Genomic DNA, 53,356 nt, shown 5'->3' on the forward strand with positions numbered 1-53,356 from the left:
ACGTATTATGGTAAACAAATGTCCAGTGTCCGTCCGTCCGTCCGTCTGTCCGTCTGTCCGGTGTAAACATGTCGCACCGTAACTTGAGAACGACTTATCCAAATTTCATGAAACTTAACATAGTTGTTTCTTATGATGGTAAAATGATCTGTATACTTTTTTGTGAAAATAAGATTACAACTTTTTGAGTTACGGCACTTTGTAACTAAAACAGGGGTGTGTTTTTTTTCACATGTCGCACCGTATCTCAAAAACGATTCTTGATTATGGCTTAAAACTTTAAATACTTCTTAGTTATATTAATCTTAATATCAGTATACTTTTTGGTGATGATTCAAAATTTCATTTTTGAGTTATTGAGTATTTTGTAAAAAAAAAAGGGGGGGGGGTTTACATGTCGCACCATATCTCAAAAACGATTTATGATTATTGCTTAAAACTTTACACACTTCTTTGTTATATTAATCTAAAGATCTGTATACTTTTTGGTGATGATTCATTTTTATATTTTCGAGTTATTGAGTTTTTTGTAAAAAAAGAGTTTTTTTTTTCACATGTTGCGCTGTATCTCTATTGCTTAAAACTTAACAGGCTAATGTTGCGTCGGGTTTCCAAATACATCTTGTACAATCTTCCTATTGATCGGGAATAAGGAATGAGTCAGGATATACTAAGCATGACATCCTGTACAACCCTGTGTTATTCAAAAAAGATTTATGTTTTTTCACAAGACGACGGGCGTATCATGCGCTCATGGCGCAGCTGTTTATTTAAATATTGATCAAGTCGAAATGCTATCTAAAACACTTACCACTCATTCAAAAAAGAAGAGTCTGACTTGTTTTTATCATACTGTTTTAATTACATTAAAGATGTCTGTTTCCGTTTTTCCCCGTTAAATACCAATTCCTCAGAGCAATTGGTACTTTGCGGAACGGAACGGAACGGAAAAATAATTTAAAAAGTTTACATCAGATTCAACTTGATCACTGTCTCTAATCATCGTCGGAACGGGCTGTTGAAGGCCTCTTTTTTAAAATATAATTACCGATGGAAGGAGAAAGACTTTTTGTGTAACCTGCCTTTGTGTTAAATTTTTTATTATTGATCAAGTCGAAAATGCTATCTAAAACACATACCACTCATGCAAAAAGAGGTGTCAGACAATTTTTTTTTATCATACTGCTTTAATTACATTAAAGATGTCTGTTTCCGTTTTTTCCGTTAAATACCAATTCCTCAGAGCAATTGGTACTTTGCGGAACGGAACGGAACGGAAAAATAAATTAAAAAGTTTACATCAGATTCAACTGGATCACTGTCTCTAATCATCGTCGGAACGGGCTGTTGAAGGCCCCTTTTTTTAAATATAATTACCGATGGAAGGAGAAAGACTTTTTGTGTAACCTGCCTTTGTGTTAAATTTTTTATTATTGATCAAGTCGAAAATGCTATCTAAAACACATACCACTCATGCAAAAAGAGGTGTCAGACAATTTTTTTTATCATACTGCTTTAATTACATTAAAGATGTCTGTTTCCGTTTTTTCCGTTAAATACCAATTCCTCAGAGCAATTGGTACTTTGCGGAACGGAACGGAACGGAAAAATAAATTAAAAAGTTTAAATCAGATTCAACTGGATCACTGTCTCTAATCATCGTCGGAACGGGCTGTTGAAGGCCTCTTTTTTAAAATATAATTACCGATGGAAGGAGAAAGACATTTTGTGTAACCTGCCTTTGTGTTAAATTTTTTATTATTGATCAAGTCGAAAATGCTATCTAAAACACATACCACTCATGCAAAAAGAGGTGTCAGACAATTTTTTTTATCATACTGCTTTAATTACATTAAAGATGTCTGTTTCCGTTTTTTCCGTTAAATACCAATTCCTCAGAGCAATTGGTACTTTGCGGAACGGAACGGAACGGAACGGAAAAATAAATTAAAAAGTTTAAATCAGATTCAACTTGATCACTGTCTCTAATCAAGGACGACGTGAGGTCAGTCTAGATATCATAATGCATGACTTGCAAATGCGTTAATTTCATGATAATTTATCAGGACAATCCGACATATTCATCTACAGAATATTTCCCGATGTTATACATTATTACACATTTCACCTGTGAAGATGAGATTAAGTATACATTTGTGTTATTTGTATATGGAAAACTGTAAAACACAGAAATTTTAAAGTTTGTTTTGTTTTAAAGATTTTTTCGAATTTTTGATAAATGCCCCCTTTGGATACCTTAAATGAAATTCCGTTCCGTTCCGTTCCGTTCCGTAAAGTACCAATAGCCGTTTGTCTAGCCGATATCATCTGACCTTTACCTAATTTCCATGGTTCATTGGTCAATATTAAGTTTTTATATGATTGCAAAACTTTTGTGATAGTATACTGCTTTGATGTTCTCCTTGAGGTTGTCTTTTGAAATCATTTGGTTTACAGACAATAACTTTGGTATAAGTGTATGGATGTCTATGGAATTGTAGTCTTTTTTTCGGCTCTATTGTTTAGGAAAAAGAGGCTTAAGTGTAAAATAATAAGCATTTTTCCTGTTTCAAGAATATAAATAGTATGTAAGTGTATGGATCTCCACAAACAAAATGTCACCAATACTTAAAAGGGAAGGTTGTGATTGATTTTAGTGGTTTTGGTCAAAACAGTTTAGAAAAAAGGGACCAAAACATTACTTTTTTAATACTGTGTATACAATGCTTATATCTTAAGCAATTTCAATTGAGTTTAATTCAAATTCTTACATTTTTGGGGTTCTTTAATAAGCTAAATCTTTTAGATATATATATAGATTTGTAATGTTTGGCCCTGTTTTTTAATTGTTCCACTTTAAGGTTCAAATGATCCAAAATTAAACTTTGTTTGATTTCAACAAAAATTGAATTCTTGGGGTTTTATGATATGCTGAATGTAACCATGTACATGTATTTAGATATTGGATATTGGACCATAATAGATAAATGTCCCATTTCAAATCTCAATTTCTTAGACCACTTTCATTATTTATCAAAAACCTATGATGTGTCAATTATTTAATCACAATATAAAATCAGAGGTGTGTCTTGAATGATGTGTCCTTACTTGCCCCAACTGTTCAGGGTTGGACCTCTGCAGTCGTTCAAGCTGCTTTCTACAGAGCATTTCATTTAATTTTATATCATCTGACCTTGACCTCATTTTCATGTTCAATGTTAAGTGTGTGTGTGTTGGTCTTTTTTCTAAATAATAATAGCAAATTAGATAGGTCAACACATCTTTTAAAATGTTTTGTTCTGTTATCAATTACCATAGGCAATATGTCAAATATATTCGGTGTATTCCATTATTACAAGGTGTATCTAACAAGATTTATCTGACCTTGACCTTGTTGACCTTGTGGATCTTTTAAAATGACACTTGTAGTAAACCTCAATGTTTCAACAGAAGTCTGTAAACTGTGATAAGGAGATGAATGTCTTTTATATTTCTTTCTATATCTGACTGTTGAAATGATGATGATGACATTGACTGGCTATACAGCTCTCGCCTGTTGAAAAGACATATTTACCGGTTTCTTATAGTTTAGTTGGCTAATAATGTCACGCCCGCAAATGTTGTGTGAAGTGTTTTACTGACCCAAAAGACCAGTTTCCTTCTAACGCTCCACGGATCCAGTTCAGAAATGAAGTGCATGGAACAATGACAATCTACTGTGTTTATGTGGATACAATATCATATAAAATTTTCAAGGTTTTGTACTTTAACAATTCAATTTGCCGTCCAATGCACTTTAGTTATTATTAAATGGTTTACAGATAATAGTTATGTAATCTTAAAATAAACTTCACACACACTGTAAAAGTACTTGCAGCATTGTTACGTGAAAAGAAGACATATATGCGTATGTTGTATGTCTCTGGTGAAGACTAGACAGCATATATATATGTTCTTGAACCCTGCTGACTGCCATTGGCGATTACCAAGTGAATTGATCACAAGATGTAACAAAATGGATCTTAATATCTATTTAATACTAAACAGAAAACAATAAACTTGCGGCAAAGATGTTAAACCACAAACAAGAGGTGCAAAAATTAGTACAGCATATCCGGATTTCGACAATTAATGTCTCTTCTGTGCTGTTAGGGATCAAAACATTATTTGGAAGGCCATATAATTTACCTCAATTTTAGGATAGACTCTTGAATTTTACAGAGACGAGATAGGACGAACGGATTATATAAACCGGAGGGAAAATATGATAATTGCCAAAACGAAAAAATATAAACAAGTCTAAATTGAAATCTCGACTCTGTAAAATTCAAGAACCTATCCTAAATTGAGGTAAAATTATATGGCCTTCCAAATACCGTTTTTTCTCGCCTTGACGGAGTCAAAAAGCGAAACATAGGTATACTGTTTCCGGCGTCGGCGGCGGCGACGGCGGCGTCAACAATGTATTAGTTTGTGATTAGGTCTAGTTCATGGTGAACCACAAGTGGTAAGTTAATCATATTTGGTATGTAGTTGTATAAGCATTGGCACATCTCATTTCCATGGATATTATTTGTCCCTACCCCCTCAGTCATGGTCTATTGACTTCGAAACTTTTGCTTATTTTACATGTATAGTTTGTGATTAGTTCATTTTATGGGGAAACACAAGTGCATGAAGTGGTAGGTCAATGATATTTGCTATGCAGTTGTATAAGCATTGGCATATCTCATTGTCATGGAGATAATTTGGCTCCGCCCCCTTAGTCATGGTATTTTGACTTATAAAATATTTCTTAGTTATCATGGATCAGTTTGTGATTAGGTCAGTTCAAGGGGAACCATTAGTGGTAGGCCCATGTTAATTTGTATTCAGTTGTATAAGCATTTGCACATCTCATTTCCATGGATATAATTTGGCTTCGCCCCCTTAGTCATGGTCTATTGACTTTGAAAGTTTTTCTAAGTTATCATGTATTACTAGTAGTTTGTGATTAGGTCAGTTCAAGGGTAACCATTAGTGGTAGGCCAATGTTAATTGGTATTCAGTTGTATAATCATTGGCAGCCGTACATCTCGTTTCCATGGAGACAATTTGTCTCCGCCTCCTTAGTCACAGTCTAATGACTTTGAAACTTATCTTAGTTTTTATGTATTAGATTTGTGATTAGATCAGTTTGAGATGAACTACTAGAATGAAATTCAAAACAGTGTGGCTGTGGCCATTGATTGACACATTAAATTCATCCATTGACTGGGACAATTTACGTGAACGTTTGTCTGTAACGACCACTGTTCACGACGTACCTACGATAGACATTTAAACTGTGGGGTCACCAAAGGTTTCTTAACGCCTTTAATTATAAAATAATTCGAAAAATAATCAGGAATAACCTTTATGTTTTGATTTATATAATTGGTATAAATCAAAACATCGTGTTATTTCTGATTAATTTTTCGAACTACTTTATTAAGGTGTTGAGAACCTTTGGTGACCCCATAGTTTAAGTGTCTTTAAAAAGTACATAGTGAGCAGTGGTCGTTACATACAAACGTTCACCTAAATTGTCCCAGTCAATGGATGAATTTAATGTGTCAATCAATGGCCACAGCCACACTGTTTTGAATTTCATTCTAATGTTAAGTCAATGATATTCGGTATGCAAATTTATCGGCATTTGCAAGTATTGTTTTCATGGAGATTATATAGCCCCACCCCCTCTTCATGGTTCATTGACTTTGAAACTTTTAAATAGTTTACAAGTTATTGTTTGTATTTAGGTTTGGGAACGACTTATAACAAGTCAATGGTATTTGTTATGCAAATGTATTAGCAGTGGCACATCTCTTTAAATTTAGATTGTTAAGTCATGTAACTTAGTTCATTCACTTTGAATACTTACATAACTTGTGTAAGATGTTAAAGTATTGCTATTTTGATTTCAACATTTACATAATCAAAATTACTAAAAGGCAAACATATCTCTCAGTGTGATAACAGTTTATTAAGAACATCAGTTGTTCGACCTGCTAGTCAAATGAGTTTTGTTAAAATATACTTTTTCACTCTGTTGGTCTTTTGGAAAATGTTGTGTGTGCTGTATTTAGATCCTTCTACCACGAAATTTGTTTTACATGCACACGTATAAAAATTGAGGTTTGCAATCATAGGTTGGAACGTTGTTTTCAATTTAGACTTGTTTATATATATGCAAGTCTTTCTTGGAAAGGTATTTCATACGGCGTTTGGCAAAAGAGTATGGAGAATGTCATAAAAAGAAACAACATAACCTTATTGTTAGTATATCGTCATAGCGCCAAATGAAGTTCTGAAATCTAATTATTTAATAGAGGTGATTAAAGGCATTCTCCTAGAGAACGATTTTGAGGCTAATTTAGAGGAAACTGTCATAGAACTGCAACTGGATCAAAGTATAGTCGTCGAAAAACATATACATGTTATGTGTATGTAGTTAAATTACTTTTTTCTTTTCGGTTAACGATATGTTTATGCACCGGTGCTTTTAAAGAATCAACGGTTATGTTTTGCAGAAGTTGGATTTTCACTCGGAAAGCAAGATCAAACATGATAGTATGCATGGTTGTGTTGTACCAATTTTGTAGTCTGAAAACTACTTTTTTACTCTTAACTTCTGTATCCATTAGACTATTTAAGTGTTATAAGTTATATTTAGTTATGTTAGTTAATGAAAAGTTACATATCATGAATATTGCTAAATTTTTGTGTGCAACTATAGTACACCAATATGGAAAACCCGATATTTTCAGTCATAAGTTCTTCAAGCATCTATTATATATGTTTGATCTTTCTGGTAAGTTGTTTAAATGTGTTTTCCCTAATTTTCGTTCATCCGTCCATTTTATAATTGAAATGGGTATAGAAAAAAAACATCAAAAGAGACAGTTCCAACTGGTGAAGTTGAAATCAGCCCTTTCGTTAATTTTACGGACGCCATCACGAGTCCGTTGACCGTTATGGAATATCTACGACAGATGTATCTTAACCATATTTCCATCCTCTTCCCCCGAATGTGATATACCGAATTAGACTTAAGATCACCAGGCTTGTAGTAACATGAGCAACACGATGGGTAATAAATGTGGAGCAGGATTATCTTCCTCTTTCGGGGCATATGAGATCACCACTGCATTTTGGTAGTGGTTTGTGGTGATTTTCTATTTTTGCCATGACGCTGTTAGTATATTTTCAACTTATGAGTTTGAATTTAATGTCCCTTTATGTATCTTACACTCTGGCTCTATCCTACACAATAAAGAGACAAACACAATCAGCTTATATTTAAGGAGGTCTTGACAAGCCTATCTGTTTTATATATTTGGGTTTGTTTTTTCGTAGGTAGAAGATGCTATTTCCCGTTCATACAGATCTAGACTTATGCCAAGTCAGAATCTTATTTATTTGCATTTTCTTATGTCTGTATTTTTGCTGGAATTATATACAACCCTATTCATTCCATCACAAAACAATTAATTATCACTAGAGTATACGTGTACGTTAGCGATATTCTGCAGTATTGTTTTCGGGGTGATTCTAATGTTGCATGTTAAGTCTTAGTTCATATGTGAGTGTCAGGACAACAAAACAGTTAATACACTTGTAAGCCCTTTCCAGGTAAGTGCTGATTGAATTTCTTACCTGGACATATTTTTCAGTCCATTTTATTGGAATCAGTAATACATAAATTAATGTGAAAACTCGGCCTATTACTTCACAAGTCCTCCAGAATTTTATTCAGTTCGAGAAAAACAGACAGAAAACCCCAACATTCATTGATTTCATGAATTTTAGTTCAAATTGCCAGGGATAGTTCGTTTTATTAAAAAAAATATATGTTATCTTTAAAGGCACTCAAAAGTTGACCGGGGTATAAAAATGTGGTCACGCGGACTTCTGCCGTCCGTTAGAAAATCTTATATCCCGCTCGAATAATTAAAGAAAATAAATTTCGATGAAATATCTATTTTTTAAATTAAATTCCAATAACAGTTATAACAACAATTTTTAAACCGAATTAATCACATTACAATGTAATACATTGTCAATGGAATTAGTGACATTACAATTATATTGTCAATGAAATAAATTCAATACAATTACATTGTCAATGGATTTTAGTGACATTGCAATGTAATTTTCAATGGAATAGAATTGTCAATGGAATAATAAATAAAAAAAACATTACCATGATATCGTCAATGTTATAGTGACATAACAATTACATTGTCAATGGAAATAGTGACATTACAATTACATTGTCAATGGAAATAGTGACATTACAATTACATTGTCAATGGAATTAATTCAAATATTCCAATTGCTCATTCGTTACGCTTAACAGAAGAGAAGAAACTAGCTGGTGCGAGGCACTTTTGCATGCATTGTTTAACACTGAAACATTTGCACAAGCAATATTTTAAGTTTTAGAAATTTATATTACATCAATATATAAACTATTTTTCATATTTAAAGGCGTTTGTGAGTTTGAATCAAATCTGTATTGCATGTCTTTAATTGTTTTCTTCCAATTCACGTATTTTACACTGGGAGTATGTATTCAGCCGGTTACCTAACAGTTTGTACCAATATAATTTATTATCCTATTTAAATTTATTAGCTATATTAGATAAAAATTTGCAATATTGAACAATGGTATGTATATTTCTTTAATTTACAAAAAAAATAAAAAAACTGCCACAATCAATTATTCATTTCTAGGAGTTCATTGTCATTTATATATAGATAAATCATGATCTCATTTTAGAAACAGATTTATAAATTTAATACGTAACTGATTATCAGGTGAGTGTATGTATTTGTGTACACAATTTTGCGTTGCGTCATATTTTAAAGACAATTTTTGTAGGCCATAATTTGTTTAAAATTTTCCACTGGCAGTTTTACACACTAAAGTACATTTGATATAGAAAGCGCATGTAAACTTATTTCAAAATAAAAAGCGAAAAATCAAAACTACTAGTGGACATTTTAGCGTCGACATTATAGTTAATTTTAAAGTCGAATTAATCCGTTCACCTGTATTGTCGATCAGAAGCGGATTCAACGAAGGGGACCTGACCCTAAAGGAGCCTCAGATAAAATAAATGCAGAGACCTTTTATAAGTATCACTCCAAAAGTTGGCTTTACTGGGGGAGGGCCCGGAGCTCTTTTTTTTACTGCACCTACAATAATTAGCTTGCAGGATTTAACAGTGTAGACCTTGGAAAAAAGTAACTACTTTTTGCTGTATTACATACTATTAAAAATTTACAAGCAAGCAGGTCAATTCTAAATGTATATTCAGTAAGCTATAGAAAACAACATTTTGATTCGATACATAGTTTCCTCCAAATTGTAACAAGATTAATGCTGCATCTTAGTAGTTTAAAATACTTTAACTTGGGCAATACCGGAGAAAATATCAACAACAGCATAAAAAAACAGTGTTGAACAATTATATTTTAGTTTAATATTGAGAAAGCCTGTTAAAGATTAGATTAATTAAGGGACGGTATATATTTTCAAAACGGGGAGGTGTTCTGATTCTGCCAAGCAGATATTCTAATTAAAGGCATACTAAGAATGAAGGCGTCGACCTTTCGGTCAATCGGCTTTCCTTCTCTAGTTATTGAACTTCTAATTTTATTTACATGCTTACTTGTCAGTTTCTTGAATACGTATAACAATAACCGCCTCAGCTGTTTATGTGTATAATTTAGGCCGATATAGAGCATTACTAATTGAAACGAAACATTTAGCGCAAACACTTTCGGTTAAAGAATGTCTTTTCTCATCACTTGCCGTCCGTCGTCGTCGTCGTCGTACGTCGTCATTAACTTTTACAAAAATATTATCCTTTGAAACTACTGGGCCAAATTAAACTAAACTGGGCCACAATCATCATTGGGGTATCTAGTTTGAAAAATGTGTGGCGTGACCTGGCCAACCAACCAAGATGGCCGCCATGGCTAAAAAAAGAACATAGGGGTAAAATGCAGTTTTGTGGCTTATAACTCAAAAACTAAAGCATTTAGAGCAAATCTGACATAGGGTAAATTGTTTATCAGGTCAAGATCTATCTGTCCTCAAATTTTCAGATGAATCCGACAACCCGTTGTTGGGTTGCTTCCCCTGAATTGGTAATTTTAGGGAATTTTTGCTGTTTTTGGTTATTATCTTGAATATTATTATAGATAGAGATAAACTGTAAACAGCAAAAATGTTCAGCAAAGTAAGATTTACAAATAAGTCAAAGGACCAAAATGGTTAGTTGATCCCTTTAGGAGTTATTGCCCTTTATAGTCAATTTTTAACCATTTTTCGTAAATCTTAGTTATCTTTTACAAAAATCATCTCCTCTGAAACTACTTTGCCAAATTAATCCAAACTTAGCCACAATCATCTTTGGTGTATGTAGTTTTAAAAATGTGACTTGTGACCCGGCCATCCAACCAAGATGGCCGCCACGGCTAAAAATAGAACATAGGGGTAAAATGCAGTTTTGACAAATTTGACGAATTTAAATTGTTTATCAGGTCAATATCTATCTGCCCTAAAATTTGCAGATGGATCAGACAACCCGTTGTTGGGTTGCTGCCCCTAAATTGGTAATTTTAAGGAAATTTTGCCGGTTTTTTTTGTTATTATCTTAAATATAATAATAGATAGAGATAAACTGTAAACAGCAATAATGTACAGCAAAGTAAGACCTAAAAATAAGTCAACATGATCAAAATGGTCAATTGACCCTCTAAGGAGTTATTGTCCTTTACAGTCAATTTTTAAGAATTTTCATAAAATTTGTAAATTTTTACTAACATTTTCCACTGAAACTATTGGGCCAAGTTCATTATAGATAGCGATAATTGTAAGCAGCAAGAATGTTCAGTAAAGTAAGATGTACAAACACATCACCATCACCAAAACACAATTGTGTCATGAATCCATCTGGTGCTTTTGTTTAATATTCACATATACCAAGGTGAGCGACACAGGCTCTTTAGAGCCTCTAGTTTTTTCTATTAAAGACTCTGTACGCCTCTTGATTAATCGAGCTTAATTATGTGCATACTTTATTTCAGGGTCAGTATTACACTTTGATGCTATGCTGTGTGAATGAGGTTATCTAGACTTAAATGTCACATAAACCGCCTTGTTTAGTATTTGTTCTCGATTATAAAATATGTCAGTAGTATAAATTGACGTATGATATAATATGCTGCTTCGTCATTAAGTATGTTTGTTGGACTCATAATTCACGGATCCAGGATTTTCAAAAACTTTACCGAAAGGGGAGAGGGGTCATTGTTAGAAAACAAGTCCCGAAAAAAGACAGAAATGTTCTCCCATTTGAAGGACATGTACCACTTTAACCCTGAACTTAACATGTTTTTTTCTGCGCATGCATGCCCTATGTTGTAATTTATCGCTGTTTAACGATGTTGACCGCTGAGCTACCATGCCTCCCATGTAACTTTAATTCACTATTTCCAAAGTTGTACATAATTTAAATCATTTGCGTTCAATTTCCTCTTTTATCCGATATATTGATTGGTTTTTTTTTCATTCTAATGACATTCTGCTCACAACATATAGACTATTTTTGTATCTTTATTTCCAAAATGAAAGTTTGATGACTTAAGGAGTTCGTTACTACATATGGTTAACTTATAAATATTTCCAGTTTATGTATCTTAATTCTATGTTAAAATAAATCCATATGAACCACCAACTTGCCCACAGCTGCGTATAAAAAGGGCTACTGAAATTGTTGTAAATACTTTGACCTACGATATTTATGTTAACGAACGCGAAAAATAGAGGTCCTGGATTACGTCGTCTGTGTCCACGGTGGCGTGGGAGTCGGCGTAGTCAACAATTGGTTTCAATCTTTTGATAAAGTTTTTTTTTCAGTCATTAATAACTTTTTCAAAATTTCTGTTGTATTTTTTATTGGACAGAAGCTTGTTTATGACCGAAAAGACGATATCCAGAGCAACGTCTTGGTTATGTCATTTTGTCCAAGACAAATAATCAACAACATGACCAAAGAGCAGAAAACAGCCGAAGGTCTCCAACACAGCGATGTAATCCCGTACCCGGAGGTGGGCTTCAGCTGCCCCCTGAACAAAAAGTGTACTCTTTCAGTGAAAATAGACGTCATACTATACTCTAAAACATATAGATGAACTAAAATTAAAAAACATACAAACAAACAACAAACAAACAAATATTTTATTTGCCAATCACGGCGCCCAGAATGAGCAGAATAATTATAATATAATTTTCAAACATAATGTAAAGTAAATTCAAAATAAGTTAAACAAAGTACATAATATGATTGATTTTGATTTAGTTGATTGATATAATATTAAAGAAAATGAAGTAGGCAATTTGTAAATAATAAACATATATAATACAATATGACCAATAGTCTGTTATTCTGGTCCCTTTATTGGACAGCACACCTCGTAGTATATACTAATAATTTATCAAATGTAAAAGAAATAACTTATGTAAATGCATATTTGATCAGACATAATTTTATATAGAGAAATCTAATTTAATATTGTATTTCTGTTTATATTTAAAACCTCTAATAACTGACAAATTATTATCAAAATGTTTTTATCTTCATTTCCCATTAGCCAAATAAAAAGAGATTTGTTATCAAGTTTTGAAATATTTTATTTTTACTATATATTTTGCTTAGAAAGGGATTTCTAACATTATCCAGAGTTTTACATGTTAAAAGAAAATGCATCTCATCTTCTATTTCCTCATTACAGAGTTTGCATATTCTATTTTCTAGTTTAATATTAAAATAACGACCTTTTTCTATTTCAAGTTTGTGAGCTCCAATTCTAAATCTTGTTAAAACACATCTTTGAATAAATGGTAATTTCAATAAGTAAGGCTCAAAATTAAAATTTGGTTTAAATAATCGATAAGTTCTAAGTTTATTTCCAGAGGTCTTATTTTGTCTTTTATCATTAAATAATTCTTTCTTCCATATGCTGCAATATTTTAAATATAATTTCTTTTTCACCATATTTCTAATGTTTATTTTAGATGAGAGCACCTGATACTCTTTTAAATCAAGTAATTTTAAGATAGCATCAATACTACTAGCCCAACAATTCTTCCCAGCTTTAGATAATGTATTTGAGAGAGAGTATGCATTTGTTAATAAAATATTATTTTTAATATGAATTCTTTTCCAATATTTAATCATGTTTGTTAAAATATCTATCATTAGAGGATAACGACCTAATTCGCCAAATATGGCTAAATTTGTTGCGTGCTTATTCACTCCTAATGTAAATCTGCAGAATTTTAGATGCACTTTTTCATTTTTTAGATCTTTACATAATCTATAGAAATAATTAAGTTCTGTGTCATTATTTAACTTTAACTTTTTGAATTAAAACAGCCCCATATTTCTGAACCATATAATAATACAGGTTTCACTGTGTGATCAAAAATGTGCATTAGAGTGGAGATATTAGGTTTATAATTAGTAAAATATTTTGTATATTTAAAGAATGCTTTTAAGCCTTTTTTATATAACATGTTTTTGGCTTCTGAAAAGCTGCCAGATGCACTAAAAGTTACGCCAAGATAAGTATAATGTTGGGTACTTTGGATGTACGTGTCTTTATATGAAAGCTGTGCATCTTTAATACGGCCAGATGTATTAAAAACTACAGACTTTGTTTTTTTTAAATTAACTTCTAACCCCCAATTTTGACAATAAATTTCCAGCTTATTTAATGCATTCTGTAAGCCTTTTTTAGATTCAGAAAGCAGTACAAGATCGTCAGCATAAAGAAGACAATTTAATGAAACATACAGGACTTACCAAGTTTTAGTTGAAGCAGTTAACACGTTTATGAAGATATTACATGAAAATATTTCATCAGCCCAAGTTTTGCTGTAGCTTATGTCAAAATTCAATCAAAAAAAATCCCATGAAAATTTGTTAAAGATATTGATGCCCTATAAAACATATATACGTCTTATACAAAACACTACTATACAATACAATACAATATTTTTATTTTCCAAATTAAAGGGCCCATTAAGAGCATAACATTAATTACAACATGACATAAACATTACAGAGTGATTGAGGAAACATAAAATAATAAAATAATAATTCAAATGCATGAGGAAGAATCAGTGGTCAAGGGGAGATAATTTTGATATCTTTTAGAGTATTTAAGCTAACTAATTTTCTGATTTTCTAAGTTGCAGGCCTTTATCGAGGTATGCACATAAAATGGATAAAAATCTGCTATCTTCATTAATCATGATCCATGAAAAAATATCTTTTCTGTTTGAATTATCTAAATCGGGGTATTTTTTGATATAATCAGTCACATCTCTTCTGAGGTTATTGTTAAGAGGGCATTCCAGAAGAAAGTGCATTTCATTTTCAATACAATTTGAATTGCAATATAAACATATCCTCTCATGTCGAGGTAATATTTCATATTTACCACAAACATTGGTAATTCGTTCATGTCTGCCAGTTTCTATTCTTAAACAGTGATTGCTGAGTCTGTATTTTGTTAACAAATGTTTTTGTGGGTGCTTTAAATCAAAATAATTTTCGTTGTCAAATGACCTTTTGAATGAAAAATAAGTGTCCAATTTGCCTTGATTCTGTAAATAAAAATCTCCATGATTTTCTCCCAATCATTTTGAAAATTTAATTTGAGCTGTTTTTTCAGTAAACTTTTTAATTTATTTTTGCCTAAATTTTTACATATATTTAGGTCAATACCCAATTTTTCACTGTAGAAAATGATATTAGAGAGCCAAGAATTATCGGAGCTAGTTTGAGCTTTACTCTCAATCATTTTTAACTCAGCATAAGCACTTTTCAATAAATCAGATGGAGAATTATCTAGTCTATGCCAATACATAAACATATGTGTTAGCAGATTTATATAAAGAGGATATCTACCAGATTCAGACAGGACTGCTACATTTGTGCACATCTTTGTAACACCAATAATATACTACAAAATTTTAAATTTAACTTCTCAAACTCCCAATCTTTAAATATGTCATAAAGGGATAATGTTTTCCTTTTAGGAGTAATGTTTAACACTCCAATTTTCACAACCATAAGTTACAATTAGCTGTATACAGTGATCAAATAAATGCAAAAGAGTTTTAATAGGAGGATTTGACCTACTTGCATTCGGCATTTAAGAGTGTCTTGATGTTGGTGACAACCGTGTTATTCGTTTATTTATTCTTCATTTTTTAGGTAATTGTAATAATATGTATATAAGAGAAAGAACACATGAAATAATGAAAATTGAAATGAAATATTATTTTTTTTTATTAAATCTTCAAAATTCAATAAATTGAGGTCAATGCCCAAAAAGGCATCTGTACATGTATTATAACTATAAATTCAGTAGGAATCCAAATGAATATTCATTTGTATAACTGTTTCCCCTTTCTACACGCCTTCTATACGAACTATCGCGGCAATAAAAAGAATATTCCCTGTAACCCAATCAAATATTGAGAATACTTTTCAGATAACATAAATGCGGCCTCATATGACTAATTTCACTATAAAAATACACCTTTATGCCGATATAAGTACGTAGATAATGCCTTCTAACAACAGTCCCTTTGATAAGTTAGAATGACATATTTATCCTTGAACCCAGTCAACGGAAAATTTTTACTACCTATCCATCTGTCCGTCACGTTTTCCCCACCACTGAATTGTGCGACATGAATATTCAGTAGCTTTAATTGAAATCAATATTCATAGAAAGTTCTCTGGTCAATACATATAAATAGAAAAAATCGCCAGATTCGCTAAATTCCCAAATAAATTTAAACTTGTACTATACAATTAACTTAAACGGACAAAATGACAGACACTTCAGGTACGGATATTTTTTTAAATATTATCACAATTTTGTTTTTATTGTTGTTTATCTTATTTATTTTTTATGTGTTTTTCAGTTTGTGTTTTGTTTTGATTTTTGCTTTGGTTGTTTTTTTTGGTTGTTTTTTTTGGTGGTTTTTGTTGTTGCAGGGGATGGATTGCAAGGCGTGCTTCTAAAACTTAGTTAAACTTTGAAGATTTTTTTTAAGTGTTTGTACTTAACAACGTAATAAAAATCTATCAAAAGATTTTTGAAATTCGCAAAAAAATAAAGGATGGGGAAAATTATAGTATTTAGCAAAACTGCATATACCCAGAAACTAATCAAGATTGCTTTAAACTTATTCTTACAAATAAAACATATAAAAAATGAGATCTTATGACATGTATTACATTATGGCTCCAGATCGATGTCTCAGAATCAGCTGATAGAAAATTTGCTATTATTGATTAAAAAATGTGAGCATGCGCGCCAGTGGCTATTTTTACAAAAATAAAAACATTTATAAAGACTTATGAATAAACCGTGAACTGTTTATGACATTCGAGTATCGTAAGATCGACTTTATAGTGTGAAAATAGTAAAAGAGCGTATATATATATATTATTTAATATGAGCTTGTTTCGTAAGTTAAATTTTCATAATTTTACTAGATATTTAAAATAAAATTACTTGTTAATAAAGGGATTAGTTGATTCTTGAAAGGTTGTTCAGTAAAGGAAACATATTTCACTTCACACATATCTTATTTCTTTTGTCACCAACACACTGTTTAAAACGGATAAAAGAAAAAGCTAAACATATGGGAAATTATCCTTCATCAAATTGTTTTATCATCATCAAGATAAACCGTTTTAATCTCAGACCATTTAGGCATTAAAACAGCTGGGATCTAAAAAAAAAATCTTAAATAATGCATTATCAATGATTTCACAGTCGGAAAAGTCCTTGGAATTTTAATATAAGACTATTCTTTATCAAAATTCCAAATTTCAATAGCTTTCGGACTTTGATCCTGGGGGAACTGTCGGATATTGAATTAGAAATTACAGATCTTCGGTCCTTCTATCTATAGGGATTGGACATGTGGACCTGGGAATGACGGAGCAGAAAGTGGGAGTAAATTGGGTGGAAACTGGTGAGGGAGGGGATGATAATAAAAAGTAAGGATGTATTGGAAAATGTTGAAGTATAAAGGAGGAAAGTGAATTCAGAGTACGGGAGGGGCCGGATCAAGGGTCCCTATCCACGCCCTCTGCTTAAGAGCTTGCCTGAGAGCCTTATATTATATAAAACTACTTACTCTTATATTTAAGGTGTTATTAAGTTATTAACTGAAATGATGACGAGAACAGGGCAACTGAATAATGACGTATTTTTTTTAACTTGGTAAAGTAACTAGTTACTACGCCGTCTCTTACATATTAATAAAGTGCACGTGCACTATGAAACACTGAAAGGTCAATATCTTAGGACTTTTATCATACTTTACATTAATTTGTATGGAAATATGGTGTGAATAAAGTATGCTGACAGTATGGGTTATGTAGAAATCTAAGTCCGGGCTATACCATATATTGACCTATCTATCAAGTTGACCTGCATATATCTGGGACTTATACTAACTGGGACTACCAAACTAATAATATGATATTATGTCCCGGACTATATTGAGGCTTAATTTATATATGACGAGTTTATTGGTAACACACTTTTGTTCAAACTTGACCAGAGAGAATTTTAGTTGAAAAGATGTATTGTATGTCTGGTCCTACTGCAAACCTTGATAGGTTTATCAAGCCTAGTATTTTTGTTATTTCACCTTTTCGCTAGTCTTCAGTGTTCAGTGGCGGATCCAAAATAAACTTAAAAGGGGGGGGGGCACTGACTGCATTAGAGTGACTGCTTCAGTCATACTTCAGTGACTCCCTTTATAATAAATAAAATTTATACACACAAAAAAGGGGGTGGGGTACTGACTGCATAAGAGGGAGTCTGCTCCAGTCATGCTTCAGTGATTCCCTATAAAATCAACCAAATTTTTCCCTCAAAAAAGGGGGAGGGCAAGAGGGAGCCTTTTGACACAGAGTAGCAGACATCCTTACACATATAAAAAGTTATATAATTACAATAGAATGTGTGTATGATCCTTTTATAGATCAGTAATCTGTATGGTACATAACTGCTCTAGTAAGGTTAATTAAAAGATCATTTGAATTATGCTTAAAATATTTTAATTTAAAACATGCCTTGTGTGAATTTCCAGTCTGAAAAAAAAATTCACTTTACAATTTAAGACTGAAATTTATCAAAAGTTTAATAAATAAGATTTCCCAAACTATTTTTAATCATGTATTTGATAAAACTGGGTTATTTTAAAAGAACAAATTATGCTATTTAAATGTTGGAATATTTTGTTTCACAGTTTGTTTAAAATATAAATGAGCTACTGAATAAAAATGTTCCTGTATAAAGAAACTACATGTACTTGATGGACTAATTATAATGTAATTGGGGGAAAACGTATATTTATTTGTTTAGTATAAATTATGTATACTTGATTTCTAAAGTTCAAGGCTAGTGTATGGCCATACACTTTGACTCAGATCACTTCAACCATATATAATCATTCCTTTATCCTATTTATAAATCAAACAGTTAGGTGTCCTAGTTTCAATACACAAAAGTGTGTCCCAGTTTAAATAGTTTTGATTAGTGTGCAGTTTTCCTTTCAATACAAAATTTAGGAGTTTGTATAGGGTATGAATGTACTCTGTGACATCAACTCTGCAAGCAATTATTTAAATGATATTTAGAAAAGTGACAATTTTTTATAACTTTGGTGTCTATTCTATAGGGAGGAGTATACAAATCACATCCAATATATGAAGAAGTCAAATACTAATACAACTACTGTGTTTTTATAATTCAAACATTTTGTGATTTAAAACCACAATTTTTTTTTTACAGAACATGTACAGTGGCGGATTTAGATTTTTTTTATTAAGGGGGAGGGCAGTGGCGGATCCAGGGGGGGGGGGGTTGTTCCGGGGGTGCGCACCCCCCTTTATTTTTGCCGATCAATGCATTTGTATCGGGACATATGTTTTGCACCCCCCCTTTGCCCTGGGTGCCCTGGGTTAGCATCCCCCCTTTCGAAAATTCCTGCATCCGCCCCTGGAGGGTCCTCCCCGTTCATGTTTAAGTGATTTCATTTATAATCAACCAAATTTTTTCCACAAAAGAGGGAGCCGTGGACCCTTGGATTGACCTTTGATGTATGATGTTTTTATCATATGGACATTTTGACAAACATGTGGATGATAATCAACTATGATTTCATAACAAAGAGTTGTTTGAAAATTCCTTGATTGATAATGATGTTGATTTATGTCATAACTTTTAGTTTGAATAATTTAAATATAAACATTGAAATCAAAATTGTGTATTGACTGACAGGTATGCAAAACTGTTATTACACCATGCCCAATATTCAGTATTAATTGTTTATACTATGACATGATTATCTAAATTTTACATATTTTTCATCTAGTCATCATCATCATGCACATGCAATAATTAAATCTGATTCAAAGTAAGATAAAAATGAAAGCATGAAATAGAACTAATTTCAGGACAGATCATCTAATATGACTATTTGTTCCTACTTTTTACATTACACAATACTGGGTTTTTTTTACAATGGGGATCTTTAATAATCTAAGTGCAGGAGTCCTTGGGAAATATCAGCTATAGAGAAAATCATTGAAATGACAGTATAAGTATCATGGTTGATTGTTTGTTGGTGTTTAATGCCACTTTCAGCACTAGTGGTCGTATTTTGGCAGCCAGTTTTTATTGGTAAAGGAGCTGGAGTGCCTGCAGAGAACCATTAATTTTTGGCAGCTTGTCAATTTTGATTGGAGACAATGCATCTATATACCACAAGCCAGTTCAAATTCATAGCCTCAGTGTTGAAGGCCGAACCTTGACCTTTAATGGTTTACTTTTATAAATTGTTACTTGGATGGATAGTTGTCTCATTGGCACTCATACCACATCTTCCTATATATAATTATGATACTTTAATACAGCAGAAATACTGAAAGTATGCTGCAACCATGGCTGCTAAATATCATGGACCCTTGAATGCAAATGATAAATTTAAGAAATTAACTAATTTAAGAAAAAAAACCTAAATGTTATCATATTAATAAAACAGCTTATATTTATGAATAAGGGGCGATAAAAACACATTCATGAGACAGAAAACCCACAACAAAAATAACCAAGTTATATCTATATTCTTATATTTCTACTTTCAGCAAGGAATGCTATGACAAAATATTGGGAAGAACATTCCCAGGATGCAACATTAGAGGAAATGATGCTGGATTCCTCAGCCAGAGATCTGTGTAAAGATGAAGAACCAGAAATACTTTCATATTTACCAAACTTGAAGAGTAAAGATGTAGTGGAACTGGGGGCTGGCATTGGGTGTGTATATTAATAAATTTTAAATTTCAGGTCAGATGATTATAATTCCATAATCAGAAAGGTTTTGAATTTATTTATTTATTTTTTCTGAGGCTGACCTTGTACAGAGTTTCAGATAGGACTAATTTAGACCTAGGATTTATTTTGATAATGAACTTATATTTTTCAGACTTTGATGGCACTGATGGTTTATATATCACATGTATCATAATCCATCAGTGCCATGAAAGTCATTTATTAAGATTACCAAAAAATATTCAACACTTACAGTTTTTAATCTAGATCTCTGAAACTCTAACCCATTGAAGTTGTGCACTTATCATAAAGGAATTGTTGAAAAGATTTGTTTTCCATTATATTTTGACACTATACATTTGTATGCTTTTCATTATAACTGATTGTTCATAATGCGCCAAGTCTATGATAAAAATTTATCAATTATTTGGAGAATAAAATTTAAAAAAATAAGTATTTCATAGTAATTTTCAGGTAAAATTGTGTATTTTTTCTTCAGAAATTAAATTTCTTGACAATTCACTTATAAATTTGAGTTATCTCCCATTATTATATCAAAATGACTATTTAATTAATACTTTAATTGTATCTTTTCCAAACTCCTCTTGAACAACAAGATAGAGATTGATGAAACTTAAACAGAAGTAGAATACCTGAAAATATGCAGAAAATTTGAATTACCTTCTTCTGACTTCAATAATGCAATGTGCAGTATTAAATGTCTCTTGTTAGGGTAACTCCTCCTAAATGATTAAAAGTTTATAAAGGACATTGATAACGATCGAAATCCTTTTCATATCTTTTTTGTTTTTAGTTTTGTTACCTTGTTGTCTTGTTGCTGTATAATCAAAATCTCCTTTTATTCATTGGCTTTATAAGTATTGATATTAGCAAAAAAATCATTTAACTTATGATGAATGAAACTAATGAAATTTTTTATCTTAATTTTAGGAGATACACAGCTATATTTGCTGAGAAGAGTAAATCGGTTATAGCTGTTGACTTTATGCAGAAATTTCTAAATAAAAACATGGAAAACAATTGTAAATTTAACAACATAGATTATATGTGCTCTGATGTCACAAAACTACAACTTCTGGAGCAAAGGTATGTGTCATAGGTACTTTTCCCCTGACTGGCCCCTTGTCCCTTGGGTCAAGCATGCATAGTTAGTCCCCCCTAGCAAAAAAGCATGCCACACTGGCAATCGGTGACATATGTATAACAAGAACAGCAGTTCATTGGGAAGTGATTCACCATAAAAAAAGTTCTTTGACTAATTTGGCCCACAAGAAATCATTCATATATAGATGGTAAAACAATCAATTAGTTTTTTCAATCTATTACATAAACAGACCCCCCGGAAAATCGTAATTACACAACTCCACTGCTACTCAGTCTATTTATATTTATGCTGAAATCAGGTTGAAAGACTATCAACAGTCCTCAGAGGTAATCTCAATGGTTAATTAGATGACATATAGTCTAAGATATGCACAAAATACTGATATATTATATCTAGTCCATGTATTGTTATTTTGTAATTTAGATGTATGTTTAAGGATGTTAAATTCTAAGTCAAATCAGTGATGATGAATTTAGCTGCTTTAAAATAAAATATGATATTAATTAATTGAAAATACTTTATGCATGTATTTTTCAGTACTGATCTGGTGTTTTCTAACTGGCTTCTGATGTATTTGGAAGATGAAGAGATACAAGACCTTTTAAGAAAATCACTGAACTGGCTGAGAGAAGATGGTTATTTCTTCTGTAGAGAATCTTGTTTTCATCAATCAGGTAACACATAAACAAACTTGTATTAAATATTAAAATAGTTTTGAAGGTCATCATAAAGAAATAACTTTTATAATTAAACTTGAATTATTCAATCTTGCACAGTTGCAGATTCTTTTGCCTTTAATAGAGGAATCATAGTAAGAAAATTATGACAACTTGATAATTCAGGCAACTTATTTACAATGTAACTGAAATACAAGAGTTATTTCCCTTTGATTATTTACAATGTAACTGAAATACAAGAGTTATTTCCCTTTGATTATTTACAATGTAACTGAAATACAAGAGTTATTTCCCTTTGATTATTTACAATGTAACTGAAATACAAGAGTTATTTCCCTTTGATTATTTACAATGTAAATGAAATACAAGAGTTATTTCCCTTTGTTATTAACAAGCCATGTTTATTTCTCAGATAGCTAGGTTATTTATTCTATACTGTACTGAAATGAATTCAATAAAAAACAAGTTGATCTTTTTAATCTAAATTACAGGTGACAAACCAAGAGATCAAAATCCAACAAATTATCGTGATCCAGCTTTATATGAAGCCATCTTTAATTCAGTCACAATGCCATCAGAGGAAGAAGGGATGGTGTATGGGCTTGATTTGGTGTTCAGGAAACCTCTTACTAGTTATGTTAAAGTGAGTATATCAAGGGGAAAGAAGAGGTCTGATAAGGGCTGATTTTGGCCTAAATTTTAAAGTAAATCTCAAGCTGATGCATTGTATATTGTATTTTCAAAAAACAGCCCATATCTATGTAACATAGGTATTCTATGAAAAAATTGGGCCTACTCCATTATCTGTTCTGCAGGAATGTTTTTGTTTGTTATGTTAAAGTGAGTATTCAGGAATAATCTGTCCACTAGGCTGATTATAATAAATCACTAACTAATCGCCAACTTTATAGGTTAACCATATTTAATAAGTGTAAAAAATCTTTAGAAACATCAGTACTTTGCCTAAGGGAATGATAATTTATAGGCAAAAACATTTGTTAAGAAGATTTTCAGAACTAGGAAACGAGTAAAGATTTCAGAAAATAAAATTGAAAAAAGTGGAAATTTTGTGGAGTATTTTGTATGCTAACTTGCATGATTGGAGAAATGTATACACCTGTGTAATTTCCATCACAGTGTTACTAAATATAAGGTTCTTATATAGGATTGAAGAATTATTCACAAGGAACCACTGAATTATCCTGAAAAGCATATAGTATAGACAATCTTACAAAATGATCTACTGCCCAAAAGTTTCTAATTTAAGGTTGATCACAGAATACACTGTTTTTCTATTTTTGAATATGCTAGCTGATAAACTGTTGATTATTTCATTTTGAAGGGCAATTTATCCACGTCTATACATTGTGAACACCTGTCAATTATGGAAGACAGAATTGTGACCAATACCTGCAATAGGTTGTTTATTTTGATTATTATCTGTTGTTGGGTTTCTGTGTTGTTAAATCTGCTCCATGTCTACTTTTATTAAGCATATGTATTATAAATTTACAGCATAAAAAGAACAACAACCAGGTAGTATGGTTAGTACAGAAAGTTAAGCGACAAGAAGATACCCACGGCTTTGTCACATTCAGAGAATTCCTTGATAATCAACAATACTCAATGAATGGTGTGTTAAGATATGAGAGAATATTTGGACATACTTATATAAGTACTGGTGGATATGAAACAACAAAGGTTAGGATATATATGTTTAATATAGAAAAAGTTGAGCATTTAAAATTATTTTTTATTCATAAATTTTTAAATCATCAATAGTAGACTGAAACAGTCCAATAGAAAAAATAATCAGCTTTACAAGATTTACAATTAAGTCATGTGATCCAAACTGCATATTGAGAGTTATTGCCCTTTAATGACAAATTTCTATGGAGAATTATTTTTTTTACAAATAAAAGATGTGAAAAATACAGCAAGCTAAATTTAATGGCATTAATGCATCTTAAAAGAATTGGTATCAGTTATTAAAAAAAAAGTAAACATTTAGTATAATAATTCAAGGCAAACACAATAACAATTTCCAGTCAATATCAGTAATTTGCATAGTATGATTTCAGGAATTTGTATCAAGACTCGATCTTAAGCCTGGACAGAAAGTTTTAGATGTCGGGTGTGGAATTGGTGGTAGTGCATTCTATATGGCTAAAGAGTTTGGAGTAAATGTTGTTGGAATAGATCTATCTTCAAACATGATTAACTTAGCTTTGAAACGACGAGAAGAGGTTGGAGTTTCTGTTGAGGTAGTGTATTTAAAATCTGCTTTTTCCTCATTAAAGTCTTATATTAAAAGGGGAACAAGCAGATATTTTAAACCTGTTCCAATGAGGATTAAAACACACAAAAATAACTTTCTCAGGGATTATGTTGTCAAAATACTAATTTCATTCATTTTGCTTTTTTCAAAAGTTGCTGAACTTAGAAGAATTGAGAATTAGAAGATTTGTTATTAGGAGTAAAGCTATGTACAGACTATTTACATTTCAATTTTATTTCTTTCCAAAATTATTAATGCAGTTTGAAACACTGTTATATAATAAGAAAAAAAGACAAAAATATCAATCAGTACACATCTAAAATTCAATATATTTTGTGTAAATGTAAAATTAGAAAAATCTCTCAGGAAAATTCAAAACGGAAGTCCCTAATTAATTGGCAAAATCAAATGCAGGGCCGTAGCGTAATGGAGGCAAATGAGGCAAATGCCTCACTTTTGAAACGACGACCAAACTTTAGAAGTGTCATTTTTTTAATTATGTTTTTTACATTATCAATATGCGAGTTTCGAGTTTCAAATTATCTACTTGCACACTATATACAGTGTGTCCAATTATGCAGCAGCGATTACAGCTTCTACCATAGCGGTGACTGTAAAAAAATAAGTGTTCCGAATCGTGACAAATCAAAATAAAAAAAAATGAAACAAATCTTAATGTCGTTACAAAACTGGTTGAAGACGGGTTCTTTGTCTTTGCTGCAACAATGGAGACATTGAAGATGAAATTCACTTTCTTTTAAAATGTTCCTCCTATAAATATGTGAGATATAACCTTATTAAAAAAATAAATAATGTTCTATTGAACAACAAATTTCCTTCCTTATCATATAACTTGCTTATATCAATTCTAAATAGTAATTCCCAAACAATATTAAAAATTGTTGTCAACTATTTGAATGAATGCTTGTTGGTGAGAAACTCATTATTAAAAGGTACTTGATTTCTGTAATAATTGTATATGCTTCTCATTTTTTTTTTTTTTTTTTTTATATTTCTCTCATAATTATCCACTGTCACTCCTTCATTGTATATATGTTATTGTAGTTAGTCTTTAATTTGTTGCCATAACCATTTATTGTCAATGTGTTAGTGCTAATAAAGTTATCTTATCTTATCTAATCTTTAAGAGAAAAAAAGAGGGAAAAGGTAATTCATGGGTATAAACACCACCTATAAGTATGCTGGCTTATTACTTTCCTTGGTTTATTTTTGAATCGATAACGCTATAGTAATACCAATGTTTACACTATCAACTCACTGAACAACAAATGTTAATCGATAAAATAATTCATTGACCAAAAATACAATAATTAATATTTATAGTTAATTTAAACAATATCATGAAGCGCCTTTTCTATGGAAGTCTTTTATGTATAAGGCAATTCATGATTTTTATTTATCTTTTATAAAAGTATGAAATATATTTTTGTTTTTTTTTATTTTTTTTTTCGTTTTTCTTTTTACTATTATGATCAGCATTGTCTGGTTGTATGCTAGCGTGTTCCATTGATTCTAGTACGGTAGGTCGTGGGTTCGAACCCCAGTAGGTCAAACCAATGACTTAAAAATTGGTAGAATAATGTGTCCAGGTAGATTGAAATGTCTTCCAACGGAATGTTGGTCTACTGTCCTCTCTGTACCTAATCTTATGGTTTAACCGTTAATGACATGTATATCAAATATACATATTAATTGATGCTTATAACATACTCTTGTCTTTTAGAAGCTTATAACTTGCTATTGGACATAAATATATAATATATAACTATATACATAAGAACGTGTGTTGAAGCTTTTCGATAGTACAGGTCACAGGAGAATCGGAAAGTTTTGATTGACCAACAGATATTAACTTTAATAAGTTGAAACTTAATTTGTTACTTACTAGGATTGCTAAAAAAAAACCACATTTCTGTTATATATTTTTTTTTTATTATAAATAGTAATGCTGAAATAAGCTTCTCCCGTTTCAGGCACCCAAACCCCCTAAAAAAAAGGCTCAAAAATTTTTCGCCTCGCTCCACTCGGCGAATTTGCCTCACTTTAAAAGAACGTGCGCTACGGCCTTGAAATGACAAAACACATCAAAACAAAAAATAATCTCACAGTTGAATTGTCTCCCTTGAAGCAACTTTCAAAACTACTGCTTTTCACAATTGGTTATTGAAAATAATATCATTTAGGAAAAACCTACATTGTGCAAATTATCTTTATTTATATAAATACAATTTATTTATGCCCAAAAAAAACCCACCAAAAACATTTAAATTTGAGTTATAAAACTTTTAAAGTTTGAAATCCATTTAAGAAAATCCAACCAAAATTTAATGCATAGACAATTACTATGATTATCTCCCTTTCATGAATTTCAGAAGGCAAATTAATCTTTGTATATAGAACAGGCTATTATTTGAACTCGGAATTATTTTCAATTATGGAATTTGCTTGATTTCTTGTTATTGAAATTTTTATTAAATTCCATGTTTATTCTGTACTGAAATGTTCTGTAGTATATAGTATATTTTCAATAGAATGTACTGTGCTGCGCACAGCACTATCTAACCAAAATACATTGTATAGAAAGTGTTATTAACCGCTCAATAGATTATAATACAAAAAAACATGGAATTTATTAAAAATTTTAAAACACAAGAAATTATGCAAAAAAAATTCCATAATTAAAAATAATTCCAAATTCAATTAATAGCCTGTTATAGCAAGATTTTGACAAATTAACAAAAAAAGGGGGGAAGTTATATTTTATCATTCATATTGAAAATATATGAATTGATATCAAGATAGTACTAAGTTTTCTTTCCAGATCTCTAACATGTGTTTATATATAAAGAGATTAAATAAAAGTTTTGTGTCTTTTAGGAGCAGCTGTTCCATTAAAACATTTGTCATAAAAAACATTTAAGTTTGTTTTCAATTTTACATTCACATTGCTGTTTTGTTATAATTGATATTGATTGATTGATTAAAGGATTTGTTTTATATGCACATAGTAAAGAATAAATTCTTACTTCAGGTCAGCCAATCTCAATTACTGTACCACAAATAATAATCTGAACTTTATGTCTTTGAATAAAAGTGCTTCTTTAATTATTGTTTCATTTCTTTTTTTAATAGCAAGTGGAATTTGAAGTTGCAGATGCTACAAAGAGAGAATACCCACCCCATTCTTTTGATGTTGTTTACAGCAGGGATACCATTTTACATATCAATGATAAACATAGTCTATTCACAAGACTTTTTGTAAGTATGTCCACATGTACATGTCCACGCATGAATGATTGATTTTTGATTATTTAATTTTCCAAGAATGCATATTCTAAGAAAAATCCATAATGTCTCTGAGCTCCATATGGCTTTTTCTTAGAATATGCATTTGTCTGCTCTATGGTCGGGTTGTTGTTGCTTTGACACATTCCCCATTTCCTTTCTCAATTTTATTTGCCATGAAATATTATATTTGTTATCAAAATGTTTGATAAACTCGCATCTGAAATGTACCTCTGGTAACAAAACATTTTGAAGTACATTTTATCTTTAAAATACTTTTCGTACATGATAAATCCAGAGACCTCTTTTTCTGCTTTAAATATTAATTTTTCAAATACTTGTAGCCTGAGATTAATTGATAAAGTATATTCATGTATTAGTCCAAGTTGTATCTGATTAACAAGAATAATGTTTTACTTTTATAAATTGTTACTTGGATGGAGAGTTGTCTCATTGGCACATCTTCCTATATCTATATCTTTATTTTTATGTTACAAGTCTTTTATAATCGATTTCATTTAATTTGACCAAGGACGTATTTTAATTATTAGATGTTAGTTATACGTCAAAACTGAGTTGTAAACATTAAGAACTTGAAATTCATTTACAAAAATCCAAAATTTAATGCACAGACAATAACTATGAAAAGTGGAAGCATTAAATCTTTCTAAAAATCAACAGTTATCTCCCATTTCTTGCATTTTATAAAATTCCATTGTTCATAAAAAGATATGGACATAAGCTGTATACAAAATCTTTTCTGTCAACAACAAAAAACTTTGCACAACTAGGTATTAGATATTCATCTTAAATTATCTTTGATTTATTAGATTTAGATACATGATCATAATAAACTGAGAGTACAAATTGGAGTTTTTAAAAATCAACAAGAGTTATCTCCCATTGCATGCATTTAATATAATCCAATTGTTCATCAAATTATTTAAGTGTTTACGACGGAAAAAATATAGACATAACCTGTATACAACTGTATCTATAAGTCTATTCTCTAGACCACATTAAAAAAATGCACAACTACATATAAAAAATTCTATCTTAAATTACCTTTGATTTATTTAAATTAGGTATATAATCATAATAAACTAAGTTCAATTTGGAGTTTTTAGGTAAATGATGATCTTCCAGAATCCAGAATAAATATATATTTCTATCCATACTTTTTTTCCAATTTCAGAAAGTGCTAAAACCTGGAGGAATTATTTTTATATCTGACTACTGTTGTAGCGAGGGTGAACACACTGAGGCTTTCAAGGCTTACGTCAAACAGCGAGGATATAATCTCTTATCACCAAAATCATATGGAAAGGTAATGCTGTCCCGTAATAACTCAGTTCTTGTTTTTATGCCCCACTTATGGGCATTATGTTTTTCTGTCTTTGCATCCTTTTCATTCATCTGATGGTTCATTCATGGAGCTCCTTTTCAAGATAGAGAAAATAATGAAAAGGCTGACTAAGACTTTTACCTTTAATATATTTGCAATGGTATTATTTGGGTCTCAAATTGAAAGAAAAGAAACCAAGAATCTGCTTCAATATTGGTAAATGGCCTTCTTTGAGCTATTGAAGTCTTATATGAAAAGAAAAATGGGTGTTATGGGGCAAGATATTTCCGCTGTATCGTAGGAATAAAACAATGAGTCCAAACAACTGACACAAATTCTTAAACCTGACCTAAGTACATCCTTAAGCAGACATTCTCTTAAATCAAATCAGTGTATAAGAAGCTGGTGTCAATAAAATATACTCAAATCTTATTTAAAACTCATATTTTGAATGGTGTTTTTTCAGGTATTAGAAGATGTAGGATTTACCCAAGTTAAAGCAGACGACAGTACAGATCTGTTTGTAGAATCACTGAAGAAAGAACTGGTCAAATTTGAAACAATCAAGGATGATTTTGTAAAGGTAAAACTAATATAAACAACAGTCACCTCGCCATATTGGACATAAACTATTCATGTTGCCATCATCATATACATAACTGTTATAGAAAATTTGCTATGATTTTGATAATACTGATTTTACTGCTTATATTTGACTTTGAATGTCAAATTTAAAACTGGGGTCACATGAATTACTGTATATTGTTCAAGTTTATGCACTAAAAGATGCAGTCCAGTCCTGGTGTCTACAACATGTTCTGTAGGTTGTAGCTTTTTTCTATGATCACTGAGTCTTTAGTTTCATCTCCATTACCTTTAGAGTCTTATTCGAACGTTTGTATACAAAATAATAAACAAAAAACCAATTATTCACATTTTTTGTATTATATATATGAAAAAATATGGTATATGATTGCTGATGAGACAATACTCCAACAGAAACCAAATGAGGTAGAACACTAAGGCTCAATGGCTCCAATCTGCTGCAGAAAATATACATGTGAGATTGCTCCCTAAAATGGAGTGTAAATAACAATTAAGTGCAAGAGACAGCAAATATAGGAAAACTGAAAAAGCCACTGTGGCTAAGGGGCTTATCCTCTTAATATAATTTGTTAACAAAACTGTACATCATTATAACTTTGATGCTGTTCGACTTCTGTATTGCAATCATTGAATGTTACAGGAGTTTTCATTGGAGGATTATGAATACCTGGTACAAGGATGGAATGACAAGTTAGTGAGGACATCACAGGGCGATCAAAGATGGGGAGTTATATATGGTGTTAAACCAACGAAAGGATCTCTAGACATTTAAACAGTGATTGTGATAGAAAATTAATATTATACTGTCTTCCATTATCATGATTGTAAATTGTTAACATTGTTAATTTAATGTTTATATTGAATCGTCTTTCATTTATTATTTTTCCATTATTCATTGTGTTTTAAATCATTGTTATTTTTGTCATTTGATATTGTGATAGGATTCAATTTGTAATTGAAAATTTGAATTGTTATTATTTTTTTATCAATTTTTGTTTGTTTGCTTGTTTGTTAGTTTTTATTCTGTTATTGGAAATTTATGTTTGTTTTCACAAGATATTCTTTCCTAGCCCGACAATAAATAAGTGAAAGATTTGTGAATAAACAACTTCTGTGATAAAAATTGAAAGTTGTTTCCTTAAATTGCTATTTTCTATTTTTATTTGATCAGATATTGTTGAATTAATGATAAGTCAGCACATTTGGCTAAATTATTTCCAGAATTATTTTTTTTAAACATCAAAATTCTTTTGGTTCTTACAAATTTATTTTGGAATAGTGATATCTCTGTATGTTAAAACTGGACAGTTTAGAGTTCATTTGATTTGATCTAGTACATATTATCTGGTACCTATACATTTGCATGGCTATACAAGGGACCCAAAAAAGACAAAGTTGCTGTTTATTTATTAATTTATTTTTTGTTTGACACTTGAAATGTTTGTCTGGTTATAATTCACAAACTTTCAATTTGCAAATTATTAATTAGTTCAGAGTTGTGCAATTTATATGTTATAGATATTTGGTGCTGTAAATAAAATGAATCTTGTGTATACATGTCTGAGTTAATCATGTTAATGCCATGTGTTGAATGATGAGAAAAATCTCACCTAGTATATTGTTGAAAAAGGACCAGTTTTGGGGTGTTTTTTTTTAATGAAAACTTATTTTACAATAGTTTAAAAAAAAAAACATCATGTTTGAATAGTAAATTAATAAAAAATATTTTTACGTGAAATTTTTTTGTTAAATTTCCTTTCTGTGAAAGGGATTGGTGTAAGCCGCATCACCAATATGTGATTATAAGCAAAAATCATTGTACTGGGTGCATTTCCAACTATTATTACAGAGCTAGTTATAAAAACAAAAGTAAAAAGCTGTTATCCATGCATTTACCATTCCAGAAGAGCTATCAGTTATTTTTTACCACGTCATATGCTGACATTGCTCAAATCAATATACTACATGAAGCGTCACATGAAAACAATTATCAGCAATAATTGGGATGAATTTGGAGCTACTGCCCAAATTATAAAAAAATGTTTTTAATTGAAATTTCGATGTAAATATTTTTTAGGTTCAGACAGGTTATTAAAAAAAAAAAATCCTATTTGACAAAAGTAAGTAAATTTTGGTTGTTACTGTATGTTTATATTTCTGTGAAGACACAGAACCCTACTATGCTCAAGGAAAATAAGACTACACACAGGAAATAAATCTACATTAGATTTTTTACTGATAGAAGAAGATTGTTGATAGGTTTGTTATATTTTTGTTTTAAATTTTATGTATTAAAATGTTATACCAAAGGATTATTTATGATATTTATGTTTACATTTTAACTGTTTTCATGTAATTTTTTAAATCATACTGTGGATTCATTATTATTCGTTGGATACTAATTTTCATGGGTTTCATACTTTATTTAGCCTTTTTAACTTTTTTGATTTCCAGCGTCACTGATGAGTCTTTTGTAGACGAAACACGCGTCTGGCATATATACTAAATTCAGTCCTGGTATCTATGATGAGTTTATTTTCGTGAGAACAGGTGAACCACTTATTCAAATATTCAACGAAATCACAAATTTTCTATAGACTTTCTTTCAGAGATTTGCAAAACCACAAAATCAAATATCCATGAAAATGTCAGTTTTCCCCAATCTATATAAAATAGATACCCACGAAAATAAATGAATCCACAGTATTTTAGTACAGGAGCTAATTGATATTTTCTCGTCATTTTATTAAGTTGAATGTAATAATTACTTATCTTAAGATTCTTATGTTACCCCATTACAACTCTCTTTCAAAGTCATTTGACAGGGTAATTTAAATATTATGATGCATGTAGTTTTGGAAATTGAAATCCACATTTATTAATGCAAATTTTAATATTTTGACTGTAGTGTGAAATTTATCAATGGAACTCAGGTACATGTTTTAAAAATCAAACATACTAATATTCTGATATTCAAAATTGTTTTTAACACTATTAAGATACTGCCAATTAAGGTTTTGCATTATACATTTTTGAGAGGGGGTAGGAGGGGTCTTGATCCCGAAATCCCGGGCTAAAAAACACCTGATCCCGAAATCCCGGGCTTAAAAACAAGAAATCCTGAGGTCCTGAAATTCAAAAAAAAGAATTCCCGGATCCTGAAAGGGTCAATCCCTAAATCCCGAGCTTAAAAACACCCGATCCCGGAGTCTCGATAAAGGTCCTATCCCCCCTCATTTTTGAATACAATTGTGGTGCATATTGTTGTTGATGAAGATTGTTAAAGGAAATGATACAAAAAAGAAAGGCCTAAGCTGAAACTTGGATTTTTTATTTATCCATTTCATAAACCAAATGAACATGACTTGCATGAAAGACTTTGAATAAGAATTCTCTTGCAAGTTATTCATAAATTCAAATTGGCAAAAATATTGCACAAATTAACCCTTTAGAAACCACAATTTAACTTCAAGGGAGAGGGGTTATAGTTTTTCCTAAAAATATAATATAATCCCCCATTTGATAAAAAAATATAATCTGAATCAGATTTTTCCCATACCTTTTAGTGTTAAATTTTGAAACTACTAATTTGATTGATAGCTTCAAAATACCCCCCAAAAAAGTTTGTGCACATTTTTTTGTAGATAAACACCATAACCACCCTTGAAGTTAAATAGTTGCTCCCTTACACTTTTCATTATAAGATGGATTGGATACGATATTATTTTCTTTTTTCATTCAGATGAATGAGAGATCGATATTTTCCTGATATATTGAAATTGTTATATATTTTATAAATGAACATAACTTATTTTTGACAATAAATATAATTGAAATTGAAATTTATAATTTGTATTTCTTCTCAATCTCTCTTTTCTACTCTCTTGGTTTAAAAGGCCATGTGCTATGAGATGTCAGATTTTGTAAGTCTACAATCAGTTACTAAGATTGTTTCAGGAATAATTCAATGCAGAATTGAACAAAAATTTGTTCGAATAATTCTCAGGATTTCTTGTTAGGTTTCTATTTTTCTAAAGTGGATATGAAGTAAAATTAAGAATGGAAATGGGGAATATGTCAAAGAGACAAGAACCTAACCAAATGGGCAAACAACAGCCTTAAGGCCACCAATGGTTCTTCTACACAGCGAGAAAATCCCGCACCCTGAGGTGGTCCTCAGCTGGTCCCTAAATAAAATTATGCACTAGTTTAGTGAAAATGGACGTCACACTAAACTCCAAAATATATAAAGGAACTAAAATGAAAATGCTACAAGACTAACAAAGGCCAGAGGCTCCTGACTTGGGACAGGTGCAAAAATTTGGCGGGGTTAAAGATGTTTGTGAGATCTCAACCCTCCCCCTATACCTTTGGCCAATATAGAATAAAGAAACACATAGCAATACGCACAATTAAACTCAGTTTAAAAGAAGTCTGATCATGATGTCTGAATAGGTAACAAAAGAAACTAAGCAAAAAGACAATAATACATAAATGAACAAAGGAATACTAGCAGTTACTGACATGCCAGCTCCAGACCTCAATTTTCCCCATTGTGTTTATGGTCTAAAGAGTTTTAAATTGAGAATGGGAATTGGGTCAAAGAGACAACAACGAAAGAGCAGAAAACAGCCAAAGGCCACCAATGGGTTATCAATACAGTGAGAAAATCTCGCACCTGGAGGCAGCGGCTTCAGCTGGCCCCTAAACAAAATGTGTACTAGTTAATAACCAGATGCTCCGCAGGGTGCAGCTTTATACGATCGCAGAGGTCAAACCCTGAACAGTTGGGGCAAGTATGGACACAACATTTAAGCTTGATACAGCTCTGAATTTGGATTGTGATTAAATAGTTGACACAACATAGGTTTCTAACACAGAATGAATGTGGTCTAAGAACATACATAGTTAGAGTCAGCATATCATAGTACCCCAAGAATTCAATTTTTGATGAAATCAAATAGTGTTCAATTTTAGACCCTTTAGACCTCAATGTGGACCAATTTGATAACCAGGCCCAAATATCAAAAACTAAGTAAATGTTTAGATTCAGCATATCAAAGAACCCCAAGAATTCAATTTTTGTTAAAATCAAGCTAAATTTAATTTTGACCCTTTAGACCTTTATGTAGACCAATTTGAAAACAGGACCAAAAATTAAGAATCTGAATACACGGTTAGATTTGGCATATCAAAGAACCCAAATAATTCATTTTTTGATGAAATCAAACGAAGTTTAATTTTGGCCCCTTTTGGCCCCTAATTAGTTGGGACCAAAACTCCCAAAATCAATCCCAACCTTCCTTTTGTGGTCATAGACCTTATGTTAAAATTTCATAGATTTCTGTTTACCTTTACTAAAGTTATTGTGCTAAAACCAAGAAAAATGCTTATTTGGGCCCTTTTTGGCCCCTTATTCCTAAACTGTTGGGACCAAAACACCCAAAATCAATCCAACCTTCCTTTTATGGTGATAAACCTTGTGTTTAAATTTCATAGACTTCTATTTACTTTTACTAAAGTTAGAGTGCCAAAACCAAATGTCCTCAGATGACGACGACGCCAACGTGATACCAATATACGACCCAAAAATTTTTCAATTTTTGCGGTCGTATAAAAAATGAAAGTAACACCAAACTCCAAGTATATAAATGAACTAAAATTCAAAAACATACAAGACTAACAATTCCCAGAAGCTCCTGACTTGGTTGTATAGTCCCAGTTTTTAACTTTTTAACTTTATACACAGATGTAGGCCAAGGTGTTAACCCTGTTCTTACATAAATATCTTCAGGAGATAACACAATTACTGAAAATATGCTCTTAAATTATACTATAACTATAACTTGGTTTCAATGTACTCAGCTTTTTAAAAGTACAAATGCAGACTGCCATATACTGTGGATTCTCTTATTTTTATTGGTCCCAATTTTCGATGATTGGGGAAAATTACACTTACATGGATATTTGATTTTGTAGATTTTCTATAGTCTGCATACATTCTTATATAACATTTGGAATTCATGGTTTCCAGATAACCATGAAACCCTTCAAAATTGGGATAACATAATGAATTCACACTTCACAGTATCAAGAAATTCTAGATATTAAATATCTTCTTAGCCAACATGCAAGGTAAATATTATACTTCAAAGTATAAATAATGCTAAATGTCAACATCACATGGTGTTTTTTGTACAACCTGTATCTCATATATAGTTATGAAAAGAACTAAGTATAAAAGTAAGGTGATGTGGTACAACAACTATTAACCAGAGTCCACATATAGTATATGCGGATGTTAGTAACAGTATGTCACCATACAGCCTTTAACAGTAAAACCCATACCCTGTAGTGACTAAAAAGGCCATGCCATAACAAAATGTGCCTTCAACAGTAAGTACAGTAAAACCCATACCCTGTAGTGACTAAAAAGGCCATGCCATAACCAAATGTGCCTTCAACAGTAAGTACAGTAAAACCCATACCCTGTAGTGACTAAAAAGGCCATGCCATAACAAAATGTGCCTTCATGAGTAAGTACAGTAAAACCCATACCCTGTAGTGACTAAAAAGGCCATGCCATAACCAAATGTGAAAAAATTCAAATGAGAAAAATCACAGGTCTGATTTATGACAACAATAAACAAACAAGAGGATATCAGAGCGCCGGCAAATCGTATTTATATGCCCCCGACATAATGTTGAGGGGCATATTAATCTACCCCTGTCTGTCCATCTGTCTGGATTAGGATACATTGTTTGTCTAACTTTTACAGTTTTTATGTACAACTTTGATATATATTTGTATGATGTTCATACACAAAAACAAATTTATTAAGTTTATGGGTAGAATTTGCATTCAAATTAAAAAAAAAATTTGTTATCTGCTTGACCAATCTCATATATAAGGAAGTATACTCATGCATATGGCAGAGCATAGTCCATATCTTGTTTTACATTTATTTGTGTCCTGGCATTTTTCTTTATCACAAGGACAATAACTCCTGAACGGTAAAAGTGACAATCATCAATATTGAACTTGATCTCCAATTTGACATCAGTAGCAACATTTTTAAATTTGAAAAAGTTTTAGTTGAACAGTTCATGAGATATAGCACTGACACGGCTGAAAAGACCATTTTTCAATCTTTCAAGAACAATTAACTCTTGAAAAGTGAAAGTGAATATCTTCATCATTAACTTGACCTCCATTTTGTCATCAGTGACAACATATTTAAATTTGAACAGCTTTGATAAACTGTTCAAGAGTACAAAAAATGTACATCTCCATATCAATTACCAATTTTTTCCTTCAGAAAAATCAGTTCAAAACAAAAATAGCACAAAACAACTCATGACAACAAAGGTTTAGAGGCTCTAAACATTGGACAGGCACATAAAGAATATTGAATAAAAGGGTTTTGCATTCATAAAATAGTATTTTGATGTTTCATAGTATTTTTTGAAAACGGATAAATCAGATTCAAATATGGCCTCTGGCACCAAGGAACATGATGCCAATGGGTTAGGTGAACCCTTTCAGAAAGACATGTTAACCTTTCAATGAATCTAAATACCAAAGATGGGGGACCTGTTATATATACAAATGATGCAACTGAAAAAAGTTGCTTACATAATTTTTACTGGAGTGATTAGTTGTCTCATTGGTAAACATAACACATATCCTTAGTTTTATAAAGTTATCACAAAAACTAATTTTTACCCACAAACCATAAAATAAACTCATGGTATATGAACAAATCTAGATCAAAGATAGTTAACCTATAACATAAAGTCTCAAGAGAATCTGACCAACCGGGTATTTATCCTTTGAATTATTTGATTCTTAAATAATACCTTTAAACTCCATCTAAGATCATATAATATTGGGTTGATCAATAACTAATGTTAGGGGAAAGGGTTTAGCTCTCGCTTTCATGCTGAATCCAGCCGCATTCTTTGTCCCTGTCCCAAGTCAGGCGACTTTAATTTCTGTGATTACCTTTGATGCTGTTCCTCATATCTTTTTTTTATTTAATTGTTTTGTCCTAAATCAGGTCATAGGTTTTGTTGTTTGAATTGTCTCAAATTTTGTCATGTCTGGGCCTGTCATATCCAATTTTAGGTATACATAATGGATTTTGCTCCTTGTTGATGGCGTGGATGTGACTTAAAATATTTTTGCTTAAATCATCGTCATTTAGCATTTATTATGTACCCATAGATCCATATTTAATACTTATTAAAACTCTATTTCAAAAATTTGTAAGGGTTCCACGGAACCCAGTGTCTCGCCTACTTTTGCTGTTAATTGCAGACTCAACAAAAATGAGGAAAAACATCAATAAAAATTTCCCTCTCGATACTGTCTTTTGATTGAAGCTTCCAAGTTTGGTAAAAAAATCAAGGATAGTTTATGAATCTAATAAATGTTTTATAAACTTTAACTGCAGACTGTATGTAATGTTAACTGAAAGAAAAACTAAGTCCATTTATAAGTAAAATACGGAAAAAGTGAATTTTTTTTCACAAAAACTACTTCTGAATAATATCTTATGATCAGAAACAAGCTTTTGTCTAAGTTTGGTAAAAAATCCAGGATAGTTTAAGAACATTATAAAAATTTTAAAAACTTAAACCAGAGTGAATGTTTTGTTTCTGGCAAAAAAACTAAGTCCATTTATAAGTAAAATACGGAAAAGTGGAAATTTATTTTTACAAAATTTTCTTCTTGATACTATCTTATGATCATAAACAAGCTTCTGTCCAAGTTTGGTACAAATAAAGGATAGTTTATGAAAGTTATTAAAATTTTAAAAACTTTAACCACAGAGTGAATGTAATGTTTCCTCGCAGAAAAACGAAGTCCATTTATAAGTAAAATATGGAAAAGTGTAAATTTATTTTTACAAAATTTTCTTCTTGATACTATCTTAAGATCATAAACAAGCTTCTGTCCAAGTTTGGTACAAATCAAGGATAGTTTATGAAAGTTATTAAAAATTTAAAAACTTTAACCACAGAGTGAATGTAATGTTTCCTTGCAGAAAAACTAAGTCCATTTATAAGTAAACTACCGAAAAAATGGAATTTTATTTTTACAAAATTTACTTCTGGATACTTTCTTATGATCATAAACAAGCTTCTGTTCAAGTTTGGTAGAAATTCAGTATAGTTTAAGAAAGTAATTAAAATTTCAAAAACTTTAACCACAGAGTGAATATTTGTGGACGCCGCCGCCGCCGACGCCGACGGAATGTAGGATCGCTTAGTCTCGCTTTTTCGACTAAAGTCGAAGGCTCGACAAAAAGTGAACCCAACTTCATCAACACACTGTGAAAATGAGATCAAGGTGAACATGCGACAATGTTAATTCCCAGTTACTCATAGAAATTCATTAACTGACCTACCATGAAAAGTTATGATAATTTTTGAACCACAAAATCAGTTCAAGGTTAAGTTAACTAAATCAAACTGATATGCACACTTTTTAATGATTCTATAGAACAATTATAGTGTAATTAAGAAAACTCTCCTAAACACATAAACCATGAAATTAGGTCAAGGTCAAGTGAAACCAATCTGATAGAAATACACATTTTACAACAATTCTAACAACCAAAACTAGTCAACCTATAGTAACCATTAGACATGAGAATAACTGACCTTCAATGGTGAAATCATTCAAATTCAATGTTTATGAATGTTCAATGAAATAAAATTGTTTTCAGGTGAGCACTAGTAATCAAATGACGCACTAGTAATCAAATGACAAAATCAAAAGTTTAAACACATCAAACAAATGGAAAACAACTGTTATATTTCTAACTTTGTACAGGCGTTTTCTTATGTTGTAAATGGTGATTAAACCTGAGCTAGCTAAACCTCTTACTTATGTGAGTCACATCAATTTCCGAAGGGTTTACAAATGTATTTACTCAGTTTTATGAATACAAGTTGTTAATATTTTCTATTGACTTGTTTTTACATTAATGTAATTGCATTTTGAATAAAATTGGCTATGTTTGTCTTCCAGTAGAAATGAAAAGTTAAAATATTTAAAAATGTCACTTTATTTTTCCAACCTATTCAGTTAATACCATATACTCACATGCAAGTGATGTAAAACAATGACAGACTTGTAGATGGTTGATTATGAGTGCAGCAGCAAATATTACAGGTATATTTGGACAAACTAAACAATAGCACTTCTTTCTTATGATAAATTTTGTAGTTAATCTCTTATCTTTGCAATGATTTATACATTGCATTACAAGTACAAAGAATAGTGACAACTATGATCTACCAAACAAATATTATCAAGTCTCGTGGTAAGATATTAAAACAAAATCAAGTTATTCAAAAAAATTCAAAACACCCAAAAACAAATATGATAGGTCATGAAAGGATGAAGTACTACAGGGTACAATTTCTCAAACAAAACTTGTAAAGGATTTAGCTTTCATACTCAAAGACAGTTCTAAAAATACCTTTAATTTTCAACAGTCCCTTTGCTCAGTTATAATGTTATACAATTTTATAAACAAAAAAACTATTTATTCAAATGCCACTGGAAATTGTCTAATGCCAATTTAAATCATGATGAGTTATACTTTCAATTACCATGAACAAAATAATACATCATATAAATAAGGTGCACTTTTTCACACAGTGGCCTTTCATATTGGATGTGGAATATTATCTAAAATCCTGCAGTATTAAGTGCTTTTAATAGCAAATATACAAAAATATTTCAAAGTTGCATCACATGATGTGTGAATTGAGGTCAACTCTTTCAATTATATTATTGTGACCTCTTTGAGAAAAGATAATGGTTCATGAAAGAAAAAATCCCATAAATCCCCTGCCCTGGAATGAAAAGAAATAACTGCTTTACGCATGGAAAAATAGTGAAAAACATTTTCATCATTCCATAAAAAAAATTAACATACAAAAATAAGCGTTTTCTTGGAGAAATTGAAGCAATAAAGAATCGTCAGTGATTTAATATAATTTGAATTTTATTCAATAACATCGTTTCTAAAAAGTATAATCAGTTATATAAATCCCTTTTAAGATGTTTATAAATATATAAAGACAGGAAACTTATATATATGATAAGTACATAATAAACAAGATCATAAATAGTCCAGTAACGGTTCATGGGAAACTCATGTTAGAACTGAAATACATAATAATTCTGAAAGTACATAAATAGTCCAGTAACGGTTCATAAAAATATTCAATGAGTAATAAAGTATAAAGCACTGTGTTTCCCCTTAGATCTGTACATAACATGGTTTCTACGATTGTCCAACATCATTCCAATGTCTCACAATATTTTTTGTATGCAGATTCAGTCATCAAAGCTTCTAATTCTTCTGGTTGACTTAGTTTAACTGTAAATAACCAACCTGTAATAATATGAAACAAGTTTTTAATTTCTACCATGTGGTACAGTAAGACTGGTAATAGATACTTTATAGATTCCAGTCAGAAAATAACTTTTGAAAAATTGGGCTAAGTTTCCAACATCACAGCAAAGGGAAATAAATCAATACTCAAATCACATTAATTGTTGACAAACAAAATTGATTTTTTTTGGTGGATTTTTGTTTCTTATCATAAAGTAATAACTAATATTGTAATAGATAAAACTTGTAATGAAAAAACAAATGTTTAATATTTTGCTGAAATTTTTGTATCTGCGAGCCTCCTTTATGACATATTCATGATTTTTTGTTGATCATCAGAAAATATTGACATTATTTCCCAAAGATCAACTGTAATTAATTAGAAAAACATATTATACATCTGTAATAATAAAAAATAATTTCATCAATAATATATTCACATCTTACAGGTTAAAAAAACTTTAAAATTCTGCAAATCTAAAAGTTTAGAAAATTATTATCTCATTGATTAATGTGACCTTTTACATTTCAATCGACAACTTTCGATTTCGATGCATTTCCGTCAAAAACTGGTATTATTGAACATTATTCGTGCGTTTAGGGGCATCGTCACTTCCATTCCAATGTTGAGCTAGTGGTTGGAAACCTATAATGCTATATTGCACGAATTATTCAGCAAATCAAATTCTCATAATTGACAATCAGCACTGCTGTCATTAGGGAATTGTGTTTAGGTACTTACAAAACAAACATTATTTCTAGTTTATCCTGCATAATGACGATCACTAAGACGCTAGATTAACGTTAATAGTGCAGGGATACAGGCCATCCCCTCTATCTGGTAAATGACGTCATAAAGGCGCGCATAATTGAGTTTTTTCCAGTGAAGGATGAACTCGAAACTGGTTTATTCTATAAGTGTACATATGTTGTTTTGGTTGCTGTCCCATTTCGTTTATATCAATCTATAAATGACAATATTTTGAACAACTGAGGGAATAATTCTTACCTTGATCAAAGGGAGATTCATTTATAAGTTTTGGGTTATCTACTACAGCATTGTTTCCTTCTACAACTTCACCTGACACGGGTGAATAAACTTCGCTAGCAGCTTTCACACTTTCTAGTATACCTGCTTCACCTGAAATTATAGAAGAGTTATACATGTATTTTAAAACCTAAATGATGTAAAAGTTCACAAAGTAAATAGTACCAGTTTTCTGGAAAATTCCAATTGCACAATTTCATTTAATCTATTTATATCTATTTTTATATTTACATCGCTTATATAGTCATCAGATGACTTTGGAGGTCAACTCGATACTTAATTAGATGGCGTCTAGACTAAAATACACACAAATAAAAGCTATGTATTATCATCCCCATGCCCAGTTAATTTAATTATTTATTTTAGACTTTAATACTTTGGATAAATGTTTTACATTGTTATAAATCAAATGATATGAGAATTTGAGTCAAATCGGTGAACATGAATTTGACAGCTAGTGCCCTTTCAAATTCATTGGTATTAACAGTGAAAATTTGGTATAACAAAATCCATAGTACAGATAATGTTTTATTGTATGGTTACAAGCAGTATTTTGTAAGAAAAATTGCAAACAGTGGCATTTGGTGTCTTGTTGAGAGTTGTTTCATTGGCAATCACACCACAGCTTCTTTTTCATATTTACCATCCAATTCCACTTCTGTTCCAATTTCTGGTAACTGTACATATACTACTTCTCCTAGTTTATCCTGAAACAAACCAAACATCCCTGAAATACAGATAGTACCTAACCTTCATATCAACATTGTTCTTTCTGAACTGTCATTGCACCTATATCCGACATAACATCTTAAGGGACACAAGTTTACTTTGCCCCTTTAAATCGATAAGGATGCTAAAAGATTGATGCACATGACATGCATGAGTTTGCTTTCTTCATGGAAAAGATGACTTTAAATCAATAACAGTGGCGGATCCAGAAATTTTCATAAGTGGGGGCCCACTGACTGACCTAAGAGGGGGCCCGCTCCAGTCACGCTTCAATGATTCCCTATATAAGCAACCAAATTTTTTCCCAAAAAAAGGGGGGGGCAGGCCCCCTAGGCCCCCCTCTAAATCCCCCTGAATAAGGATGTTAAAAGAACACAGCAAATCAATTCATGATTCAACACATTCCAAACAATATACATGTATACATTTGTAGTTCATAAGGCTATATACTACATGTAGGTGTCATTTTCTTACAATGTGTGAGCAGGTTTAATTAAACAAAATTACAATCTATTTTCATAATAAAACAAAACTAAGCATTCTCAGGTTGACTGAAAATGTAAAATATGTATCACATGACATATAACATTTAACATGTTTAAGGTCTGTTCTAAAATATAAAATAGTATCAAATAGGATGGCCTATTATAACCTGACAAGTCAACTTTAACCTTACCACTACAAACAACATTTATCTTATTTTACCTGTGCATAGTCTGTTATGCCTACTTTTCCATTACCATTTTCTTCATCAACCCATTCATGCTTCTCTGTGAAATATCTCTCTGGAAGTATTACATATTTTAGAATTAGTTAAAAGTAAATTATTTCAAAGATCAATAAATGCTTTCTTTCTCCAAATGACACAGCAATTTGATGAAAGATTTAACAAGGTTATTTTACAAAACTCTATATATTAATTTATCAAATGTTTAGTAGTAAATACAGTAGTTTTGAATATTTGATAAATAGCCTGCTGTTTAAAAAGTAAAATCACAAAAATACTGAACTTAGAGGAAAATCAATTCGGAAAGTCCATAATCACATGGCAAAATCAAATAACAAAACGCATCAAAAACAAATGGACAAGAATTTGTCATATTCCTGACTTGGTACAGGCATTTTCAAATGTAGAAAATGGTGGATTAAACCTGGTTTTATAGCGTTAACCCTCTAACTTTGATGACAGTCTCATCAAATTCCGTTAAATTTACATTGATGCGTTAACTAAACAGACACAATAAATAAAATAGTCAAAATATGGGTACATCAGTCATCATCGTATAACAATTTTAAAAGGAACAATTTAACAGAACACAAAAACATCTAATTATCGCATACCCTTTACAGTGCTCTAGCTAGAAATCAAAAGGGGCAGGGTGCCAGTGGAGGGCAGGGCACTTTTTATGATAAGAAAAGGCACTGCTAATTTTTTTGTCTACGTTTCTGTGTGTATCACGAGTTAACGAATCTCTTTTTTTTTTTTTACTGTATATGTTTTTTTTTTTAAATAAAGATGCTTTTCAACTATAGTCTTTATTTCATTGTTTGTGTAGTTATGAATGATATAGTACATCTTCATCAACTTATTATGTTTTTACAGTTTAACTTCACTCTACCCATTGTCAAAGAATATGTGGTTTTTTTTGTTTTTTTTTATCTATATAAAAATTACAGCTATTTAGAAAACTGAGAGCATTACTAACTAATTTAACAATCTTTAGAACATGGATTGCTTAAAGTATAATTATCAAGTAGAAATTGCAATATATATTTTTTAATATGTTCAAAGACAGTTAATATCTTTAAGGTAACATTATTATGTTATTATATATTCAATTGGTAATTTATTCCTTTTATTGATACTAGATAATATTTTTAGAACACAAATTTGTAATAAGCTAAAACAGGGGAAGTAACTCCAAAATCAATTTCCACCACGTTTGAGTTAATTAAAAACTCTGCTTGTCGCAAACAAGTTGAGATGGAAGGCATTTCTGTAAAGGCATAGTTTTATTTTGATGACTTAAATTCAATTCTAAAGTCATGGAAGTCTTCATTTATATACGCTCTTCCATTGTGACTTGGAGATCGAAAATGCCGACCCAAGCTAAACACACTCGTTGACACATTCATCAAAAGTATGACAAAAAGATACATTGTCCTAATTAAATTACCTAGTTATTAACACCTTTGAAGTCTTTATCATTGTAATTGATTGTAATGACATGATTAACCTGGGGGCAATCACACAGGTGTCATATATGTAATTAACTTGGAGATCAGAAATCGATGAAACAAAATTTTACCAAAACGGCACAAGATAATTTTGGAAAAAGACGTCAGGGCAGAAGGGCGCGGATGAAGGCACCCAGGGCGCGGCGCCCTTCTAATTTGGGCTAGCGAGACCACTGCTTTATCACACCCCTACTTTTTTTATTTTTTTTATTACATAAAGTCAGTTTTTATTTATGTAAGCTTAAGAAATATTTTCCCTCAAAATAGGTCTTATAGAACGGTTATTTGGGCGTGACACATTTTATTGAATGACGTCATTGTTTGGTATGCACATGTGACGTCACGAACGTCAAGTTTTCATATTTTTTGGCACACTAAATGCAACTATAAATCAAAGCGCTGTAAGCGCTGAAGACAGTTAACCAAAAACGTAAGGGCAGGCAAACGTACACTGTACATGTAGTTATGAAAACTGTGGCAATGTTTATTTAATGAATTAATTATTAAGGCAAATAATTTATATGTTATCAAGGTTTCAAAAGCAATGCATATATCAATGTATATTTTTTATGGTGAGTCTGCATTGGAACAAGTTCGCAATAATTGCAGATGTAATAGTTGGTAGTAAAATGGTTTTAAATGACTGTTAGTAGTACAAGTTGACTTAGTACAAACATGTAATAGTATGAATGGACTGGTTCCCTGGAAAGAAAACTGAGTTTGTGTTCTATAGTACAAAAGTTACGAGACACAAATCAGACAAATGTTCTCTACTACAGGGATCAAAGGTGAGGTCTGACTGACCTGCCCATAGTAAATGTAAATGATATTTTGTCCCATACATGAATATATATGGTTTAGAGGTGGGGATCTCAACGGTTTTCAAGTTCTCAAACAGGAAGGGGTAAGGTGACCCTAGGGACTTCCCCTATATTTCATTTGATTTGTTATATTGTACCATACATGAATATATAGGGTTTAGGGGTGGGGATCGGTTTTCAAGTTCTCAAACAGGAGGGGTAGGGTGAACCCAGGGACTCCTATATCTCATTTAATAAGTTATATTGACCCTTACATGAATATATATTGTGTAGTGGTTGGGATTTTGACCGTTTCCAAGTTCTCAACCAGGAGGGATGGGGTGACCACAGGAACTCCCACTATATTTCATTTTGTTTATCATATTGTCCCATACATGTTTATATATAATTTAGGGGTGGGGTGGGGATCTCATCCGTTTCCAAGTTATCAAACAGGAGGGGGTATGGTGACCACAGGGACTCCCCCAATATTTCATTTCATTTGTTAAATTGTCCCATACATGAGTATGTATGGTTTAGGAGTTGGGATCTCATCCTTTTCTAAGTTATCAAACAGGAGGGGGTAGGGTGAACACAGGAACTCCTCCTATATTTCATTTGTTATAAAGTACAATACATGAGTATATATGGTTTAAGGGTGGGGATCTCGAGTTCTCGACCATTTCCAAGTTCTCAAACAGGAGGGTGTACAGTGACCACAAGGAGTCCCCCCTATATTGCATTTGATTTATCATATTGTCCCATACTTGAATACATAGTTTAAGGGGTGGGGATCTCGACCTTTTCAAAGTTCCCAAACAGGAGGTGGTAGGTTGACCCTAGGGACTCCCCTATATTTCATTTGATTAGTTATACTGTCCCATACAGTACTTGAATATATATGGTTTAGGGGTGGGGATCCCAATTGTTTCAAAGTTATCAAACAGGAGGGGTAGAGTGGCCCAAAGGAAGCCACCTATATATCATATGATTTGCTTGCATCTTGGTATGTGACCAGGAACATATATACATTTGTACCACTCACTGTTTGTCCATAAGTAATTTTGAGTTTCTGTATAAAATATTTTCTGCTTTTTCTTTCTTATACATCTATCTTTTGGTTTTCAATTCTAGTGTTTATATTCATTTACCATGAATAGATGTATTTTGTAACCTGCCTCGATTTTTTTATAGTTGATTGCCAAAACCTGGACTTATCCTTATCCGCTTCCGGAATCTGATCTGATATTGTAATTGTCTTCTTCACGGCAGCCATTGTTATTGTGTTTACAATGTTGTTATTGTGTTTACAATGTTGTTTTTGTCAGTCAGATACGATTTTACTCGAATTTACACATTATTTGTCAGCGATTTTCTGTATAAACCTAGCGGTTGAACAAAATGAACGTCGCTGTCATGAATATCAATGATGAAAATAAGTTTTGAGATTGTTTATTTTGAGATTTTGCCTTTGGTGAAAAGGTTTGCAAAGTTATTTTTATTGTCTTTCAAGTGGACGGTCCGTCGGGTGTAGCTAGTTACCAAGTCGAAATTCAAAAATTGGAAAAGTCGAAAATCGAGGACCTCGGACCATCGCTAATTTGAACCCCTGCCTCCAAATTGAAAAGATACCAAAATTTTGTCTTCTTATTTGAAATTGATGCCAACAGCATGAACAGTTGAACTTATTATAAAATAGATTAATGACGTACTTGTACATGTACTACGTACATGTATTGACGACAAACAATATTCCTACAACTTTTGCCATTACTGCTTGTCTTTACAGATTTTCGGCGATTAAATATTTCATACAATTGTTCTTTGACATCTTAGCCGAAAGCACAGGCGATAATAAACTACATAATGATTCCTAATGAGCATTACTTCCTATGTGCAACTTCATAACTTTTGGGTGATTCAACGATCATTTAAGGTTTTTTTGTAATTTTTTTTGTAATCCAGAATTAAAAGTATTAAAAAAGTGTTCAGTTAGTTATATATAACATAGTAGCTATATAGCCAGCTAGATAATAACAATGGCAAGTATTTCAGCATTTATTGGGCAGAACACAAATCTAGGGTGCTCGCATAAGGCAGCTTAACTGCATAAAAATACAAAACACACAAAAAAATACAATAATAAACAAAATATTTTTAAAACAACAGCACGCAAATTGTAAGGTTACCCAGGTGCTTTGGATAAGTAAATGAGCAGTTCTTTTATGGCTTTTAAAACAAGACAAAAGTAGAACTGAAGGTAACCCAGTGCTATGGATCAGAAAACAGTTCATATAATATAATACTCTCCTGTTGAAACATATAATAAAGCGTATAAAACATGGCAAAATCTGTATCACATGCCGTATCACCCTCGACCAATATCATCCCTCGGGCTGACATTGGTGTCTCAAGATGATACGACATATGATATGGATTTTGTCATGTATTATTCTCTATATATAGTATGTCATGTACCAATATAGTTGCATGTATTTTTTGCAAAGTTCAGTAAATATATCCCTAGTTTGCATGATCCATTTCTAATATATATACATTCTGAACTAGAGGCTCTCAAGAGCCTGTGTCGCTCACCTGTTACTGTATTTACTGATGACCGCCATCTTGGGTGGTAGGCGGGGTCATAGGACACTTTTTTTTAAATAGATACCCTAGTAATGATTGTGGCCAAGTTTGGTTAAATTTGGCCCTTGTTATAGAAAAGAAGATTTTTGTACAAATTACAAAAATGACGAAAAGTTGTTCAATATTGACTATAAAGGGCAATAACTCCTTAAGGGGTCCTCTAATAATTTTGATCATGTTGACTTATTTGTAGATCTTACTTTGCTGAACATTATTGCTGTTTACAGTTTATCTCTATCTATAATAGTATTCAAGATAATAACCAAAAACTGCAAAATTTCCTTAAAATTACCAATTTTAGGGCAGCAACCCAACAACGGGTTGTCAGATTTATCTGAAATTTTGAAAGGGGATAGATCTTATTCTGATGGACATTTAAATCTTGAAAGATTTGCCCTAAATGTCTTAGTTTCAAAAGATATAAAGCAAAAACTGCATTTTACCACTATGTTCTAATTTTAGCCATGTCGGCCATTTTGTTTGGTAGGCGGGGTCATCAGACACATTTTTTAAACTATATACCACAATGATAATTGTGGCCAAGTTTGGTTAAATTTGGCCCAGTAGTTTCAGAGAAGAAGATTTTTGTACAAGTTACAAAAAATGACGAAAAGTTGTTAAAAATTGACTATAAAGGGCAATAACTCCTTAAGGGGTTGACTGACAATTTTGGTCATGTTGACTTATTTGTAGGTCCTACTTTGGTGAACATTATTGCTGTTTACAGTTTATCTCTATCTATAATAGTATTCAAGATAATAACCAAAAACTGCAAAATTTCCTTAAAATTACCAATTCAGGGGCAGCAACCCAACAACAGGTTGTCCGATTCATCTGAAAATTTCAGGGCAGATAGATCTTGACCTGTTCAACAATTTTATCCCTGTCAGATTTGCTGTAAATGCTTTGGTTTCAAAGATATAAGCCAAAATATACATTTTACCCCTGTGTTCTATTTTTAGCCATGGCGGCCATCTTGATTGGATGGCCAGGTCATCGGACACATTTTTTAAACTAGATACCCCAAGGATGATTGTGGCCATGTTTGGTTAAATTTGGCCCAGTAGTTTCAGAGTAAAGATTTTTGTAAAAGTTTACGGACGGCGGACGCCAAGTGATGAGAAAAGCTCACTTGACCTTTCAGGTCAGGTGAGCTAAAAAAGGGTTAAACTCTCAATGACCTAGTTACATTTGTGCAATACAGTTGTACTTATTGTTTGTTTACAAATATAATATGAATTTTAATGACACAAGCATTATATACGCTTTAGGGATCATCATACTTTACCATATTTAGTAGGATATGTCAGAAAAAATTGAAATGCAGAAGTTCTCTGTTTTGATCCTCATTTTTCTAGAAAAGAAGAGGGTGATACGGCATGTGATACAGATTTTGCCATGTTTTACTTTATTATATGTTTCAACAGGAGAGTATTATATTATATGAACTGTTTTCTGATCCATAGCACAAGAAAAACAAGGGCATTAACCTGTATTTTATGTGAATTATGTCTCATCACACGGTCACCATACAACATGTATGTGACCAGCCACGACATATCCAGGCTTATGAAGGTAGAACGTCATTGTGAGAAAAACACTGTTAACTATATGTGACAAGTCACTTCCAGGCTTAGGAGGGTACATTGTCTAAAATTTGCTTTTTGTATATTTACCTAAAATATTCCGAAACAAAACTCTCTGTCATGGTATTATGACATATTTGTTGTAATAGCAATGAAACGAGTCATTTCGAATACCGGTATGAAATGAGACTGTTCTATGGCGACTTTTATTTATTGAAGGCACTAATTTATAAAACACAACATTATTGTACTTACATGTATTGGCTCTTAGTGATGTTCAATAGCGTATTTGAATAAAATTTCAAAGACTTAAATTTACTACAATACAAACAATTCTTAGCTCTATTTTAGAACATGTAATTTAAACTTGTTGAAATGAAGTTAGTTTAAAATTTGTCAAAGTAAGCTTTAAGAATTCCTTTTTTATTTAGATTTATTATGCATGTCTCTTTACATAGTATGCGACGCGTAACAGTTTATAAGTAGGTGTTCTCATATGTGCATTTGATACGGTGCATTTATTATGGATATATTTCACACTTCATTTATGAAAGAAAATCTTTAAAGCAGAGCATTTTTGTTTGTTTGTACCTCTATTTTAGAACATGTAATTTAAACTTGTTGAAATGAAGTTAGTTTAAAATTTTCCAAAGTAAGCTTTAAGAATTCCTTTTTTTAAATTATATTTATAATGCATGTCTCTATACATAGTATGCGACGCATAACAGTTTATAAGTAGGTGTTCTCTTATATGCATTTGATACAGTGCATTTATTTATGGATATATTTCAGACTTCATTTATGAAAGGAAATCTATAGAGCAGAAATTTACTCCAAATAATTAATTTGTTCTAAAAATGCGATTTTTCCAACTGATAAATAGCTTCAGACTTCAGCCTTAAGGTGTCACAGGAAAGCTGCGCAGGTGTACTAAGGTGTAATATCTAATATTCCTTGTCTAAGGAAACTATTGCATAAACATAAAACTACTTTCTCAGTATACCTGCTGATACTGGAGGGTGGTAATGGGGTTACCTTCATAATAAATAAATTAATGGTAAAAATTCTTGCCAAATGACTTTAACGGTAATTTTTGGTGCATGACGATAAAATATGCACTTTCTTTAAGATGATGAAAGAATTGAATGATTTTCCCAAAATTATGGTAACGATAATTATTTGAGACCTCTGACGAATCAGGATAAGGATATTTTGACGAATCACGGTTATTAAAAATTTTAATCAATTTGACGCTAGCAGTAGATCTGAAAATGGCTGTTTGACGCCTGACGGTAAAGAGCATACACCTTATCGCTATTTGTCCGCCATTACTGGATATCACACAGGTTCCCGTAAAAAAATTCAGCTGGGATTAGCGATAAGGTGTATAATTTACTACCCTCATACTGTACAAAGACTACTGACAAAGTTACTGAATTCTGACAGTCTGAGTCACATAATAAGTTAATTAGGCTATTTCGTGTAAGTAATTGATGATCATATATTTATGAAAATGTATATCATATATAGTATTGGTAGGCCCACTAGTCTACTGCCAGTACAGCACTACAGGATCCAAAACAGTTTCATCAGAAAGATTATTTTTCTTATTTTGTCATTCCTTATTTATGTTTCGAATTACATACGTGCAAAAAGTTTGGAAGATACACTAATTGTTCTCAAATTCTTCCATGCATGTTGCGTTTTCTGTGCATTTCTTGCGAGCATACAGGCTCGACGAAGGGCAAAACGTCCAAACACTACTGTTGCCATTCTGTAAAATGAAACGCGCATGTGTACAGTGTTGATTTCCTTTTGGATATCTAAAATCCGTACGTCGCTCCCGAACACAACAAAACTAACGGTTTGCAGAATGTGACCAAATCCATACATACACATAACCAGAGATATAATACAATACACAACTTATTTTATTTCTCTATTAAAACAATAAACATCAAAAATAATTTAGACGTATAATTCAAAGATATTTAATTTTATCATGTTAGTATATGCAAGGATTTGTATAGTAACACTATACAAATCCTTGGTATATGTCATATTGGGAAGAAAAAAAATATCAAAAAAGCCCTTGAAATGTTTTAATATACATTTATCTCTCTTATCTCTCTTATATATACACATGCATACTAACACTTGCAACTGACCATATACACATGACAAGCCGTTTTTATATTTATTCTATTTTCAAGATATCTCATAAAGTTACGAAAACTGATATCTTATATAATCTATTAATAAAAGTATATCAGTTATCTCGAATATCAAATGAGATATCATATATATTGAATAAGATACCATATTAAACAGTATGTATAAAGACATCTTGATCAGCTAATCTAATAAGTTTATTAAATATGATATCTAATCGACATACAAATATCTCATAAACATATATACAAGAAAAATAACTTACAAAGAAAATCATATATATTATATACTAATAAAGATATCTGATGAATCAATCATATCAGATAATTATAAAAGCCAATATCCAAATATCGAAAAGTATTAGATTTTTGTATAAGAATCTGCTTCGATGGATCTTTGCCGTAATTTTAGTCATAAATTGTAACCTGTAACAAGACAGAAACGGTCCGCAATAAGTGGTGCACAGGACGTCCCCATTGGAAATCCGATTACTTGACGATATAATTATATGGAATCTACTCATCTAGCGGGGGAAAAAATAATTATCTGGTAATAATTCAAGGGCATTTATAGTTTCAAAGCAGGTCCAATTGACATAGTTCTTTCTTGTTATTATGACTTAAGGATGTACTTCGGTGAAATTAAAAAAATCAAGACTTTAAAATTGATACTATATAAGTCGAAAGAGCATTAGTTAATGAACAAACAAGCTAAAAATGTTGATAGGTCGTGGAGCTTCTTTTCGAGATATTTGATTTTCTAAGATATGCCGGCGGTAAAAGGCTGACTAGGAATTTTATATTTGCATTGGTTTTATTTTGGCGTGGTGTAACAGTAAAACATAAGAAAGAACTATAAAAATCAGTTGAAAAAGGCTTATTTTATTGATTTTGTATTTACATTGTGT

The 53,356-nt window shown here is 31.5% G+C and overlaps 2 protein-coding genes across 3 annotated transcripts; one reads left to right on the forward strand and one right to left on the reverse strand.

The window, feature by feature from the left end:
* Positions 1 to 15,879: 15,879 nt before the first annotated feature.
* LOC139524159 (uncharacterized) lies at positions 15,880 to 31,689 on the forward strand. 2 transcript variants are annotated; one of them, XM_071318770.1, is made up of 11 exons: positions 15,880 to 15,960; positions 20,289 to 20,460; positions 21,427 to 21,582; positions 22,139 to 22,275; positions 22,770 to 22,921; positions 23,794 to 23,979; positions 24,360 to 24,542; positions 27,710 to 27,835; positions 29,058 to 29,189; positions 29,674 to 29,790; positions 30,454 to 31,689. In XM_071318770.1, the coding sequence occupies exons 1-11, from the start codon at positions 15,945 to 15,947 to the stop codon at positions 30,583 to 30,585; spliced, it is 1,509 nt and encodes a 502-aa protein (XP_071174871.1). In that variant the 5' UTR covers positions 15,880 to 15,944; the 3' UTR covers positions 30,586 to 31,689. The 2 variants fall into 2 exon arrangements, with proteins under 2 accessions (XP_071174871.1, XP_071174872.1); XM_071318771.1 differs by lacking the exon at positions 15,880 to 15,960 and adding an exon at positions 16,445 to 16,588.
* Positions 31,690 to 39,871: 8,182 nt separating this feature from the next.
* On the reverse strand, positions 39,872 to 52,088 carry LOC139524160 (glycine cleavage system H protein-like). The gene is made up of 5 exons (XM_071318772.1): positions 51,924 to 52,088; positions 43,713 to 43,792; positions 42,922 to 42,985; positions 42,240 to 42,371; positions 39,872 to 41,230 (listed from the first exon to the last, which is right to left on the reverse strand). Exons 1-5 carry the CDS (start codon positions 52,069 to 52,071, stop codon positions 41,136 to 41,138), a joined length of 519 nt encoding a protein of 172 aa, XP_071174873.1. The 5' UTR covers positions 52,072 to 52,088; the 3' UTR covers positions 39,872 to 41,135.
* Positions 52,089 to 53,356: the final 1,268 nt, after the last annotated feature.

The sequence above is a fragment of the Mytilus edulis genome, chromosome 5 (assembly GCF_963676685.1).
Source record: "Mytilus edulis chromosome 5, xbMytEdul2.2, whole genome shotgun sequence".
Classification (NCBI taxonomy): domain Eukaryota; kingdom Metazoa; phylum Mollusca; class Bivalvia; order Mytilida; family Mytilidae; genus Mytilus; species Mytilus edulis.

Bases quoted from the DNA above. Each gene is read 5' to 3' on its own strand.
- LOC139524159 (XM_071318770.1), top strand. The intron at 22,276-22,769 runs GTAACACATAAA...TCTAAATTACAG, and splicing joins ATCTTGTTTTCATCAATCAG to GTGACAAACCAAGAGATCAA. The intron at 29,190-29,673 runs GTAATGCTGTCC...GTGTTTTTTCAG, and splicing joins CACCAAAATCATATGGAAAG to GTATTAGAAGATGTAGGATT.
- LOC139524160 (XM_071318772.1), bottom strand. From the start codon at position 52,071: ATGCGCGTTTCATTTTACAGAATGGCAACAGTAGTGTTTGGACGTTTT. The intron at 43,793-51,923 runs GTATGTAATTCG...TAATACTTCCAG, and splicing joins ATCTTCCAAACTTTTTGCAC to AGAGATATTTCACAGAGAAG. The intron at 42,372-42,921 runs GTAAATATGAAA...CTATAATTTCAG, and splicing joins AACAGAAGTGGAATTGGATG to GTGAAGCAGGTATACTAGAA.